This window comes from Eretmochelys imbricata, chromosome 18, assembly GCF_965152235.1.
Source record: "Eretmochelys imbricata isolate rEreImb1 chromosome 18, rEreImb1.hap1, whole genome shotgun sequence".
NCBI lineage: Eukaryota > Metazoa > Chordata > Testudines > Cheloniidae > Eretmochelys > Eretmochelys imbricata.
The window spans coordinates 11,818,764-11,888,623 of record NC_135589.1 but is presented as its reverse complement, the minus strand read 5'-3'; the positions used below and the strand labels follow the sequence as shown (position 1 = coordinate 11,888,623).

General features: G+C 53.9%; 1 protein-coding gene across 1 annotated transcript; it reads left to right on the top strand.

Annotated features, from left to right (window-relative positions):
- Positions 1–35,645: 35,645 nt before the first annotated feature.
- On the top strand, positions 35,646–61,407 carry DISP3 (dispatched RND transporter family member 3). The gene is made up of 20 exons (XM_077837438.1): positions 35,646–36,585; positions 38,718–38,937; positions 41,047–41,183; positions 42,021–42,155; positions 42,450–42,610; positions 43,781–43,920; positions 45,125–45,270; positions 48,110–48,271; positions 48,795–48,956; positions 50,056–50,178; positions 50,890–51,026; positions 51,802–51,983; positions 52,797–52,927; positions 53,050–53,225; positions 54,642–54,768; positions 56,159–56,304; positions 57,108–57,267; positions 57,764–57,877; positions 59,807–59,973; positions 61,045–61,407. The coding sequence occupies exons 1-20, from the start codon at positions 35,646–35,648 to the stop codon at positions 61,405–61,407; spliced, it is 4,029 nt and encodes a 1,342-aa protein (XP_077693564.1).
- Positions 61,408–69,860: the final 8,453 nt, after the last annotated feature.

The following is a 69,860-nucleotide window of genomic DNA, read 5'->3' as shown; positions in this document are numbered from 1 at the left end:
ATGCAATCTCGCACTCGGTCATGCGGACCATCACCTTCCTCTCTGGATGTCTCCTTGCAATCAGCAGGCACTGCACACATCACCATGCAAACCCTTGTAGGCCCATGTACACTTCAGGAGCACACAGGCAGGCTCCATGTGCACACGCACCCATCAATGTCTGGCTCCCACGCCACCGAGGCTGTTGAATAATGTTCAGTTCTTGGATGTTACCCAGCTTTCTGTATGGCTGGCTGGCTGGGTACAAGCCTTTCAGGCAATCAGGCAGTAATAGAGCTAGGGGAAGCAGAATGTCCCCAAGATAAAATTTACAAGGCCTGAGTGAGCCTGCCTGGCAGTGTCAAGTGCTTTGGTAATGAGCACCTGAGCAGACGAGATTGCTTGGGTAGTTTCATTCTGCATAGATGAGCAGACAGAATTTCAAAAAGAAGTCATAAATATAAGCGTGCCCAATACCCAGCAGTGTTTCATTTCAGCATGGATGCTGGCCCTGATGGGGATGGGGAGAGTCAGAAAACCTGGAGGAAGGAAAGGTTTCCAGCTGAGAAACGCTTCCAGTTAGAAGCCTTAAGCTCCCTCCTCCCTAACCCTAAAGACATTCTTTAGCAAAGTTTCAGTGGGTTTTTAATCCATTGACAATTCTCTTTTCTTGTTTCTCTGTGTGTTGTGTGTGTTCTCAATAAAGATTGCAATACAGTGCTAATAGCTCTTCCAGTGTATATGTATTGTGAATGTCGATAGGATAGTGTGTGCAAATGTTGGTTGGGATACAGTTCTAATGTGTGGGTACAGTATGTCTAATGGCACTATGTTTAAAATACAGTTCTATTACCTAGGTGTGTGGGTGTGCAGTTCTAATATTACTAGGTTTACAATGCATTTCTAATACCAGTGGGTAGCTAAATATGGAGCAGATAACATGTGATACCATTTGTGTATCTGTCGTGCAGTTTATGGCTCGAGTTTGAATGTCTGAAGATGTATGTGTTAACATGTGCGCTAAGGTGTAGCTGAGGTCACTGGGAACTGTGGTACAGTATCCATGTCTGGGTGTATGGTAAGGTGTAAGGTGTTTCTCCTGTGTGTACATCTCGTGTGTGTGATCAATTCTAATACCAGTATGCTGAGAGGGAGGCGTTTGCATATATTGTTCATGTTTGTCTTGTGGAAACTAGAACACAAATCTAATGTCTGAGTGTACAAAGTTTGTGTGTTAAGTGCTTGAAGTGATGTGGAGGATGGTGATACAACTTGTGCATGTAAGTGTGAGCTGCCCTATGAGGATGGGTTTACATCTGTTGGCTGGTGTGTGTGTGCTCAGCCAGGTGGCAAAAGGAATGTCTGTGTGAGGATGGGTTTGCAGGTATGTGCCTACTTGTGCTGGCAGAGATGGTGCTGAGGAAGACTGTGCTTGGCTGAACGCCTGTGTGCAGCACTGAATGATAGCTCACGGCTGTTTCTTGGGCTCTGCTGTGTGACTGAATACTGTCCCTCGCATCAGCGTGGGCTCAGCTCGCATTACTGAAAGTTAGAAAAAATGACTTTTCTTCTCATTTACTGCACACTCTTCACTTTCAACAGAAGCCCTACCCCCGACTGCCGCCCTCTTTGCAGAAACTTCCATCACTGGCAGACAGGCTCAAAGCTGGTGGGGTGTAATTTTTTTTTCTTTATTCAGGAGCCTCATTAAATCCCCATTCACTGGAGCCTCCGCAAGCCAAGGGTTGGTCTGGTTTTGCCTGCACAACTTCTTAATCCCTGTGGGTAACACACTGGAAAAAGATCAATACCTCCCGTATGGACCACCTGCTTGGAGATGGTGACTCAGGTCTGTTCCCCTTTTTCTCTGCTGCTCTCTGGATTTTGCTGATTGACACCTTTGTGTGATCGGTTAGGGGTGGGGTGTCTTTGTGTGGAAAGTGTCAGAGGCCCTGGTAGGCTCAGGGAGTCTCTGACTGGACATAAGATGGAGCTTTACACTTCAGTCTGGCGTAGGCTGGAACTGCTTAAACGTTATTACCATCCAATGGCCGTGTGATAGCCTGTGTGAAGCAATCTCCGCTCTGCAGGTGTCCACACCACTATAACTGGGACCATTATTGGCAGTCCCAGCAGACAGGCCAGGAACTGAATGGGGAGAGAAGGTTGAATGGCCATCTCCCATCGGTGTAGGTAATCCACCTCCCGAACAAGCGATAGCTAGGTTGATGGGAGAAAGCCCCAGTTGCCCCAGCACTGTCTACACCGGGGCTTAGGTCAGTTTAACTGCACTGCTCTGGGGAGTGGATTTTTCACACGCCTGAGCTACATAGTTATATGAACCTAATTTCGTAGTGTAGACCAGGTCTAAGTGATACTGGCACATGCCATTGCTCCTGGTTGTGCTGTAGATAAATGCATGACTCCAGTTTCTGGTGCTCTCCCTACAGCACCACCTGTCAACTACCTCCCCTCCAACACTGAAAAATGTCTGTTATAAACATGACTCATTAGATTCCAGAAACCCAAGGTGAGTGACTGTTGCTCGAGTTATAGGAGAAGCTCTGCAGGCTGGTTAGCTGTGCTAGTGAGGGACAAGAGCATAAGGAGGACTCTCCATCACTTGAGCTAATAACCAGTCTCCCACCTCTCTTCACTAAATGTTTTGTTTGGCCTTTGTCAATGGGTAATCCTCACATGACAGTCTTATAGAAAAAAGTGTTCTAGATAACTCCTATATGGAGCTTTTTCAGAGGCAGGGGTACTTGGCTTGTGGCTTAAAAAAACAATTCTAATAATTCTAGAGTGATGGATCCCAATGCTACTGTACCGCAGTGCTAAGGCATGACTGCAGAATTCTGTCATAGGTTTGTTCTAAGGTTGTTTTATTAAATCCCAAGTTGGATAAGGATAGGTCAGCATGATGCTGGAGAGATTCACTTACACCAACAATAACTAGATTTCCATGCCCACTCACTGCTCTAGAAATCTCTGTCCTTAAAGTTCTGTTCTCTCTGCCATCCTCTGAGATAGAGGGAATCTGACTGGCAGCAGTGAGGTACAGGGAAAGGGCACTCATCATACCAGAGCTGCAGAGTGCAACTGGGGCTCCTAATCCAGCAGCAGGTGCTCCCAATTGCTTCTCCTGCCATCCACACCCTTTGGGAGAGAAGAGGTTGCAACAGAATTAGAGGCTGTGTAAATAAGAACTGCCCTATAGGACAGGTGGGTGGTCCCTCCACTCTGTCAGTGGCTTGCCTGCCACCAGTGGCCAATAATAGAAACACTTAACCCTTTCTGCGCAACATTAACAAGCAAATCCTCACAATATTCAGCAGAAGAGTCTTGTGGCTAAAGCCCAGCAGATCTGGGTTCCAGCCTGTGTCAGAGCTAGGAATTTTGGTGTGAGCTTGGGCCAGTCACGTAGCCTCTCTGTGCCTCAGTCTCCACATCTATAAAATGGGGGTAATATTATTGCCTTCCTTGGGGATGTGGTATGGAGGCTCTTGTGTTCCAATGATAGCTGTCAGGAGTTTTAACTTATCATAGGTCCTCTCAGGCTGAACAGGGCAAAGGGTGGGGACCAGATGAAAAGCAGTCCTTTGGCTCTCCAGGTTGGGGTTGAGCAATAAGCCAATAACCTATCCTCCTTTTAAAAAAAGAAAAAGAAAAAAAAAGTGAAGTTCTGGAAACCATGCTGGCCCTTCTTTGTGCCTCAAAGCCACGTCTGATGGGTCAGGAAAGATTCACAATATTATTGAGCTGCCTTGTGGGCAGGGATGGTGTCCCTAGCCTCTGATTGCCAGAGGCTGGGAATGGGTGACAGGGGATGGATCACTTGATGATGACCTGTTCTGTTCATTCCCTGTGGGGCGCCTGGCATTGGCCACTGTCGGAAGACAGGACACTGGGCTAGATGGACCTTTGGTCTGACCCAGTATGGCCCTGTTTTTATGTGGTGTTTGTGAAGCTTCCTTCATCAGTGAGGAAATGGTGAGTCTCAAAGGAAAGGCAGAAGTAGAAAGCTCCCCCTCACTTACAGGGGAGGTAGCCGAGCCAGAGGCTAAGCAGTGCTTCGTTTGTGATGAAAGAGGTGCCAGGGCTCAAGCAATTTAATTTAATTTATTTATTTATTGCATTCATAACTGGTGGAGCAAGCCCAGAGGGGCCAGGGCTATGAACAGCCATGGAGCAAGTGTAGAGGTACCAGGGCTCAGTCCTGCCACAAATTAAGCACTAAGTGACTGGTGCAAAGTGCAAGTGGGGGAGCCAGGAGCAGAACTGAGGGTCTGGTAATGTATAGCACCTCTTCAGGTGGCCACAGCCAGCTGCTTCGTGAGGAAGGCCTGAAACACTCTGCAGGGCAGCTACTGGTGCGATGCTGTGACCGCCAGTGCTGGAGCAGAGGAAGGCTTCCCCCCTCTCAGCCTGATGCATGCAGGCAGACAACACGAGCAGTGTAGCCCAGCTGCCCTGCACAGGAGGGTGGGCCAGGCAGGCCGGGTAAGGAGCAGACCAGGAAGCGCAGGCTAGGTTCGGGAACGCACCAGGCAAAGCACCTTCCCCTCGAAGCCTCAACTCGCGACTGCCCAGCGCCAGCCTCTGCCGGCGGAATATATAGCTCGGCCGAACCAACGCTGCCGTCCGTGCAGGGGGAGAGGAAAGCCAAGCCGGAGCACAGGACGCCGCGGGCGCGGCGCAGCGCTGGCTGAGCCCCGGCACGGCTGTCACCCCGCGGGCAGAGCGGGGCTGCCAGCGCATGGGGCGCGCGGGGGCCTGACTGCAGCCTCCCCCCCGACGGCGCGGCGAGCGATGGTAGGAGCCGAGACCAAAACAAAGCGGGGCGGCAATAAAAGGCAGCGGCGGCTGCTCGCTGGGCTGGGTGCGGGGGAGACGCTCCTCGCTGGTGGGGCTGCGGGGTCCGTGCGGCGGGCGGGCCGGTGCGCTCCGGGGGCTGCGGGGTCCGTGCGCTCCCGGTGCCTTGGGTCAGGGCCGGAGGAGCCGGTGCGCTCCGGGTGGCCCCAGTCCGTCCCGGGAGCGAAGGGGGCCGGGCTGTGCCAGGCGGGAGCGGTGCCCTGCGAGGCGGTGGGGAGCAAGCGCGCTCCGGTCCTGCGGCAGGAAGGGGCGCCCCGGTCCTTGGGCACCGCAGCGCTCCCCGGGGGGGATCCAGCAGCCCGCTGGCCGGGCGCCCGCTGGGGAGAGCGCCTCGCCCCCTGCCCACCGCTGTGTTCCTGCCATCAGCCCCCCGCACGGCTGCTCCCACCGGCTGGGCTGAGGTAAGCGCTGCCCCCACGCCGCGCAGGGGGGGATGCCAGTCCGGGGGTGCCGGGGAGAAGGCTGCGGCTGCGGGGAGGGAGAAGAGGGAGGCGGCAGAGGCTGCGGTAGCAGCAGGGGGTGTCCCGGCTGACGGGGCGAACCCAGGAGCTCGGCACCCAGCTGCTCACGATCGGGGACAGGATCCCTCCTGTCCCAGCTCCAAGCCGCAGCCGGCCCTTTAGGCCCCTCTGGGACAGGTCACTTGCCTCCAGCCCTTCGCCTCCTCCCAGCTGGTTCTGCCTGTGCCCCGTGGGGCAGGGCAGCGGGCAGGCAGGGGCTTGCGATGGCTACAGCGGATCAGTCCCTGGGGGGTGCGTGCGGCGCGCTCTCCAGGCGGGCTTTGGAGAGGTCCCGAACGGGCACCAAGGAGAGTTCCCCCGGGCGCTGACTCTCTGTCATGCACCGATTGCGCTAGCGGCTGCGGCGGGATCCTTCTGTTCGCCCCGGGCGGAGCGTCAGGAGGGAGCCGCGCTGTGTCCCAGGCTGTGCGGGAGGCTTGGCGCCGGTCCTGAGTCCCAGCGGGGTGGAGAGGGTCCGGGGAGCGCACAGAGTGTGTGCTGTGTGTGTGTGTGTGAAGACGGAGGTCTGATCCAGATTGGCAATTCCTGAGGTGCAGCTAGGACAGGGTCCTGTCTTGGACAGTGGCCCTCACCAATGTGTCCGAGGATGGCGTAAGAACCACACAGCAGCAGTTGTGGGTCAATCTGCTTCCCTCATTAGATCTTACCCTAACAGAGATCTGGACATGGGTACGCTGCAATGTAAGTCCAGGGTTTGAACTCCGGCTAAATCCTCCCCCCACCACCTTCCCTCAACACACACATCCTGCTAACCTAGGCTTGAACCCAAGACCCCATGAAAGTGGAGGGTCTGAGCCTGAGGCAAGCTGGGACCCAGGGTTCAAGCCCTATTGCTTTGCAATGAAGAGGCAACCTCCGTGGACTCATACTTTGGGCAGGCTCCCAGAGTGGCCAGGGACTGACTTCCTTTGTCCTCTGGACAGTCCGGTTTGGTGGACAGTGAAGTTTTCCCACAGGGCACCATGAACAAAGGGCTAGAGTGGCCACATTGTGGGAAGTCTGGGATGTGGGTGGTTGGACTCCGGCCTGCATAATGCAGTGCAGATGCCGGAGCCCCAGGCTGGGGCCCAGGGTTCGACAGCTCCAAGCAGAGTTACAAATGAGGGTAGACCCCCAAACCCTAGGTTAACAAACCCAGGGTCTGTTACCTTGAGTTCTACTAACCCTGGGCTTACATTGCAGTGACTTCATCAGGATAGTAATGTGCGCACCAAACTAGACCAATTTCTGAGGATCATTGTGTATTGTTGGCTGTTTTGTTTGTATTGCTGTAGCTCCTGGGAGCCTCGGTAGTGGACCAGAACCCCACATGCTAGTTGCTGCACAAATACAGAACAGAGAAAAAAGAAAAGGAGGACTTGTGGCACCTTAGAGACGAACAAATGTATTTGAGCATAAGCTTTTGTGAGCTACAGCTCACTTCATCGGATGCATTCAGCAGAGAGAGCTCCTGCCCCCAAGGGTTTTACTGCTTGTTCTGGTTTATTATTAAAGTGCAAGGGGTTGGGCTGTAGGGATCAGACTTTCCAAAGTGCTGAGCATCCACCAAAACAAAGGGAGCTACTCTGAGCTGGGCTCTTTTGAAAATCTGCCTCTAGGGTGGCTAGGAAAGAGGCTTTTGGTGAAGGGGGGCAGATGGGAATAAGAGAAAATCAGCCCTCCATTGGGACAGGTGCAGGATGCTACACATGTCCTGCACGGAGCCCAGGCTCGGTCCTGTTCCATTTGTTTCCCACGCAAAGCGACCCTTGTACTCTCCGGGCAGTAGCATGCCAATTATGTTGCTTCTACGTCTGCAATTACTGGGGTAGCATTTTGACAGCTGAACGAAGTCCGTTAGGGTTTAATGTAATATATCGGCAAATCAGAGCCTTTTAAAACCAGGCTGCTGCATGCCCGGTTTTGCCTCTGGAGGATGCAGGATCAATGCAATAGGGTGAGTAGGTGTGTGTTAGGGGGATGAGTCTGTCAATTTGCTGCTGTTGTGCTTGAATCTGAATATGCTGCAGATGACGGAATAAACACACACACATGTAATTCACCACCCTACCAAACTCAATTAAAGAAAAAGAAAAAGAAAAAAGTCTAGCCAAAATTGGGAATAGATCTTGGACCTGGATTCTTTTCTTTCTTATGAAACCAAACTTTATTCAGGGCCACTCCATCCCACCCACCCCGTCAAGTACTGATAAAGATATCCACAGCAACAGCGCCTCTCTCTCTCTGATTGCTCTTTTAGGCTGTGTCTGGATGGAAATCGAGCAACACAGTAGCTGTATTGTGGGGAAACGTTTCAATAGCTGGATTTCTTTTATCATACTCAGAACATCTTCAGAGGTTAGAATCATCAAGCCAGCCTCTCTAGCACCTTGCAGAGGCTTGTAAGTTGATAGGCTCAGAGCCTGGAATAATAGAGACGTGGGCTGGTGAGAGAGACAACAGATGGAACAAGTCTCTTCAATATGGTAAAAGATCTGCTCCCCATCACTCTCCCTGCAAAGACTGCTGTTCCTATGTGGGGAACACTTCACTGGGGAGGGGCAATTCATATCTGTTAGAAAAATCGTTCAAGGGGAAACTAGTCATCAGTATTTTTGACTGTTTCCCCTAGATACACACTGGGAAAAGCTAAGGGTCCAATGGCCCAAAGCAATGTATAAGGGCGCAATATGCGTGATCCTGACTGGGGCCTGGAAAATAGTATCCGTATTGTTCCAGTCATCCACTGCGATTAAAAAAAAAAGTGTTCTGTTTCTGCAGTATATTGGGCCAAATTCATCCCAGGTGTAACAAACCTAAAGTCACTCATTACACGATGGCTAGATTTAGCTCTCTGGGCTGGATTCTGCCATTCTTACCTACAGTGAGAGATACCTTACCCTGCGAATAGTCCCTTTGATCTGAGTGCCCGAAGGCACTACTCACAGTGTGTAAGGGCAGGGGAACCTGGGCATGTATATTTAGTTTTTAGGAGTATTGCAGAATTAAATGACTGATTTAATGTGGACAAAGCCTCGACTTGGTTCGTCTAGAGCTGGTCACAGGTTTTGTTACCTGTTTTTAAAAATAATACTTCGCCCTTTAGCATCCATGGTTGATTCCATTCAAAGTTTTCATGCTTTATGAACGTTAAGCCCCACAAACACCCCTGTGAGGCAGGTGAGAAGAGATGATCGGTTAGGGGAGAACTTTGAACAGTTGGGTGTTTCTCATTCATCGACTGCAGATCAGGAGGGTGAGCATTTCGTTTCATACTTTGTATGGTATGAGTATGTAGGGGTAGGCTGCGTGTGTGTGGTATTGTGAGAGATTATGCTGGGCTGTTAATTTGTTGGTGTGGATTGGGGCGGAGACTGTGGGTGTGTGTCAGTCAGTTCACCTCCTTCTCCCACCCCCTACTCCAAAATCATCTTATGATGCCAATGATCCAAGATAAAAAGCCCACTGCTTATACAAAAACTTGCCTGTTGTGTACAAGTGCTCAGCGAATAACCTTCCCTGAAAGCGAAGTGGGATTGGAGTTCTTGCCCTGGCTGCATATGGAATATCTGGATAAGCCGTGATTTTTATTTCTGAAGTTACAGCTGGTCATACCATGAGTCCCCACATCTCGGGGTGATATTGCTGTGATCTCTGTGCGTGCCAACGCACAATAAGCCCTGGCATGGCTCTCTTAACAGGGAGCATTTAGCATAAAGTTGGTTTAATCCTCTAATCTTATCAAGCGAGGACATAAATTAGAACTCAACAGTTTAATTCATTTAAAAAAAATCAAACCCTGTTATGTTTGTCTGTAGAGCATATGATTTCTCCTTTCATTTGCTTTATAGGCTTATTTTATTATCCATTGTTTGTTTAAAAGCCTCTAACTATAGATACAGGATTGGTGGTGAAAGGTACCCAGTAATTAACTCTCATCTTCTATAGGCTCATCTAGTATTCATGGAAGTTGTTTTCAGAGCTAAGGCCAGCAAAGTTCGAATGAGATAGATCCGCCTGGCATCCCCCCATCTGTCGAGAATCTGGCACTGTTGCTGGTTTGGCAGATGAAGGAGACAGTGGGAGTTGAGGGTCTTAGGATCAGGCCCCTCAGTGAGGAGAATTCCCATTTACTTCTTGTCTCCTTTATTTCTATCAAGAGGAGCAGGCAGTGCCCTCATTTTTCCCCAGTGCTGAGAGAGAACGTAGTCATCACCAGGAGTATGCCTGTCTATATGTCTGGGCAGAGGCAAGGAAATTGTGTGTCCAGACCCTGTAATGAGGCTGAGCAATGAAACTTTAGATGCTGTGGTTTCCTTCCATCCCTGACACGGTACCCTAATACTCTCTCTTTAAAGGTTTGATTTTGTGCATAGATGCACAAGTTCATTCATCTCTGTGGAGTTGCACACCAGGGTGAATTCTGGTCACAGTTCTCATGACCATCTTTTCCGAGGGCTGAATTCTGCCTACCTTACTCACGTTGGGCAGCACCGTACTCCTGACTTCAGGACAGGGGCTACTCCAGGAGTAAGGAACTACACTGTGGATGTGACTCAGCATTCATTGAAGTGCCATTGCTTTCAAAGGACTGTGAATCAATCCCAGTGCAAGTCAGGGTGGCGGAATCTGGCCCTAAATTAATGACTGGAGAACATGAAGATGACTGTAGGCACTAAAAGCCCAATCCGGCTCCCAGTGACTTCCGGGGGAGCTGGGCTGAGGTCTGCAGTGCTGATTCTGAATATACATAAGCATGTGCTTAACTATGAGCATGGAGTCATCGTATTGAAGGCAATGTGTTAAAGATCTAGATGTGGCTAGATACCTTTCTGACCTGGGAGCTGGTGGTTACTGTAAGATCATTGGTGATGATACGGTACATGGGGCTGTCATGAATACACCTCTGCAGCACCGTGAGGTAAGGTGTGTTTTTTTTTTTTTGAGCTCTCTGCTTCACACTGAGTCATGCAGAATAAGATATAAAGACCAATGAGTAACCAGAGTGCTATACCAGAAAAGGGAGGGTGGGGGGGATACAGATCTTTTAAAAAAAATCTGTCAAAACAAGCCACAAATATATAATTTTGGCTGCTTAAGATCTGCGGGGCCTTTTCTATGGGGGGGAAAATAAATAAAAATGCTAAACCAGCGACAAAAATAGAAGCAGTCTAGTCCTTTGGAGCATCCCTTCAGAGGAGTTAAAAACTCGCATTGAGGGGGGAAAAGCAGATCAGATTCTTGCTCCAGCCACTGGATAAAGGCTGAAAAAAGAATGCATCTGAGTGGGTGAAATATTAGGTTGTCTCAAGAAAACATGATTGCTTTCTTGTAGCTGCATACTTTTTCAGTGCTGGATTATGCCTGTTTTTGTCGCTGGAAGTGAAGCCCCTGGTCCTCTGCACTCCATTCCAGTTCAGCAGAGCACGTAAGTGCATGCTTAACTTTAGGCACATGCTTGGGGCTTGAAGTTAAGCATGTGCATTAATGAATAAGAATGGATTCAAGCATGTGCTTAGAGGCTTTGTTGCACTGGGGCGTAAAATATGTACATTCTGCCCCTTTAAAGTAGTGCCAGGTAAGGGACCCTTCTGAAGGCAATTGGATTGTGAACTTGTTGGTCCAGGGACTGTCTCTTACTGCGTGTGAGTGTTTGTGTGCCCAGGGCCTGGCCCACTGGGATCCTAACTTTGGTTGGGGTGTGTCAGTGCTGCAATAATAGCAATCATAATCCAAGGCCGTGGAATGACTCTTAGGGAGCCCAACGGGGTTTGGAAAAGGATCCAAAAGAATAGACTGTTTTTAACCGACTGTTTTCCATTCTTTAAACCAGACAGAGCCCCCCGGATGTAGAAACCTAGAATTCTTAGTTCCTACCTGACAATCTTATTTGATCTGGGAGAAGACATAGACCTGGTTTGGGCTGGATATGTTTTCTGTGTCTCCTCTTGAATAGAATAGCCAACCCTTTCGAAAGGGGCTCACCTGTGGACCTGATTTGCTTCCCAATATTCCTTTACTTGTTTAACAAATCTCTACTGGATTGTCGCTCAGTATATTGTATAATCCAAGCTGTCCAGCCCCTTGGCTTGTTTTGTGCTTGCAGGCTCCCGGAGCTCCTGTGGGGTTGTTGGAGGAAATGTGCTCTCAGATGAGCAGTATAGAGACTTCCAGGGTCCTTAATCCCCCTGCATTTGGAATTGCTTCAGAAAGAGAGAAAATAGAGTAACAATGAAGCCATTCATCTGTGCATGGATCAAAACTAACAATTTGGGGCCTGAGTCTGCCATCCTTGCTCAGGCAAAACTTCCAGTGATTCCAATAGTTAGGCCTGAGTGAAGACAGCAGGATCTGGTCCCTGAGTGGGAGCGTTAGCTATTGAGAACAGTGACTCTCAGGTGGTTTGACAGTTTCGTCGCACTGCCTTGAACAGATGTTCCATCCAGCTGGAAGGCGGTGGGGTTGTCTGTGGAGGAAGTCCATTCACAATGCAAGCCTGGCTTCTCTTGACCTTTTTGCTAAGATGCCTGTCTGTGAGCCTCTTCCTGCTCTCATTGAAGCTGGTTTGGCCATTGATTTCAGTGGGAGTGGGATTGGGTGGTCTGGGGATAGTGTCCGATGGGCTCTTCTATCTCTGAACGCTATGGTCTGACCCATTCAGGCTTCCGTTCTGGAGGTCCACGAGACACAGGCCTTGAACTCTGTGGCTTGTCCAGCAGGCTTGGAGTCCATAGTCCAGTCCCTTCCTGGGCCCCATTTCTGGCCAGGTGCCAGCTCTCTGCAGATAGTTAATTGAGTTGGTGATGGCAGGGGGTGGCTTTGTTCAAAAGCAATGCAACAGTTTCATTAATTGGAAACCTGTTGTGGCCAGAGTGGGATCTGCTAATGAAGGTAGCTAGATACCTGCTTGTCTGAGTACATCCAGGGTCTTGCTTCTCCTGTGAGTAATGGCCCGTTTTGCCCTATGGCTCATTGTCTCCGTGGTGAGCAACATTGACACACACATTCAACGTAGTGACACACATTTCAGGCCCCATAGGGGAGCTATGATGATTTTGATTCACTATCAGGCTGAACTGTAGGATTTTTTTCCCCTGCAGACTTTGATGGGGTCAGGGTTTGTCCCACTGTTTCAAGGTGATGAGGGTGGAATGGAAAGGGCTGGAGACTGAAACCCTAATGGGCAGCAAAACTGCCTGGATGTCTGCCTTGAAGGCTCGTGACAGAGATCCAGCATGTCCATTTCACTTGTGAGAACAGCATTCCAGAGCTGGGGGGAGGGAGGCGGGAGGAGGAATGAGGAAGTAGTTGCTTTTTAGCTCAGAAGTGGGGAGAAAAAGCACCTGGTGGTAGCACACAGGTTTATTTTTTTGGGAGGGATGGTAGGGTATAGAGGTGGCTCTGGATAACACTGGTGCCGTCCCTTTCGGGGGTTCATGATGGCCCCATAGATCAGATGCAAGATGTTGTCAAGGTTCCTTCCCCACTCTGAACTCTAGGGTACAAATGTGGGGACCTGCATGAAAGACCCCCTAAGCTTATTCTTACCAGCTTAGGTCAAAAACTTCCCCAAGGTACAAACTTTGCCTTGTCCTTGAACAGTGTGCTGCCACCACCTAGCGTTTTAACCAAAGAACAGGGAAAGAGCCCACTTGGAGACATCTTCCCCCAAAATATCCCCCCAAGCCCTACACCCCCTTTCCTGGGGATGGCTTGATAATAATCCTCACCAATTGGTTCAGGTGAATAGAGACCCAAACCTTTGGATCTTAAGAACAATGAAAAATCAATCAGGTTCTTAAAAGAAGAATTTTAATGAAAGAAAAGGTAAAACAATCACCTCTGTAAAATCAGGATGGTCAATACCTTACAGGGTAATCAGATTCAAAACATAGAGAATCCCTCTAGGCAAAACCTTAAATTATGAAAAGACACAAAAACAGGAATATACATTCCCTCCAGCACAGCTTATTTTACCAGCCATTCAACAAAAGAAAATCTAACGCATTTTCTAGCTAGATTACTTACTAACTTAACAGGAGTTGGGAGGCTTGCATTTCTGATCTGTTCCTGGCAAACGCATCTCACAGACAGACAACCCCTTTGTTTCCCCCGCCCTCCAGCTTTGAAAGTATCTTGTCTCCTCATTGGTCATTTTGGGTCAGGTGCCAGTGAGGTTACCTTAGCTTCTTAACCCTTTACAGGTGAAAGGGTTTTGCCTCTGGCCAGGAGGGATTTTCTGGCACTGTATACAGAAAGGTAGTTACCCTTCCCTTTATATGTATGACAGAGGCTCATCACTTGATGGGGCTGTCAGTGGTTTTGGGGAAAAGGAACATGGTGTGTAGGTGTGATTCTGGCTTTATGGCTTTGCAGCTGGCGTGTGATGGTGCTGTTCTGGGAACTGGCAGAGCAAACAGGTACCACATCTCCTCCTGCCCGTCCCTATTTGGGAAGAGACTCTGGCTTCCGTGCACCACAGACAGCTGTAGCTTTGTGATTTACTGTTCATCAAAGATGAAAGAGTCGAACCTTGCTTCATTTCTGGCCTGGTTATGTAGAAACATCCAGCTTTTCCATTGTGATATTAATTTGGTCCTTGGGTGAGTGAGAGAGTGGCCAGCTGAGTAGAATTACATGGGATGGGAAGATGACAATCAGCAGGCTACGGTTATTACTGAGTATGAGCTATTTATATTGCATTCGCCAGCCTGCGCTTCTGTCTATTAAGGCGTGTGGATTAGCTTTATTTTCCGTAGGTCTCTGGAGTAAATGGTTCTACCCAGACAGCAGCTGGGACAAGCAGCAGAGTTAGGATCTAAGAGCTGTTGATGGGAGTTTATACCTTCCTGACCTTGGAGCTCTGCGTCCTTCAGCTGTAAGGGTAGGTGGCACTGCTCTGTGCATCTCTAATCTCGGAGGCAGCTTCACCCACTCCTCCCTAGCCACCTTCGGCTGTCAGCAGAGAATACCTCCCCTTGACAGCGCTGTACAGTCAGGAAGGGGGTCTGAGCTTGGATCCCACGGTGCCTTTGAAATACCTTAGTCAGCCCCCCAAGAGAGCCAGACATTCTGCGACCAGATTAATGTAGAATGACGGACTCGATCCCTGAGGTGCTGAGCACTCCCAACTCCTCTGTATGTCACTGGGTGCTCAGCACCTCCTAGACAGAGCAGGATGTAGTTGAGGGACCCTCGCCTGCCTTTCCCGATGTCAGTAGCCAAGATCCAGCTGACTGGACGGGAGCAGGATCAGACCCACTTTGTGCTGGGAGCGCAGCGCGCTCTGCTCCCGCTGGATCCCGCAGTTCCTGGCTGTTGGCTAGCAGCGTTTTTAGTTGGCGAAAGCTGAAGATGCTGCGCATCCTGCCCCCTCCACCGTCCCCACTGTGAGGGGTCAGCGTGTGTCCTTGTCCTGCTGGGATTATCAGGAGCTGGACAAAGAAGAAGGCAGGAGCTTGGGTGCTGCCTGATTTGTTTTCCTTCCCCAAATGCAGGACTCGGTCCCCCTGGTCACTGGCATCACCCCACTGCCTTCGGTGGGAGCAGACTTGCATCCTTGCCGTCTGTCCTGAGAGGAGTAGGGCCTCGCCCTCCTGAGCTGAGGGTGAATAAGGCACCCAGCAAAGGCCTCTAAGCGGTCCCGTGCCCTTGCAGTCAGCCCAAAGGCCTGGCAGGAGTTGAGAGAAGCCAGGTTTTATGGGCCCCGAGGCGCAGAGCAGAGGGTGCATGGCGCAGACCAGGGGCCCCCGCATATGTTCGATGTTGGATACGGACATTAGGATTCCACAGAGGGCTGTAACCTTGGACACCTGCCCCCTTTATTCTTGCCTAGAGTTCTCTGTTTGCTGGGAGAGGAGGTGGGGGAAGCGGGGCTGGAATACTTTCCCCACCATCTGCCTTAAGGCATCAGACTCGTGAGTTGGCACTGTTCATTTCTGATCTCTGCCAAACCTTGTTAATAGAGAACATTCCTGCTGAACTGAAGGCAGTTCACGTTCCATAGACGCTGGGGAGGCAGCTGTTCGTGCAGGGAACGAAAAGAGAGGCTCCAACAGTTGTCTGGTTTTTTTTAAGTTGCTGGTCACTCCGAATAGCCGCTTCCTCGTGCAGGGGAGTCAGAGGTGAGAATCGTTTATTTGCACACTCTGGCCTCGAGGGCTTGGATGTTACTGCACCTGGGGCCAGATGCTGATCTCACTCGCTCCAGTGTAGATCTGGTGACATCAGTGGAGTCACTCTGGATTTACGTGGGATATGTGAGCTCAGGATCCAGCCGGTGGATCACTGTGTAGCAGAGTCCTGAGTTGTGGTTGTCAGTGACGTCTGCTTGTGGTTGCCCACTCTCTTCCTTCCCAGCATGGCTTTGCCTGGCACTTGTGTAGTTAGTAGAAGAGCCCTCTGTACTCTTAATTAAGTCCATGGGTCTAGAGTTCAAATCCCAGCTCTCCTGACTGACCTTGAGCAAGCCACCTACCAACCCTGCCTGAGACTCCTGCCCTGCCTGCAAAGATGGGTAATGATACTTTTTGCTGATGGGAATTAATCAGAGAAATGGTTTGTACAGTGCTCAGTGCTGTTAAAGGAAGAGGGTGGTCATGATCCGCATCACACCACCGTTCATACATGGGAGTGAGGGGACAGCACATGGGCTGTCTGTCCTATCAGAATCAGGACCATCCTCTGCCTTTGCTTCCTCCTTGCTGTGTCAGCAGGGTGTTTGTAGTGGAGGAAGAGGAGACATATCAGGAGAGTACTGACTGGCCATACTGCTACTGTGTTGAAGGATTAACATGAGGGACCAGGCCCTTGTGTCTCTCACAGCCTGCCACCTGTGGGCGAAGGAATTCTGGTTGGACTTATCCCAGGCTGCCCATGGAGGTTCTGTGCAGCTGCTGAGAGGTGGGATGCTGGGTGTTCCTTTTGAGCGACTGTCTCTCCCAGCCAGGATGCTCATCAGGATTACCGGCCCTAACGATACCTGTAGAATGATCTGATCAGCTGCTGACTGTCATGTGACTGCGTCGTGTCCTTTGCATGGGCTCTTCTCTTCCCGTTCTGTTTTCTCCCTCCCTCTGAATGGAAGTCTCTATCGATGCTATGGCCCAGCTTGGATATAGGCACAAGTGGGCACAGTTCCATTGACTTTAATGGAGTTTCACCTGCTTATGCCAGCTGCAAATTTAATAAATAATAACACATTGCATTTTCATGGCACTTTCAATCTGAGGATCATTTGGCCCAATCTGTTTTTTCTTTCACAGTCTAGCTACAGAAATACATAGCTGGAGTTGTGCCAGCTCCCCTCAAACTGTACCGAAAAGACCCTTAGGTTTGCAGAATGACAACAAAGAAGGAAATCTGGGTCTAGGCATCACAAGGTTTTGCTTAATTACTGCTTTACTCTCTGTTGTGCTTGGGCTTTGGAGGGGAGTCAGGATCCCTGGCTGCTGTTTAGGGTCTGCCACCAACTTGTGTGACCTTGAGCCGATCACGTAGGTCAATATATCAAAAATGGCTTCCGATTTTTGGTGGAGTACCCAATTTGGGCCTCCCTTCACTGGAGCGATGGATGCCATTGCTTTTGAAAATCAGGCCCGAGGTCCTGAATTGGGTACCCTAAAACTGAGATCTGGGTGCTACTTGATAATTTGAGCCATAGGCTGCTGGGCCTCATCTTGCTCTCACTAAAGTCGATGGAAGCTTTGGCTGAATTCAGGGAGAGCAGGAGCAAGTCCCTCGTGCGTTCATTTATTAATGTGTAAAGTCGGGTGTAATCTTCACAACCTCCCCAGGGAGCTGCGAAATGTAATAGGTGTTAGTGAAAGGTTTGCACAGCCTCTGGTAAAAGAGGATGTGATCTCGAAATGTGAAGTGTTGGCTGCTCTGAGAGAGAGCTGCGATGTGCTGGCTGGTCCTCGTCTGTCGTAACCTGGCGTTGAGTGACCTGCTTTGGAGTGCTGGGTTAGAATCTATGGAGAGAGTTGGACAAATCCTGATTCTCCCCCTTACTCAGGGGACAGCCACACGTGCAGCCCCCACCTCCCTGAGTCAAAGGAAGGGCTTTTTGTTCTCTTTATTTAAACAAGTCAAACAACCTCCCTGGGAAGAGGGAGCTGCAGACTTGCCATTGAACCCTACCCTGTGGGAAGGGTTAAAAGGCTTGAAGTGAAAGAGAAGTGAAGCGCAAGCCTCCCTCCTGCTCGTAAATCAAAACCAACCCAAACAATTTTTCTTGAAACTTTCTTCTCCTCCCTCTCCCTCCCACTCCCCCAGTCTTTCTCCCACCTACAACTCATGCCAGAGTTTAATCTCCAAGCCGATTTTTCTGGGTGAGTTGAAATGGAAAGGCGGAGACAGGCCCACAAGAGCATGAAAGGGACTCACTAAAACAGTGGACTCCATTTCAACTGGGGTCTGAGAATCTGGACAACCCAGGCCGAAGCTTGTTTCGAAAGCCAAATCCATTTTTCTGTAGAGCTTGTGCAATTGCTTAAAGCAGGCAGAATGCTGCTCTTTCTGGTGCTTGCTGCCAACTGCTGCAGGCTCAGAACGCCCTGGTACTGGGCCTGTGGAAGAGAGAGACGCTTGGGTCTCCAGACCCACTGGGCTTTTTTGCAGTGGCTTGTACTCTAGCTAGTTTCAGACTTGTATGGGGATCCATGCATGCGTTTAAATAGATATTTCTGGGAGTTCTACTCCCTCCACTGAAGTGTCTTTGGCGTCGGCAATGCGGGTTGACATCCATCATTTTTACACAGTTGAATTCAAAGTTCTGAGATCAGCCACCCCCGACCCCTAATTACCAGTCTGCATCTCAGCTCTAGTGGGTCATGCGTGTTTCTTGGAGAGAGGCTGTGGTCTTTGGTGTTGCTCTTTCTTTTTGGTCACTAGTGTCTATACACCCAGGCACAGAGTGAGATAAAAATTCTGCAGCATCATACACAGCAATAAAACACTGTTCAGGAGCACGATACATCAGCAGGTAAACGTTTTATTCCCGATGGAACTGCTTAATCTGTAGATAAGAAGCTACCGTCTTGTAAATCTGATGCTACTACACAGAGTGAATTCCTCTGTGAAAGTCACTGTGTAGTTACTCTGGAGTTCACAGAGCAGTTCGCCATGTACCTGGCGCAGTGAAGAGTTGGACCTTGTTTAGATCCTGGTACCTGAGAACTAGGCTTGGAATAGCACTGATAATAAACCCGGGATGACCTTTCCATTGGAAAAGCCTCTCTTTGTTTTGTCTCCTGTGGTTCATAACTTGCTGGGTTAAGACATCCCTACTGACCTAAAATCTTTGGCACAAATTCACCCCTTGACAACTCCAGTGAAGTCAATAGAGTTTCAGCCGGATGAGTTTGGCCCCATATATCCCATCAACTTCAGTGTGCTCTGGGTCAGGCCCATGCCCACCAGTGCTGCCTCTGTCCATTCCACTCCTCTGTCCCAGCTGCGGGCTGGCTCCAGTGAGTCTGCTGAGGCAAACCGGGGGACCTGACATCTGCCTGACTTCCCGAGGGACCTGACATCCACGGCTCACATTGGCTCCAGTAGGAATTGGAGGAGCTCAGGTTGTCCATGTCTGAACCTTGCACAGCCAGCTGGTTTCCTTGCTGCCTTGGGCCAACACCAGCTGGGAGCCGGCCCTGAACAGATAGAATTTAAAGAGCCACAAGTATGTCAGGCTTGACAGATGGTGGAAATTGCAGCACATTCACTTAAATGACTTGTCCAAGGCCTAGTGAGAGAACCTGTGGCAGAGTCAGGAAGAGAACACAGATCTGCCTGGACTCTCACTCCTCTGCCTTAGCCACAAGGCCATCCCCTGGAGAACTGCAGTATTTGCCTCTGGCCTTAAATAAGAAGGGGAAGCAGCATCTCAGCCTGTGAAGGGCTCTGTGAGGGTGTGTGTGGGATGCATCTTATGGGCAGAGCCCCTCGGGGACCATGTGGTATATTCTGTTTATTTCCCTTGGGCTGGGTCATTGCACTTCATAGGGGCTAGGGGAAAACTCCATGAGGCTGGACTTAGGAGACTTCCCTCGAATCCTGTGTGTGTGTGGTAGGGGAGAAAGGGAGGCTGGGAGGTTATCTGTCCCCTGCAGAACTGGCCTGACAGGGAGATCCGGGCTGATCTCAGATCAGCGGAGTCCCATCCCAGCTGGGTAGGGGCATTTTTCTACCACAGTCTGGCCTGTGGTCAGCACAGTTCTTGTAGAATCTGTGCTCCCTGCGGGATGATTTCCCCTTCCACACAGCACCCCTAACAGGATGGAGGGGGAAAGCATGTGACACAATGCTAATGGGAATCGATACAAACTTATCAGCAACAGATACTGGGTGTAAATCGGGGGTGGGGGGTATAGGAGGGGGAGCATAATCCTGTTTCTCCATCTGCCTGCCCAGCCCAGCCCTCCTTGCCGGCAGCTCCCGCACCCTATGGAGCACCCTCCACAGTGCTGCAGCCCAGGACCCACCCCACCCGGCCGCAGGTCACCCTCTCTCGGCTGCCAGCCAGGCCAAGGCTGGGGAATACCTCTCTGCAGTGGCCCCTGTTTGCGTTGGAAGGATCCTGGGCTCTAAATGAGATTAAGGCCCCACTAACGCGTGTTTGCTCATTCTACCAGTCTATCCCCTCCGTCGGCCCCGTGCGAACGGTCTGAAGGGATGTGGCCGTTGAGCTGTGGGAGCTCTTGATGTGAGTTTCTGCATGGCTGGCACAGTTGGCTGGAACTCTAAGCCCTTGTCCTGGCAGGGCAGCTGCAGCTGTGCTGTTTAAGCACCAAAGCACCCTCTTCCCCCCGCACCCGGCCCATCCCTGGGGAAGTTTTCGGTGAGTCATGATGCTGCTTCCCTCCCGCGCTTGGCCAGAGTTGTGGTGGCGGAGACATTCCAGTCTCTGGGCTTTACGCCTCTGCTTCCAGATTTCTCACTGATCCTGGGAAAATGAGAAATTAGTGCTAATTAATCTAATTCTGGAAGTGTCAGGTTTCCATGCGAGAGTAGCAGCTGGCTGAATACATTTCTAAGGGGGAGGGCAGCCCGGCAGGGGATACGTGTGCTTACTTAGATCCTGCCCTGCAGGCTGCCAGGACCTAAATGATGTGAACCCTCCTGGGCCCAAAGGGAGCATTCCCATTGATTTCAGTGAGAGCAGGCTTTGTCCCAGTGATCCCCAAACCAGCTGTAGTGATTTGTTATGATAAGGGGTCACTGGGGAATGAATCCAGGAATGCATTCAGCACTAAAAGCATGAGTCTTCTTCACTTGACTTCAAGGGATAACTCCACCACCTGGTAGATGTAGGAAACTCTTATCCTCTGTGGACCAGCCAGTAGAAGGTGGTACCACAGACATGCACTGAATAGTGGGTTACACAGGGACATGAGAATTATTGGGGCAGTTGAGAGGAAGGATGGGCCAGGGATTAGGGCTCTAGTCTTGGACTTCGGAGAACTGCATTCAGTTCCTGTTCTGCCACAGACTTCCTGTGTGACCTTGGGCAAGCAGCTCAGCCACTTGGTGCCTCAGTTTCCCCTCTGTAAAAAGAGGGTAGTAGCATTTCTATACTTCTCAGGAGTACAGTGAGGATAACTACATTGAAGACTGTGGGGTGCTCAGATGCTACAGTTGGGGGAGCAGATAACTACCACAGACAGATTCGCCTTATGAGACTCAAAAAACTCACTGCTCCCTCTTTGTGCCTCCATTTTGTCATCTGTAAAATGGCTATGACAACACTTACACCCTTTTGCAAAGCACTTTGGGATCTAGGGGTGGAAAATACCATGGAAGAGCTGAGTGCTGTTCAAGTGCCATTGGGATCAATTTTCTAGCACAGATAACGTTCCCTCTAACCTCGATGTCTGAGTCTGGCATTTCTGGTGTCAGTAAATTATAGCAATAAAAGTGAGACCTTCTAGTCCATGTGGAATGGAGGTTAAATTGTGTCTGGAATGAGGGATGGCTGATGTTTGTGGCTCGTATGCACCTCCCTCCACAGGTTACTGTTTTCTCATGCCTTCCAGGCCTGGGAAGCAAAGGGGGCACGTGGAACTGGTAGAGGCTAGCTGTCTCAAACGGAAAGAAGAAACCCTTGATGTGTGTGAGGCTGGGTTGCTGCTCCACTGAGGCAATGGCTGAAGTCGAAGGGCAGGCCTGTTCTGGGGGTTGTTGTACCAGTGTAGCTACACGGATGTGTAAATGTGTCATGCCAGGCTAAGCGGTTCCATTGCAAGCCTTGAATTACACCTGTGCCGTGAGTCTACACCCCTGTGTGCCATCGTTAAACTGACCCCAGCCTTGGTGCAGATGTGGCTATGCTTACAAAAGAAGTCTTCCGTTGACCTAGCTGCTGCTGCTCTGGGATGTGGATTACCTACGGCAGCAGAAAACCCTCTCACATTGAGGTAGGAAGGGCCTGCACCATGCTGCTTTGCAGTACCGCTGCGGTCGGGCCCATAGCGTAGACAAGGCCTACGGTAGGGATTTGCACCGCGGTGTAGCTATGCCGGTACAAATAGCCCCCATGCAGGCTGGCCCCCAGTGGCACTGGATTACTGAAGACTTTGGTGAGCTAAATCCTGGGCTTCCTCCTACTGGTACAGAGAGCTGATCAGGAGGTGGGCTCAATGCTCAAAATGGGCTCAATGCTCTCCTTTGCATTCAAATAGCAGGAGTGGGGCCCCCCAAATTGTGTGATTTTACAAATCGTGATTTTTCAGCTGGTAACAAATTTTAGGGTCACTCTCTTCTTGCCCTTCGGTTTCTGAGCTTTTTAGCAGTCACGTTTTCCCAGCTTTTTCTCTGCATCCATGAAGTGTAAAAGAAAGCTGAGAGTCGCACATGAATCCAGGAGCTGGGGCTTTAAGAAAAGCCCCGACTACAGCAAACCTCGCCATAAAACCAGGAGTATCAGCAACACTGTGGCCGTTACTCCAGCTCTGTGTAACAGCGTGAAAAGGAAAACAACAGGGTGAAAACACAGATTTGGTGGAGGGGTATCGTGGCCAGGCCCCCCCTTCTCCAGGAATACCCATGTTCTCCTGCTGTGCCTCCATTTGCCTGGAGTAGAGTGGTTGAGTGGCGAAAGGGCCCCTAGTTTGCGTCTCAGTCCCTGACACTGGGGTGATTCTTCCTGGCGGGTTGAGCTAGGTGTAAGGGCTGATTATTCTGGTGATACAGTGGAAAGCAATGGTCTACGCCCAAGGATCAGGCCCACAGATTTTCCTCTTTACCCTCTGTGTTGGTAGGCAAGTGGTTGGTATATTGGAGGGGGGGAAGGGAGGCTGCTCTCCCTACTGTCAGGTTACGGGGAGACTCTCAAAAGGGGAACTTGGGGGTTAATCAGTACATGCTTGTCAGCGTCACCATGCACTAAAGAGCATGTTATTGCAGGGGAGCTGCAGACAGAGGCCAATGCCCAGCCACCCTCCCCCTTGTCAGTACTCCCTCGCCAGCCCTGAGCGAAGCAGGTGCCAGGGAGCTAGGTCAGAGCTTAGAAGCATGCCCGAGGAGGCAGCTGAGCAAAGAACGGCATTGCTGCCCACGGTGACGTAAACTGGGGAGCCGGCGAGCATGGGTTGGAATAATAAATGGACCAGAGGGGCTGACAACAGCACACCGCCTTGTCAAGGGTGGGGGTGGAGGGCGAGCTGTGGGGAATTGGGGATCAAATGAGGGTCTTGGTGTGTGAGATTCCTTCCTGGAGTGACACACCTCGCTATAATCATGCACAGCTTTCATGTAGCAGATGTTCCTTTAATGGTGTACCAAGGTGTGGCTCTACACGCAGGAACGTGAGGGGTAGAAACCGGAGCACTGAAATCCACCCACCCTTAACAGGCTTGTTCTTGCGGGCCCCCCGCACACATGGCTGAGCATTTTGCTCAGCCCCAGTGAGGGGTTCTGGCTCAGACACACATCCCAGCAACTTTTTAACCAAGCTTGTTACTTCTGAAGCACATCGGCGGCTCCGTTTGCTTGGTGCTGCCGGGTGGAAGCCTGTAAGGCTGTCGACGCTATCGCCGGGAGCAAGCCTCTCAGCCGGGGTAGACAGCCTTGGGCTAGCGGGGCTTGTGTCAGTGTGCTAAAAATAGCTCTGCCCCAGCATAACCCCCAGATCGGAACTTGTGCGGCTAGCCAGAGCCTCCGCCAATGCCACGGGGTCCACGCAGCTGTTGTTTATGCACTAGCGCAAGCCCCCCTAACTCACGGCCGTCTCCCCAAGCTGGGAGGCTCGCCGGGTAGACTTACGCCATGTGCCACAAGCCTGAGTCACACTGGGGCTTTAGCATTAAACGATACATAAATAACTCCCGTAGCGAACACGGCAGAAGGGGGTTTGTATGATTAAAACCAAGGTGCTATGTTTCAGCACCCCCAATAATTAGGTGCAATAACCCAGAGAGACACATGATTAATTTTCTTCGCCAGCCTCCCTCTGATTTCCAAAGATCAAGTGTCATTTAAGGTGTAAAATGCTCTCTGGGGGTGGGATTCTAGTCTGCCCTTTATTTTATTCTTTGTGTTGTGGTAGTGCCCAGAGGCTCCAATGGAGATCAGGGCCCCCCAGTGCTAGGAGCTGTACAGACACAGAAATAGACAAGACAGGCAAGGAGAGGTGAAATGACTTGCTCAAGGGTCACACAGCAGATCAGTGCCTGAGCTGGGAACAGAAGCCAAATCTCCTGACTCGTAGTCCAGTGAATGATCTGCTGGAGCAGGATATTCTAGGTGGGGCTGATAGCACTGCCTGTTAAGATTGTCTGATGCTTCCCATGATAAGACCCTGTTTTCATTTTTTTTAAAACTGCGAGATTTTAATAATTTGGGCTGAAATTTTCCATGCCGAGTGTCTGCCTCAGGCGGATCATTATTTATTGTTTCGTTTTTAATTTCTGTCCAAATGGTTCAGCTGTTCTTGAGAATGAGGGGAAAAATGCATCTTTTTTAAAAAAAACTCTGGTGACTCTTTCTCTGGAGAGCTTTCACAACGTCACGTTTTGGAGCAGCGACTCGACACTTGGTAGGCGGGTGCTTTGTGTCATGCATGTGTCTTTTGCTGTCCCTGTGAAAATCCACCCACATTTGGCTGTTATAAAATCTGTGGGGAGGGGAAAAATCCCAGTTCTCACATGCTCAGTACAGATTCCTTAGATTTGCCCTGAAGATTCCATCTGCACCGGGCATGTTCCAGCCCGGGGCGACAGGACTTTCCCTGCAATCGCAGCTCTGGGATGCCATAGGCCATGCTTGGCTGAGGTTCATTGGCACAGATATACCTCCAAAATGTCACGCTAAGTACTCTGAAAAAATCAGGTCCGAAGTGTCCCAATTTAGTCACCCCAAAATTAGTGGATACTTTTGACCTTAATTGGTGTGGGTCTCGGTTCCCCAGCAGTAAAACGAGGATAATACCACCCCTCACCTCAGAGGGGCACTGTGAAAATGAATCCATTCATGTTTGCAAAGCACTCAGATGTTACAGTGATGAGCTCCAAGGAAAGTCTGGGAAGACACTAACAATTCTGTCTCCAGAGCAGCGTTTGAATAGCGTGCAGGAAATAAGGCCTGGGACCACACAGTGGAAAAACAAAATATTGAATTGCTGCTCATTCCGTGAGCACCATCCGTCCAATACCCTGACTGAGGGAGAGAACCTGTAGAAAAAATAGTACGTGATCATGGCATTAAAGACTTTATCAAAGCGTACACACAAGGGGGATGAATTAAGGTTACACAAGCAACCTTAATTCTGGCATTTCCTAACTTCTGAGGCTTTGACTTGGCAACCCCATTGTTCTTTCAGTGTAGGATTTTTGTGTGTAATTTCAAATAGGTCCAATCACCACTTGTAAGACAACTGGGATGGCAATTGCATGTGTATCACAGGTGTTGCAAACTACAAATGCTCTAGCCGGCCTTTCTACCTGGTGGAGACAAGACCTTAGATCTAACTGGCCTCGTCTGTCTCTAACTGTGCTGATTTTAACCAGGATGAAAACTTTCCATGCAGCGTGCCAGGCATGCTGGAAATGAAAGTGAGGGCAAAGGTGAGACAGAGATGGTCATTGGTGTGAAAGAGAAGGCCTTAATTAGGAGTGTGAGTATGCTTCATTCTTTGAAGAAGGGCTGGGAGTTTAGTCAGCTTTCCCTCTTGCATATGGCCCATTGTGAAGTCTTGCCCCCCTCCCCTCCCGGGGTCTTCAGATGGCAGAGGATGGCCCCTTTAAAAGAAAAAGAAGAAGAAAAATCCAGGGGAATTAATTTCCTCTGACTTCTCTCCCAGCAAACCCATGTTTGCATCCTCGCATGGCAGTTCCGACACCAGCGTGCTGCTGGGGCGTCCTGATGTCATTCTGATCTGTAAAGTGTCCGGGGGGCCTGTGTGCATCTTTCCAAAGTATCTGGAGTGAACGGAAAGGGAAAGGCAAAGAGCCAGAAAGACCATTGATAAATGCCGTGTCACTGATCTGCGTGATTCAGTACCAAAGGCGCCGACTCCGGGGGTGCTCAGGGGGTGAAGCACCCATGGGGAAAAAAAATGGCTGGGGCTGCTGCTCTGGTGGCCTGGGGGCTGGCTGCCAATCAGCTGGTCAGCGGCTGGCCCTGCGCCCCCATCAGCCGCTGAGTGGGGCTGCCCTGCCACTCACTCCTTTCTGCTCCTCCCCCTCTCACTGCCATGAAGGCAGGAGGGGGCAGAAAGGAGTGAGCAGTGGGCAGGAGGCACTCAGGGGGAGGGGGCGGAGCTGGTGTGGGGCACCCACCAGCAAAACCAAAAGTTAGCACCTATGTATGGTACAAGGAGCGAATCTGGCTGGCTTGCAACATCAGGGGGAAGGAAGGATGGATGGGTGGCACCAGCACAGGAATTCAAGACAGGAGGCCTGGGCCCTGATTCAGCAAGTTACTTAAGCACATGCCTGACTTTAAGCTTGCGAGTATCCCCATTAACGACAACAGGGGATGTCCCAGCTAGCACCCATGCCGAGCCCCACAATGCCAGGGGGGTCTCTGCATTTCTGAAAATCCAATGCTTGGTATCTCCTATTAGGGACGCTCTCAAAATGTGGCCTTCCCCTCTGTGTGTCGCATTTCCCCCATGGGTGAAATAGGGGTGACACCGCCCTACTTCACAGGGCATTGTGAGGCTTAATGAATTAACCAAGCCATGGTTGTGTTGGCGTGGGGAAGTGGAGACCAGAGATGACCCTGGACCTCATCAACGCAGGGTTTTGCTGGCTGTTTCGCATGGCGATGGGGCTGCTCCTCTGAGCTGGAACCTGATCAACTGATTTTGCAAGCTGTGTGAGAAGGCACAAAGCCCCCCCATAGAGACTTTATTTAGATGACGAAGAGGCCGAAAGCTGACTCCTGTAGCAACTCTGTGAAGTTTCAGGAATACAAATTCAGCTGCAGAATGGTTAGCTGGGCTCTGGAAGCTTTGCCCAGGGGGTCCGGGAATGTGAAGTTTAATTATTTTGTCCATCGGGAGCTCGAATTTCACAGAAATTGTCTTTCCCTCCCATTTCTTTTTCTCTGTCTCCGTTTCTTTTTGTCTCGCTAGTACACACGGTTCCCTTTTTCCTGTAAAAGGAACAACCGAGTAATTGAAATGGAACATTAGCAAGGATTTTTTTAATCTGAAAGTTGGCATTAATTAGTCAGGTCAGGTATAATTAGCTTCCTTGTCTGTCACTGCCTCTCCCTGACTTGGTGATGGCTTGCTTTTTGTCCCAGAGTTTGCCAAATGGAAATCATCCTTTATCATGGAAGTTTTGCTGGGCCTGGGTGTGAATTAATGAAAGTGCTTGCAGATGTTTGGGGGCATGAGCTGTAGGGTCAGATTCTGCCCGTTCCAGTGACTGTTAAAACTCTTCTGATTCCAGTTTGGCCCAACCTCTTCTTGTATGCTGGGAGTTGGATATGATTTCAAGAGCTATAGGAAAAATGACCCAGGGCTTGGTGCTTCCCTGCTCCGCAGCCCCTTAAATGACTAACCCATTAGTCAGCCTGGTAAATGGTAACAAGATGCCAGGTTGACTTGCTCCCAGGTAGAACGGTAAGGTTTGGGTTTTACAATCCGAGTGGATTCGGGTCCCAAGGGACCTGTGGGCCTGGTTCTACCTGGCCTTGCCCCTCGTGCCATCACATACGCCCATGCTGCGGGGGCGTGAGACCTCCCTGGTAGCATTTGACGTGGCCCACTCTGCTCAGGTGCAGGTGATGAGCCCTGGGGGCGAGGCAGGGGAGAATGGGGCGCAGCGCAATGGTGCGGGCTTGGCTTCTCCTGTTGTGGTGCCCATTTGTCTGCAAAACTGGAGATCGAGTCCAAGCAGTAACCATGACTTCTCTCCCGGCCCCCCTTCAAATTGACATTAGCATTACTGTAGTGCCTAGGATCCCCAGTCATGAACCGGCACCCTCCTGTGCAGTGCCTAGCACAAACCCAGGCCACACACGTCCCCTGAGCTTGTTGTGCTCTCGCGTGAGGTGCAGGCCCAGATCCTCAGCCGGTCCCGTTTGCATGATTGACTCCACCATCTTCAGGAGCGCTGGGCCCTTTTACACCAGCTCAGGCTCTTGATCCTTTCAGGACCGTGTGCCTGTCCCAGCCCCTCCTAGGGGGCAGGCTGAGCTCCCTGATGTTGGCAGCCTTGGCAGGCATCCCAGGAGGATGAATGGAACTGAATCGTGGCTGGCTCTGGTCCATAGGACTGGATGCTGAGGAACCACAAAGGCTTTTTATTTGCTTGGTTAGGGACTCGTCCCCGCCCCACCCGCTCCCTGGGGCAGATCGTTTTCTGCACCGTCGCTCCGAGCTCAGCTGTGCTGCTGAACCTGCGTCTTTCTCCCTCTCTCGCCATCCTCAAATGGCCCTTAGCTGGCAGAAGGAGGAAGGCACCGCAGATGAGCACATGTCTGGGCGAGATTGGGGTGGGTGAGGTTGGCTGCACGTTAGACGCATAGTCCTCGCTCAGCAGAAGCAAAGCGAGATCTCCACCCAGTGATTTCCCGGGGAGCTGGTGCAATGCGCGGGGAAGCAGCCACTGTTCAGACCAGTGTGTTAGGCACACGGCTCAACTCTCCACTGTGTGGCGCTCTGCCCGGGCTGCTTCGCTGGGTCCAAGTGGGCGCTAGACCCCTCTACTAGTGACTTGCACCGACGTGGCACTTGTGAGGGGGTTCTGCCATGGTGCAGTCCCACAGGGTGGATCTGGGAGCGGAGGGTTAGCAGAAATTGACACTGTGCATGCTCTCCAGCTGGGGGTCTGGATAAAGTCAGTGCAAGTGGCAGGGGCTGACTAGAATGGCCATCACGTTGCTCAGATCACAAGTGCAAAGAGACCCCACTCAGCAACAGCAAATAACGCTACGCTCTGTGTCGGCCCCTCTGCCTGTGTCCCCTTGCTGGACATGTCCCTTTCCACGCTGCCTTTTCCGGTTCCCAATTACTGCCCAGAATGGGCATCAGCGGTGGGAGTGGCAATCTGAAAGCCAGGGCATGGCCTGTGCAGTGTGCCTTTGCGTGGGAGTGCAGTGAGTGGCAGCCGCAGAGGAGGACTGTGCCGGGCGGGCTGTGGGAGGGAGGGATGGAAGAGCAAGTTGTGGCAGAACAGCTCAGCAGATTAGCAGCTGCTTGAAAACCAGATTTTTTTCACCCAGGGGTCATCTGGTGTGGGGCAGGGCACGCTCACAGGCAGATCCGGGCCTGCAAATGAGGTCGCTGTGCCAGGGGAACAAAAGCATTTTCCTCCTCCGCAGATTGAACTAGCGTTTGCTTTGCGACGGCTTGTGTCTGTTTTTACAGGCAGCAGCTGTGATCCCTCATGTCTTGGTGCCAAGCAGCAATGGTAGGACCGTTTAGTTTTCAGGGATTCCCCTGCCCCCTGTAGAAAAGGGGATGGGTGCGTGGCTACAAGGCCCCCAACTCCGATTCCTCCTGAGCTTCTCTCTGCACTCGGACATTCCTGGTGTAAAACCCACTGGAGAATCAGGATGGTGTAACCTGGGGAAGGGCACCAGAGCTCTCCACTCCCACATGCAGCCTGGAAACAAGGGTCTGGGCTGTGCCATTGCAGAGGGGACTGGTCCCTGTCTGGAAAAGCTTGCAGTCTATTGAGGCCGAGCAAGCTGCGCAGAGAAGCCCTGGCTACATGGTCAAGAGTGGAGCATGCAACTTGGGCAGATGTTTGGCGTCTGGGCATTTCTTTCATGCTTTTGGATTCGACTTATTTTTCCACGTGTCTCCTTGTTCCCCTCTTCCCCCCCCCCCCCCCATCCTACAGGACAAGCTGGAGCTGAGCCTGCAGGGGGGTCCTCAAATCTTGGCCGCCTCTCCTCATTTCAGGGGGTTCAGCCACCCTTTGGGATCCAGGATTGTTCCAAAGCTGGAAGGGGGAGTGACAGCCCAGGAGAGCCCCCTGCCATTGAAGCCTAACCTAACCCTAGCCCTGGTTTGGCCTCTAATCCAAGCCCAAATATGATCAAGGTCCCAACGGCACCCATTTGTTCCGTCTCTAGTGCAGCCCTCCCAAGAAGATCCCTGCTGGTGCCAGCCGTGGCAGAGAGAGTACCCCTGAGATTCCCCTTTTCATTCCGCGAGGGGTGGGCTGTGTCAGTGCCTCATCTCCTCCAGAGACATGGACCTAGTCTGGGCGTGTTTGGCTGGTGCCTCTTCATCCTTCCTTCCAACACGTGGAAAGCTGCCGGCCAGCCTCACTTGGCTGTTCCCAGTGCTGCCTAGGTCCCAGAGCTGCCGTCCCACTCGTGCTGCCTCGGGGTGCTGTCCGCTCTTTAGGAGACGCATGTGCGTCTCAGCAGCTGCGTAACTGCAGCCAGCAAGTGGCTCTTTGGATGGCGAGTGACGACTCGCATGGCGCGTGATCTATGGCTGGCCAGGGAGTGCCGGGCAAGGCTGGGGGAGAAAGCCAGCCCTTTCTCTGCACAGCGTCGGCAGTCAGAGCTGGCCTTGTCCTCTGATCCTGGAATCCTGATGCAGGCAAAGTCCCCGGAGGAGGCAGCTTTGACTAGGGCTGCGAGATTAGGGCCTGCTGGCTTGACGCTGATGCTAAAGGAAAGGTAACACGGCCGTATGTGAGCACTGGGAGTCCCTAGACAACACAGCAGCCAGCAGAGGGAAGGCGAGCTTGCCCCTGCATGGTAATGAGCAGAGGAAATGCTGTTCTCTCAGAACTCTCTGCCCGTGGCTTGTCCCAGGGTTTGTCCGCTCTTGGAGCCACGCTCCCTGTCTTCTTTGGAGCAGTGCCGGGGGTTAGAGCAGCTTTCGACCCAGGCGTGACCCGATGAGGGGCTGTGTGAGAGCCGAGTCCCAGGGGTGAGGCTGGGCTGCGTCTGGCTCTGCAGCTGCACCCGTGGTGAAGTCTCCTTTGAAGGGAGTTCAGAGCAGGGAGGAGGTGCAGAGCTGAGTGAGGGGGAAACGCTCCCGATGGCTGGCCCCTCCACCTGCAGAGAGGAACAGGAATTGTCAGACTGAACAACCCTGTTCTGTTGTCAACCAGGCCCTCCTCCAGGTCCTTCCTTTTCCCTGAGAGCAGAGGCTAGGCCCCGAAGATCCTGCCCCCGCCCCGCCTATTTCCTCCTGCCCTTTCCCCTCCCCTCCACTCCACTTCCCGGAGGCAACTCCCTTCAGATCCCACCCAGGGGCCAGACTCCGATGTCATTTACACTAGGGTGTGCCATCCTGGAGCCGAAACTCCATTGGCTTTAGTGGAGTGACTCTGGATTTACATTAATAAAGGCCCCAAACCTCTGGAAAGAGGAGGTGTCCCGAGACAGGGATACAACATAGCTCCCCAGTTATAAGCAGCTTCCCAGCCCCACTTGGGCTAGAAGCAACAGGTAGGGTGGGGATCTTGACTTCTGATATCCTGCCTCAGGCCCGATCTGCACTACGAAGGTAGGTCGACCTAAATCGACTTGTCTCAGCTCGTGGTGCATGTGTTTCCGCCTAAACTGGTTTCCTGCTGACATAAGCCCCCTATTACAGTGAGGAAATAACACCACCTGTCTGAATGACACTGGGGCATGGTCAGCCTCCTTCCGTCAACACGGTGCAAGAGTAGATGCTGCAGTACCAGTGTCCGCCCTAACAGTCTTCCAGCAGCTGTCTCACAATGCCCTGCATCATGGGATGGAAGAGGTGGCATTGTGCATACTTGACCCCCAGTTCCTAGCAAATCTCTGGGCGAATTGCTGGCGTCTCACAAAGCCCTGTGGAAGTGTCCCACTAGGCTTGTGCCAGCCAGCGGCATGGGGCACGCTGGAAAACCTACCCATGGTACACAGCTTTTTACATGGACACAACCGCTTGTGAGTACCCACAGCACTGATGTAAGCAGCCAAGCATTCATGCACCCGAGCAATAGACAGTCAGTGGCTGCACACTGATGCAACGTGAGTTGACCGAACATTGTAGTGTAGACGTGGCCTCCAATTGCAGCTTACTGGGCTTTGGTCAGAAAAGAAGAAGGTGTGATTATTTTTCCTCCTGCACTGTTACCATCTCAGGTTCTCTCTGTGTCCCCTCTTCCTTTCTTGTCACACACAGGCACTCTTGTTTAGGATTACTGGCTTTCCCCGCCTCTCCTCAGAAGCTCAAATAAATGCGGAATGATTATAGCTCTTTACCTCCCTTTCTCATGAAGATTATTTTGAAAAAATTATGTACCTGCCCTTGGCTGGGTCCTGCGGAACTTCCATCCCTTGGGAGGGAAATGGGGGCCCAGGTGGGTGTCTGGGCAGTGGGAAGGGAGGTCAGAGGAATGGGGTGGTAGGTAATTGCATGTCTTTAGCATCGTCTCCACATGGGTCATCAGCAGGATTTGGACCCAAGATCTCCAGGACCCGTACGCAAATACTGGCTGGGTGGGGCCTGGCTTGAAATTGGCCTCTCTGCTCAGCGTTGTTAATCTGCTTTTGGCTTTGCCCCAGGGCCTCAATCCCGTGCAGCCCCGCACGGATGTGCAGTGAAACCCAAAGGGTGCCTGTTTTTGGAATGTGCACACTGGAAATTGAATAACCCCTTAGCTGATCCTGAACCCAGACCCACTCCCTCGGTCCCGTCCAGGATCTTCCTGAATGCTCTAACGAGACACCCCTTTGCTGCCTTCCCCTGGGGATAGTACTAGCATTCTGATTTTTTGGGTGAGGAAATGGAGCAGAGTGTGGTCAGGCAGACTCCAGACCGCCTTTTTGGCCCGAGTCCCCCTGCACCCTCAGATATGCACTAAGAGTCTGGGGAAAGGGACACTCTGTGGCTGTCCGGACATCAGCCATGTCCCCTGCTCCCGCACCCTTGGAGAGCGGAGCAGAGTGAGGGGCAAGGGTGGGAGCTGGGCCCTGCAGGCTGGTGGAGGCAGGCAGGCCGGGAGCGTACTCGTGGGAGTTGCTGCTGAGCAGACTCTTCCCTCTGCAGACGCGGCAGGTGGGCGGAACAATCCCGGCGTCTGGGGCTGACGAGATGGGATTTAATGTGTTGTGACAATTCCCAGTGTCGCTGGTGGCTTCTTTGGCTGGGCTGGAGTGGTGGGGGGGAGAGGTTGGGGGAGACGGGAGCTCCTCACAAGAGGATTCGAGCGAGCCCGGAGTGGAGTTGGGGCAGTGACTCAGGGTAGCTTCTCCCACAGTGATGTGAGCGTGGGCTAGTGTACAGGGCTACTGGCCAACTGGGTAGGATCGTGTGTTACAGGAGGAATGGCCAGGCAGTTGCGATCTGTGTGTCCGGGGAGGTGCTGAGCATTATGGGAAGGTCCCTGTAAAACTGGACTCTGGGCCAAATTCTCCTGTAGGTTACACTGCCGTAAATCTGGGGCAACTCCTCTGAGGAGGCTTCTTTGGCTGGACGCTTGTGTGGCTGAAAGCAGCACGTGTCCCTCTGTATCTCCTGGGTGGGATGGGGGAGGGGATGCATGGCCTCAGCTCTAGAGCTTTCTCCTCCTGGAAGCAAAGACCCCCGCCCCTGCTGATCCCTGTGCCCTGCAGCTCTCCAGCTCCTTCCCCAGGACATGCCCCACAGCTTGCGGACGCAGCAGCAGGGAACGGGATGCAGGCTGCACAGGGGATGAGGGGCCTGTTCTGTCCCAACTTCCGGGGCCTTGTCGGTACCTGCTGCCCCAACTGAACGGATGTGCAGAGCCCCCATTGCAGCCGCTGCTGGGCGGGAGCTGCGGGACTCAGAGTGATGCTCCGCACCATCCTCTCCTTTCCTCCTTTCTCCTCCTCTTGACTTTGTGCCTCTCCTCCCCTTGCACTGGGCAGTAGCAGCAGCTGGGGGCCCTCTTAGCCCTGTAATACAAACCATGGGGCGTGCACTGAGCCCTCCCCTGCCATGCCACACAGCTGCTCTGGCTGGAATCCCTTTGCACAGACTGCCCCAGTGAGCAGAACTAGGGAAACCCTTGGCATTGCCCAGTGGAGAGCTGCTGTCGTGTATGGCCTGAATGCAGGCTCAGTCCCGCACAGCGAGATCTTCACAGCCCTGGGGACTGACCGTTCTCAAAAGTGGCTGCTGACTGAGTGCCGTGTTTGGTGGGTGCTCCAGAGGGGCCAAGCACCCGCCGCTGCCATAAGCTTCGGCTGGAGATGCAGGTGCTGAGTAGGTTTGTGAGTTTGGGGCCTTAATTTGTACTTTAAAAATGGGAGCTTAAATCCTGTAGGAGCTGGCGAGGCCAACCCAGGAGCCCCACTACGCCCCCGCCACCTGCAGCCTGGATCCCCGCTGCACTCCCACAGCCTGCGAGCCCCGCTGCACCCCCAGCGCTCCTATCTGCTCTGACCACAGCTAGCTCTCCTCTGGCCTCCCAGCTGCTACACTCGTATATTTCTGGGCATGGCTCCAGCAGTACGAGGGCACCGGGTGGGGGAGCTGGGGGGGCTTCCGTTAGTCCCCCGGGTGTTTGGAGCCCCATTAAAGCAGAAGCCTGATGCTGTTTCTCCCCTGGGGGTAGATTGCTTGTGGCTCTGGACCGGGACTTTGCAGGGAGGGGGAGGAGTCCAGCCTTTGCTGCCGAAAGGAAGGGCGAGGAAATAGCTAGACTGCAGGGTCTCAAGTTGGGCTTCTCTACCAGGTGTCCAGGGTTCCCTGGCTGGCTGGAGAGGGGGGGTCCCAACACACTTCTCTTTAACCCGGGATCCAGGATGGGCGAGGCCAAGGACCACCATGCTAATAGTTTCCTTATGGAAAGAAGTCCCCCTGCTCGAGCTTTGCCCTGAGGTGTCCGTCCATCTCCAGGGTGTGTTCTCCTTGTCTTCCCCGCCGCCCCCACCAGGAGCAGGCCCCACCCTCCCCAGAGAGCCCTAGCCGTGGGGATTGCTTGTAGCTTCCAGTTGTTCCATAGCAAGGGATGCAAATTCATGCAGTAAACCCTGGTGACGGACTCCCATGGCTAAGAGTTGGGGGGCCCTGAAGCTGGGCAGTTCTAGGCTGAAGTGTTGATGTAACTGCTGGTAAACAAACCCAGTGCTTTCGCCCTCCGAGACCATGGTTTTGCAATTGTCTCCTGGAAATTAGAAGCATTTTTTGTGTGTTGCCCAGGAGATTCCTGCCTGGCTGCCTGTTCCCCGCGCCGGCAAGGTCTGGAGACTGATAGCAAGGACCAGGATGAATTTGTGCATGTGTGCGCTGTCAGGAAAGATACATAACCCGGCTATAAATATCTGGGTTCTCAGCCTTAGTGGGAGGAGTCCTTGGGAATGTTCATCTGACGGCATAAACTATTCCCGGGCACGAAGTGGAGCTGGCTAACTGAAATGGCCCAGCTGCTGCAATGCAGGTGAGGGCTGCATGCCCAGAGGATTCCCCCTGGTCTGCGTCCGAGGCCGCTGGAGTTAGGCAGAGCCCCTCTGACAAAGCCCCGGAAGTTGGGACAGTGATGCAGGCCGCTTTCAATCTGTGTCTGAAGTGTCTGGTGTGGATGGAGCTGGGCAGGGTCCCAGCGTTTGGTTGTTACGGGAGCTTAGCAAGGAGGCAGGGTTGGCACGGCGGTAGCCACAGAGCAGCAAGGTCTAGGCCGGGGCATCAAAATAGAGAGGCTGTCTGCTGCCTGACTGAGCTGGGAGCATGGGACTCCATCCCTTCCCCACCGCGGCATGCCTAGGTCATTGCTGTGATGCTAACTCTGTGCTGTCTGGGACAATTCCTCTGCCACCCCCAGCCCCTCTGTGGTGCCGTGGGCCCAGCCGCAGCTCCCTGCCGCTCTCTCTCCACCCTGCGGGTGCCCCGCTCACTCCTATTTCTCTCCCCCTTCGCTGCAGGCGCTGGACATGGACACTGAGGATGACCCCTTGTTGCAAGATGCTTGGCTCGAGGAGGAGGAGGAGGAGGTTGCCTTTGGCCCCCGGAAGAGGAGCAAGGGTCCCCAGCTATGTGGCAAATGCCAGTGGAATCCCAGGCCACTGCCGACAATGCTGCCGGCGTCCGGCTTTTGGAGCGTGCTTGGCTGGGTCTTCACCAACCCATGCTGCGCCAGCATTATCCTCTTCCTGGGCTGTGCCATCCCCGCTGCGCTGGCTGCCGTCATGTTCCTCCACTACCCTACCCTGGATATCGACATCTCCTACAACGCCTTCGAGATCAGGAACCACGAGTCCTCGCAGCGCTTCGATGCGCTCACCCTGGCCCTCAAGTCCCAGTTCGGCTCGTGGGGCCGGAACCGCCGGGACCTGGCTGATTTCACCTCGGAGACCCTGCAGAGGCTGATCTTCGAGCAGCTGCAGCAGCTCCACCCCAACGCCTCTCGGCTGGGCGGCGGGGCCAGGCCAAGGCGCAGCGCAGCCCTTCCCGTGGGCGGAGGGAGGACCAGCCCTGCTGGGCCCGAGGCCCGGCGGAGTCTGGTGAACCAAACCTCCCGCCTCGCCCGGGGTGCTCCGCACTGGGACTACTCCAGCGCCTACGTCAGCGCCAACACCCAGACGCACGCCCACTGGCGCATCGAACTCATTTTCCTGGCCCGAGGGGACGCCGAGAACAACATCTTCACCTCGGAGCGTCTGCTCACCATCCACGAGATCGAGCGGAAGATCATGGACCACCCCCACTTCCGGGAGTTCTGCTGGAAGCCCCACGAGGTCCTGAAGGATCTTCCTCTGGGCTCCTATTCATACTGCTCCCCTCCCAGCTCCCTCATGACCTACTTCTTCCCCACCGAACGGGGAGGCAAGATCTACTACGACGGCATGGGGCAAGACCTGGCCGACATCCAAGGTGAGCCCAGGGAGTTGGGTGGACTTGAACTGAGGCGTGTCCCGGGTCTGGGTCTCCTTGTATGGTTGGTCAGCACCTATGTTGTGGGCCCGGCTAGATTAGATAGAGTAGTGCTGATCTCCATCTGCCCTGGGGGAGGCTTGGCCTGACTGTGGAATGGGGAGCTCAGGATTTTAGGACAAGGGGCTCACCTTTTGCTTTTCCAGCCAGTCTCTGTGGTTATGCCCCTGGAGTTTTCCCACCCTGGCCTTGTGGGTTTGTCAGTGCATCAGTGAATCCGACTCTGAATTTGGCCTCTCGTCCCTGTTTCAAGACTTAGTACCAGTCGTCATGCCACTGAGTTGGGGACCTGGCAGAAGCCCTGCACTGCTGGGCAAGGACCCTGGGTCTGAGTCCTTTCAGCTTGCCCCTCTGCCGCCCTGCCCCTCGTATTGTCACAAACGCCAGTGCAAAGTGGGTGCCCTTCTGCTTTAATTGCACTGGTGTCAATGACAGTGCGAGGTGCAGAGCGATGGGGAATCAGGCCCTTTCTCCCCTCCATCATCTGCCCGATCCCCAAGTCAGACAGTGAGCCCTGGACCCGCTGCTGGTGATTATCCTAGCACCTAGGAATCCCAGTCAGAGGTCAGGTCCCTCAGTGCTAGGCCCTGTACAATCTTTTTGCCTTGGAGAGCCTCCTGTCTATGACTACGTCTACACTTGGAGCTGGGGGCGGGGGTGATTCCCAGCTCATGTAGATGTGCTCGCACTGGCTCTCATCAAGCTAGCCTGTTACACATACTAGTGTAGCTGCAAGAGCCCGGGGAGCAAGGGCTATCTGCCCCGAGTACCAACCTGCCTGGACCCCCTAGGTATGTACTTGGGCCAGCTAGCCCATGCCTGCTACCTGTGTGACCGCAGCCCCACTGCCTACACCAGCTGGGATCGCCCCCCTAGCTCCGAGTGTAGATCTCGCCTATCTGGGCCGATACAGATCTGCTGCTGCTGTGGGGTGAAATGCTCCCGGTGAGTCGCCACCAGGAGGTGGGTGCTGGGGGCGAGGGAGACTAGCACTGACTCCGCTCAGCAGCTCTGCAGGGCTAATGCCACCCCTCCTGCAGGGGCAGGTTTCAGGGGAGCTGGAGGTGAATCATGGATAGTCTGTGGGAGGGATGTGGTTGTGGGAAGCAGCTTCCATCTGTCTCCCAGGCATATGCTGCCGATTGAAAGCCAGCCAGAGCGGCGTACGGGCAGCAGGCAAGTGATTTACTCCATCTGCTCCATTGCAAGCAGCAGCTCTGGTACCTGCTCCAAAATAGGCCCTGGGGCCTTGCTGCCAGAGCCCGCCTTGTGGACTCCTTGCAGCCTGGAATTCACAGATTTGTGACTCAGAGCCACCCGGCTTAGTTCGTTGCAGTGCCCTAGAAGAAATGTGCACTGACGCTCCATTCTGTAGGACCGTGTTTTCAGCATGCACGGGAATCCCAGCTCCTCACCTGAGTTGGGTGGAGCAGGAGCCTCACGCTTTACAGTATTGGCCACGGCAACCCTACGATCAGCGCTGGCCTTTGGCCTGCGTGATATATGATGCTGCGCAGGGTCCCACTCTTGCTAGTGCAGCCCACCCTATAGGATGCCACTCCCGGCTTCCCTATCCTGATCCCGTGGGGCTGCAGAGTATTGCCGTGGGGCAGAAGCAGGATTCCACAATGCCCCCCCCCCATCTCCCATTGGGAATGTTTGGCTCCATCTTCTCCTTGTGGGCTTCTCAGATGGGGGTCGCTGCCCTCAGGAGCCTCTCCTATGATCATCTTTCTGGGTAACAGGGCCGGGGGTTTCTGAGCTCCAGGCCGCCTGTTCAGAGCAGCTGTGATTGATAGCGGTGTGGCTGCCCTGTAGCACCGAGCACAGGTGACATGGGGAGCAAAGCTGGCTGTCACAGCCGTGAGCCTTCTTGTCAGCCTATCCCCTTCTCAGGCCGGGCGAGCAGAGGCTGGAGATGGATGGGATGGGAGAGATCCCCCTGAGCCGGCTGCTCTCTCATGAGAGAGAGGACGAGAGCATGCAGGGCTCTGCAGCGTCAGGCTGGCCCCATGTGCCACGCCCAGCTGGCAGAGCTTGACCTAAAGGGTTCTGTCTGGTCTCTCCTGCAGGGTCCCTGGAGTTGGCCATGACCCACCCGGAGTTCTACTGGTATGTGGATGAGGGGCTTTCGGCAGAGAACATGAAGAGCTCCCTCCTCCGCAGCGAGATCCTTTTCGGGGCTCCCCTGCCCAATTATTACTCGGTGGAGGATAGGTGGGACGAGCAGCGCAGCAAGTTCCAGAGCTTCGTGGTCACCTACGTGGCCATGCTGGCCAAGCAGTCCACCAGGTGAGGCGGGAGGACCATGTACGGACTGGGTGACTTAGTATCCAGCTGGCAGGGAAGGGAGGGGACTGGAGAGGAGGTGGGAGATTGTCTGTCACTTACGTTAGAGGAGCCGCTGGCGTGTCAGGTGCACGAGGGGTTAATCCAGCTACCTTCAGCTGTTACTCTTTGCGCTGATGCTGGGGGGTGAGGCTCTGAGGTTAATGCAGGAGGTGCCAGGCAGCCACGCTCCCACAAACCCTGCCGGGGTGAGTCCGATTAGGAGGCTCTTCTCAGCGTTGGAATGAGGAGTGCAGGATTTGGCAGAGTGGATCGGACCACTGGCCAGCCTGGGTAGTCTCCTCCCTTGGGCAGTGGCCAGCACAAGGAAGGAAAGAAAGCAGGCCTCCAGAACACCCTTGCCACAGGTGCTGGAGCATGTGGCAATGAATGGTTCACACAGTTCCTGTTTGCTTTAATACTGCATGGCCCCAGCAACGTGCATGAGACAGTGCAAGGACCTAATGCCTCAGGCCAGTGCTAGTTGGCATGGGGTTCGGCTTGTGAGCCCAGGGCAGCCGTTCCTGCAAAGAGCCATGCAGAATTACTCCCCCACACAAAGGGTGCCCCAGTCCAGAGGGCCAGATTCTGCTCTCATCTGCCAGGGGCTCAATCAGGAGTAGCTGCAATGGATGGTGTGGTATACCAGTATAAAGGTGCCTCACATCAGTACACCTTAGTCCCCGTCCCATACTGGAGTTGCTCGAACAGGATAAGCATCTTTATATGGCTATAACTGCATCCACACTAGGGCGCTTGTACGGTTTTAACTATACCAGTACAGTTACCATGGGACAACTTGTGGGGGTGGGGGGGCAAGACCTGAGTCTGGGGGGTTCCTGGGGGTATGCACAGATGCGGCTGTCGGCAGAACCTGGTGCTAGGTGAGGCTGTCCTTGCAGGGCCCAGTTCAGTTCGGTGGAGGTGTATACAGATACGTCGGGCTAATCTTGGTGTCACTTGCATCCATCCTGCACCAGTCTAATTCCACTGGCTTCAGCAGAGTTGCCTCTGTTCACACCGGGTCTGAATTTGGCCCTTGATGATGTACTGGCCTGTAAAAGGGGCGGATGAGTCTAATTAAAGGGCCTGACTCTCCTCTTGCTCCTCGCGTCAGGCTGGAGGAACACCACTAAGCCTAACCGAGCCAGTGAGTGTTACCTGGAGCAGGATTTGCCCCGGTAAACATGAGCTTGTCTCCCTGGGGTTCTGTGCCGCTGGGAACCAGCTGGTCAGATCTGGGCTTTGTTCTGTGCCTGCTCCAGCATTTGCAGGGGGGACCTCACTACAGCTTGAGGAGGGGATGCATCTGGTCAGTACAGGGGCGTGGTCGCGGGGACCCAGATGATCAGGCAGCGGCTTGGAAGAGTGCTTTCAGCCATCTCTGGCCATCTGCTGCTCTGGATCTCAGTACCCCTGACCTGCAGGGACTCTGATCTTCATCAGCCAAGTGAAATACAGCCAGTGTGGGTCAACTCTGAAATTACAGCTGTGGGAAAGTCCTCTCAGTACGGGCCTGGGGAAGGATTGCAATTATGGGGAGCAGGGAGGGGAATAGGGAAGGGGGGGTGTATAAGCCCCCAAAAAGACTGGATTACAGGCACGCTCCTGTGATGCAGGGCTATTGTATTCCTGGTTTTAATTATCTCGGATTACCTCTGCTCAGAACCAGCTTCCAGCAGCAGAGGCTGGTAAATCATGCAGCGGTTCACAGGCCCGGGCTCTGCCTGCGCCCAGCTAGTTATTACATCTGCGCTTAATATAATAAGCAATGATTTAAGATGCCAGATGGGATTGGCTTTGGAAGCTTCCAGAGCTGTTTGTTGACAGCGAGAACTCTATTAACACCTCTGACTGCAATGCACTGGAGGAATTTTAAAAATCTGAGACCCGCTCTTTGTTATCGCCTGCTCTTCTGATGCAAACCTCGGCCACCGCTCCTTGCAGTCTGACCTGATCCGCGCACGTGACCTCCCTCTGGTTTTGGAGGAGATGCATGTGGTTCGATCCGCCAGCCCCACTCACTGTATATTCTCCTCTGTGTCTTCTCTCCCGCCTCTCTCTCCACCCCAGCAAAGTGCAGGTGCTGTATGGTGGGACAGATTTGTTTGACTATGAAGTGAGGAGGACCTTCAGTAACGACATGCTGCTGGCCTTCATCAGCAGTAGCTGCATCGCAGTCTTGGTCTATATCCTCACCTCTTGCTCGGGTAGGTTGCATTCAAACTCTCCGTCCCTGCTCTAAAGCAGAGCAAGGGCTGCAGTGAGCAGCGTGATGGGAGTCCCTGCCTCAGGCCCCAGGAGAGTCCCTGGGCAGGTCATTCTCCAGCCTGCTCAGGAATGCACTGCCTCGAGCTTTGATGTTAGGCAGAGTAGCAGGGCCTCCCATGGCCACAGAGACACAACCCAAATTGTCCAAGGCAGAGATTGGGGGGCGGGGGCAGTCGAAGGGCTCCCTTGAGGGGATTTGGCCAACTGAGAAGCAGCTTCTCCTCTCGCTAACTCTGGTGTAAATCTGGAATAACTCCACTCACTTCAACTGAGCCTGTATAGATTTACCCCAATGTAACAGAGATCCAGCTCGGGGCCTGTTTCCCTATTGACCTGGACGAGAGTTGAACTGGTGGGAAGTGGAAGGCTCCATGTCCCATTGTGGGGTCCTAGACCGTCCCCACCGCTTAGGGGCCACTTAGGCCAACCCGGTCAAGAACAGCCTCTGACTTTGGGTGCCCAAATTGAGACTCCATGCATTTAATTTCCAGAGGTGCTGAATGACCACAGCACCCATTGATGCCCGCAGGAGAGTTGAGTGCTCAGCTCCTCTGGATATCAGGCCCATGATGCCTCAAAACCACCACTCGCCTTTGGAAACATCACCATGCCTTGCCCCAGCTGGAATCCCTCCCTCCTGACCAAGATACCCCCGTCAGGTCAAAGCTCTTCCCGGGGCAGGAGCAGGCCAGGTGCCCACACCCCACGGGCAGTACAGGGATTGCAGCCCATGCAGTTCCAGTACCGAGATTCCTAGCATCGCTCTCCTCCCGCAGTGTTCCTGTCTTTCTTTGGCCTGGCCAGCATCGGGCTGAGCTGCCTGGTGGCGCTGTTCCTGTACCACGTGGTGTTCGGGGTCCAGTACCTGGGCATCCTCAATGGCGTGGCCGCCTTTGTCATTGTGGGGATCGGTAAGTCTTTCCTAGCCTCCTTCCTTTGCTCTGCCCCAGCTGCTCCCCACCCAAAGGCCCTGCCATACCCGCGCCAGCCTGCAGAATGGTCTGCCCTTGCCTCGCTGCGTGGCAGGAGGCGCAGGCTTGACAGTGAGCTTAGGCTTTGGTGGGCCAGGTCCACAGCCGGTGTGAGTTTGTCTAGCCTCACTGACTTCAACAGAGCTGTGACGCCTTGCGCCCACTGAGGATCTGGCCCCATGCATTTCTCCCCAGTGCGAGCGGCATTTCTGCCTCACCTTTCCTCCTCCCCAGGTGTCGATGACGTCTTTGTCTTCATAAACACGTACCGCCAAGCCACCCACCTGAAGGACCTGCAGCTGCGCATGATCCACACCATCCAGACGGCAGGGAAGGCCACCTTCTTCACTTCCTTGACCACAGCTGCGGCGTACGCCGCCAACATCTTCTCACAGGTGCGCCAGGGCTTTGCAGTGGCCCCCCTGAGGTCACGGCTGCCTGCTAGAAAACATCACCCCCGGCCTTTCAGCAGTTCCCTGGCCCACAAGAGGACAACCGTGGGCCTGCTCTGGAGGGGGACTTTCCCTGAGTTCTCAGGCTCATGTAGGTTTCAGAGTAGCAGCTGTGTTAGTCTGTATCCGCAAAAAGAAAAGGAGTACTTGTGGCACCTTAGAGACTAACCAATTTATTTGAGCATAAGCTTTTGTGAGCTGCAGCTCACTTCATCGGATGCATCATGTAGATACTCCTTGTGTGCTCTTCCCGCTTGAGACTGACTCCCTCCAGGCCAGCTCTGTTGCCCTGGGCCTGTGGCAAAGCCAGCTCTCCTGGGGCTTTGAGCCATGCAGCTTTGCAGGGAGCTGGAGCTCAAGTGATGTCCTTGGGACTCCTGTTCCCAAGGCCTGTGGCAGGTGCAATGTGCTGGAGCTGGCAGGCAAATGGGGCACGTTGCTAACGTTGTCATCTATGCCTGGCTCTCCTGGTCTGGCTCCCCCAGCCCAAGCTGGGAAGAGAGGCTCAATGGGAAGCAGAGCTGGCATGTCTAAGGATCACAGCGTCCCTCCACAAACAGATCGGGAACTTTTTGGAGTCCCTTCCAGACTCCAGTCCCATCAGCCAAATAGGGGAGCTCTGGGGCCTGAACTGCAGAGGGAGGAATCCCAGCATATTCCACCCCAGGTTTTCCCTCCGCTTTGGGCACGCTGGTGCTGCTGTCCCTGGGAGCACTGTGCTCATCAAGCACAAGGAGGGAATCTGATTAGGCCTTCCCCTGAGCCACTGGTGAGAGCTCTGCCCCTCTCCCCTGCATGTGCCCAGGGCCAGATACACGAGAGAGCTCCCCTAGCCTGGTAGCAATGCAGTAGGCACCCACCCTGCGAGCACCTCAACCGCTGGGCAGTGTCTGCCATGCCAAATGATCAAGTGCCACTCATCAGCTGAGCCCTAGACTACCAGCTTTCACCAGGGGCAGCTGGCTCCATGGCTTTTGGGCAGCATGGACTGGCCAGTGTTCCTACCCCCAGGCTCCTCTTGAGTTCGCTTCCCTGTGTTGCCTTAGCGGGGTCTCTTGCTGGAAGGTCTCTGGGATCCACCTCCTCTGTCCTAGCTGAGCGTTCTCTCTGCAGATCCCTGCCGTGCATGACTTTGGTCTCTTCATGTCGCTCATTGTGTCCTGCTGCTGGGTGGCCGTGCTGTTCACCATGCCGGCTGCTCTTGGAATATGGACCCTCTACATGTCCCCCCTGGAGAGCTCCTGTCAGGCCAGGTGAGAGTCCTCGCGGGGCTGTTAGGAAGAGTCCACATCCTGCCGCTGATCAGTCTCCCCCACAGGAGCCTGCCCATGCCAGGCAAGGAAACCACAGCCTGGGCATTGACTCCAGGGAGCAGCTGGTCGCTTGGGTTGTGCTAGCCATGGGGTTAGTGCGTCCACATGGCAGAGCTGTCGTGGTGCATCCAGACACAGTGCGCCTTGCGGCTGTGGTCATGCCACTGTATCCTGGGAATTCGGAACCGCCCACAGTGCACTGCGGGATCGAGTTCACAACCGGCTGCCTCAAAGCAGCTGCAACCTCGTCAGGTGTCCTTTCCAGACCTGAGCTGCAGGTGTTGCAACCAATGCATCAGAAGTACCATTGCGTGTGGGCAGCAGGCCCTGTCTAGCATTGCAAGCACCACGCATCCCAGCCGGTCGTGTGCCTAGTGTAAACACACCCCTCTCCCCTAGCAACACCCTTCGCCCCCCACGCCTCCAGCCCCCGGGCAGTGGAGGGGCACGCTCTGGCCTCAGAACTCTGCGGCCGGCAGGATTCCGCCCTTACGGGAGGGGAGGTTTATTCTCCACCTTCGGGATCAGGCCGAGAGTCAAGGCCGGATTTGGATCTCGTTTCTGCTGGTGTAGACCCAGGGTGGCTGCCGCAGAGTGACTCCAGACGTATAACCAGAGGAGCCAGGTTCCGTGCTGGCATCAGTGGGTGCAGCCCCATTGACTTCCAGGGAGCTTCCCCCACTTACACCTGCAGAGAACTTGTCCCAGGATCTAATCTGCGAACTGGAGGCATGCAAGCCCTGCAGACAGACGGACAGCCCAGCCCCTGGGGGCACGGGGATGCAGATTTGTATCTGGGTAAATCAGTGCGCCTTCCCCTTCCTCCCTCTCAGGTGTGGCACAGCAGCCGGCTGGGTTTAATTCCTTAGCTGGGTGATGAAGAGCAGAAGCACCTGGGAATACCCCGCCTCCCCTCCCGCCCCCACACACATCTAGCCCAGTCTCTGATGATTTGCTAGCAGCAGCCGAGCTCCTGATATGCCCCAGCGCATTAGCAGTGGAAGTGGCTGGTTTGGTTTTGGCAGTTGAGTGCGTAGCAGGTCACTGGAACAGTCGCTCTCCTCTCAGACGGAGACGAGGCAGCAGCTGTTCACACAGTACGTAGCCCAGAGCTGCTGACTTTGGCTCCCCCCTCCCCATCCAGCTGCAGTCAGAAGTGCGGGAAGACGAGCACTTTGCCCATTGCCGATGACCTGTTACTCGCCTCGGAGGATGCAGCCGGTCCAGGCCAGGGGTCACTCCCGTACCTTGATGATGACATCCCACTGCTCAGCGTGGAGGAGGAGCCGGGTAGGTGTTCAGAATCCTGTCAGCCCATTCTGGGGACAAGGAGCCTCCCCTGAGGGAGTGGCAGTCCTGGGTTCTCCTCCCGGCTCTGCCACTGGCCTGCCAGGTGACCACTGGGCTGCTCTGTGACTCGGTTTCCCCATGTGTGAACTGGAGCTAATGATCCTTTGCTACCTCCTGGGATGCCGTGGATCTGCATTCGCTGTGTGTGCATCCCTTGGCTGGATGTTACTTGAGGCATGACATTATTATTCCTCAGGAGTCCAATTAGGATCCAGGTTTGGCCCGAATACCTAGCTACCCTATGAAGGGACCCAGGAAACATCTGGTCTAGAGCACCTGGGCAGTACAATCCTCCCGAGGTGGAAGGCAATACTCAATTAAAATCCCAGTCCCCTCTGTAGTCTTTAGTGTAACATTGGGTGAGCACATGTGAGCAAAGGTACTTCGTCCTTCTACATTGCCCAGCGCCTGAGGCCTCGGAGCACTTCACACACATAGGGAGCTGGGCTTCACAGCTTCCCATGAGGCAGGTCATTTCAATTATCCCTACTTTCTAGGTGGGGAAACTGAGGCACAGTGCGGGGCAGTGACTTGTGTGAGCTCAGAACTGGGAAGAGAACTTACGAGTCCTGGTGGCATTGCTATGCCTTAATCACCAGACCGTCCGATTAGCCCTGGCTGGAGTGAAGGGTATTTCGCTGGGAAGGGCCTCTCATCCTTGGATTTTAAAGCTGGCTGTTAGTGCTGCCTGGTTGAAACTGCAGCCCCGAGCTCTGGAGAGTCCCTGTTAGACACAAACCCTCGGGGATAGCAGCAGGCTCGGCCTGGTGACCGGGGAGATGGGAGCTACGATGCAGCTGTCTCCTTAGGGCAGGTTTAACCCTCCTCCACCTGCGAATACCTCCCCCCAGCCCTGTGCTAGTGAATTCACCAGTCCCAGAACAAGGAGAGGTCAGGCTGCTCTTAACAGGCTGCCGGGCTCCTGCTGCAAGTGCTGAGCCTCCTCAATACGCCAGAGCCGCACAGGATGGTAATTTATGGAAATAGCTCGTCCTCCACGTCCCTGGACCGTACTAAACAGAAGGACAGTTTCCGGTAGAGCCCCTGGGCAACTTGTGAATGAGGCAAGGATGTGGCTCTGTGTGGAGGCCCCGTGTGGCGGGCTGGGGCTGCCGGAAGGCACCTGGTGCCCTCGCCAACCCCACCGGAGAAAGCGCCATCTTGCCAATTGCAAACGAGAGGTTGCTCCTCGGTGAGGCAGAGGTGGCACGTGGCCGTCGGATGGAAATTGGATGCAGCCATTCTCCTGCCACGTTAAAGAGACTGCAGTGCCTGTTGCCCCAGCAAAGCCCTGGGGGTTGCAGCCGGGGGGGTGAGGGTACAGGGGGGACCCGGTTGTATTGGGGGAAGAGGGGTGGAGGGATCACTGTTTCCTTGTAAAGGTGCTAGGGATTGTGATGGGGTTCCTACTGATCCCCAACATCCTGCATCGCAGATTGCTTTGCTTTCTAGAGGGCTGGATGCTGCCACACGCTGAGCGACCCCACACCCCCGCACAGGCAACGGAAACAGAGGGTGTCAGGACGTTTGCAGGATGGGGACTCATTTCCTACTTGGTCGTTTGCGGCCATGGGTTTCTGTGGGGGTGATTCCATAACAGGCAGACACATAGGTTGGTAAGTTCCTTGCTACGCATGGACACACCAGGTCAGGCAAAGGGTCAGATTCTGCCTGGATCCACATGTGTGCTGTATTGATGGCAGAGTTCAGACCAAAGTGGGGGAAAGAACGAACTTGTGCCTAAAGCATAGTATGGGGACTCAGGGCAGCTGGGGTCTGTTCCCAGTTTGCCTCTGGTTTAAATGTGTGATCTTGGGAAAGTTCCGGCCCCTCTTTGTGCCTCAATTTCCCCATCTGAAAAAAGAGGATAATGGTGCTTCCCTATCTCGCGAGGGTGCTGCGAGACTCAATTGCAATGCTGTTAAAGGGCTTGGAGATCCTAGAGACCTGCTGAGTTATTTATTGGCATTTAAGAACGCCCCCAAACCTTCACCCAGGGCCTACACTGATGCCAAATATATTAGGAGGTTTGAAAAAGAATGTAATGTAACATTTTCCCCCCATTTCTTGATTCTGACTGGTAGTAACTGTGGAAATGCTAAACCCCAAGAGAGACAGGGTGTTATCAGGGCATCCCCAGCCGGAACAGAAATCCTTCAGCGCTGCTCTGCAGTCTCCAGAGGTTTGGATAGTTCAGATCAGCAGCCCAGCTGTTGTTGGGTTTTTCTCCAAACCAAGCCTCTTGGAGGGCTGCTGGTTGCTCTTCCTAGCAGCGTGGTATGTGCCCGAGTGAAGAGGGCACTAGACTAGGACTTGGAAAAGGGCTTCGTTTCCTGTCCTTGACCTGCCCCATGCCTTTAGGCAGCCCCTTCATCTCCCTGCGCCTCTGTGCCCCTCCCACGCTTCCGTCAGCTTGGCTTGTAAGAGTTTGTGGAGCACGTAGCACGCCGGCGCCTATAGGGGCTACCACAGTATAGATGGGAGCAGCAGGTAGAGAGGCTTGCTGGGCACATACGTCTAGTCGTAAGAGGAGCTTTAAGTCGCTGCCTTGCTCAGCTCTGGCTCCTGCTCCAGCCTGGCCAGTGGGTTTGATGCACTGAAGGGCACAGGGCTGAGGAAGTTCTAAGAGTGTCCTCTAGTCTGTCCATCTGCCTGGCTACTCTGGGCTGCAGGAGAACCTGCCTTTCTCATTCTCTTTGGCTCCTTGCTCTGTGCCCCTGCGAGGGGCTTGGGGGCCGAGCCAAGCTCTGAGCCTGCCTTTGGTCTCTTTCTCCCCTAGCGGCTCTGGAAATGGGGGATGTGCCCTTGGTGTCTGCGCTGCCGGAGAACTTGCAGCTCCCGGCCGAGAAGGTCAGGAAAGGTCACTTGATCGCCCATCTGCAGGAGCTCCTCCAGCACTGGGCGCTGTGGTCTGCGGGGAAGAGCAGATGGGTGATTGTGGGTAAGGATGGCCAGAGGGATGCCCTCCCCTATGGTGCGTCTCACAGACTCTAATTGGGCAGCGCTCCCAGAATTCCTCAGCCTTAACGGTGAGGGGAGGCCGAGGTTGGACACAGCGTCGCTGCCCTGCCCCTCCGACAGGCACATGGGACATAGATCTCCCCTCCTCCTGCTCTCCCAGGGGAATCACAGTGTCCTGAGACCCTGCTCTGTCTCTGCTACTTGCATAGCTCTGTATATGGCAGATAACTCTGCCCTTTCCCCGCTGGCACAGTGCTCCCCTCTGGGCTTTGCCGGCCACTTTACATTTAGGGAAGACATGGTGCTGCAGTGTTCGGGATGGCATTAGGCTCTCTCTCTCTGCGCCTGGGCATCCAGCACCTGTCGCTTCCCTGCTAGCCTGGGGAATCCCCCAGCACCCTGCTCCCCTGGGTGCTGCTGTATGGCCAGCCCCTGGGGGCACCGTGCAGATGAGAGCTCTGTGTGTGCAGAGTCCCACATGCTGGTCGCACCTCTCATTGCAGGGCTCTTTGTCATGGTCCTGATCCTGTCCATATTCTTCGCTAGCCGCCTCCGCCCAGCTAGCCGCGCTCCTCTCCTGTTCCGGCCCGACACCAACATCCAGGTGCTCCTGGACCTCAAGTACAACCTGAGCGCCGAGGGCATCTCCTGCGTCACCTGTTCAGGTGAGAGTTCCTAAGGGTCGGATGGGGGCAGCCCTTCGCCGCTCCTGCGCGGCACGGATGGGGTGAATACCCCCAGGGCATCAGCGCTCCCCTTGCAAACCCTGCCTCCCATCAATGCTAATGTCTCTAGCCTTCTTCTGAGCCCTCCTTGGCTGCCCTCCCTTTCCCCTCTGTACTGCTGGCCTCCCTGGCCCGCTAGACATGCCCAAGAGAATTCAGGCGGGAGAGTGATTCCTGCTGCGTTGGACCCCTTTTCCCCACGCTCTCTGGTGTTCTCAGCTCAGAGGCATTGGAAGGAAAAACCCAGAGATTAGGGAGCAAATGTTCCCTTCCCGCCATGGTGATCAGTGTTAGCCCCGTGCTTGTGAGCAAGACCTGCCCCTTTCTGGACAGCTGGGGTTGCCCAGGGAATTGCCTGTTGCCCAGGAAGGTGGGTTTGGTCACTGTGAAATCCACGTATACTGGCTGGCAGTGGGCAAAGGCCGGTGCTCTGAACTTTTGTCTCTAAGCCAGCTGTGTAGGGCAGGGGTGGCAGCCTGCCAGCCCCGGGGGCTTGGGGTGGGAAAGCACAAATGCAAGTGCTCAGGACAGGGGCAACTCCATGGGAACTCCCTTCCACTGACGCCAGGGCAGCCGCACTGCAGCTGGAGCTGACGGAGATGTTAGCCCTGTGCAGAGCCCCGCGGGGGTTGATATGGAGGTTGAGCTCAACCCTCTCGTGTCCACCTACGTTGCTGTGAAAGCTGGCCGCCTCCTCCTCCTCCCGTGCTCCCCTCTAAGGGAACATTGTCCGGCTGGCTGAGGGGCAGTGCCCCGTTCTACCTGTGCTGGGCTGGGGCTGAGCTGACAGGGTCTGGTGTGTTACTGGCTCAAGAGCGCGAGGTGTGGGGCCGAGCTGATGGAAATCCTGGTGTGACCAGCCCAGGAGCAGGAACTCTGCGTGTGGGGCCGAGCTGATGGAGGTCCCGGTGTGTTACCGGCCCAGGAGGGGGAGTGCTGGGTGTGGGGCCGAGCTGATGGAGGTCCCAGTGTGTTCCTGGCACACCGAGCTCTGACAATGCCATTCTCCTTTTCCTCCCTGACTAACCTTGTGGGACAGGTTTGTTTCAGGAAAAGCCCCACAATCTGCAGAGCAACATCCGAACCTCCTTGGAGAAGAGGAAACGGGGCTCGGGCCCCCCTTGGGGGAGCAGAGGGGGTGCGGCTGATGCTGTGCAGCAGGGTGAGTGCACAAGGGGACTGGCCATCGGTCATTCTAACCTGTCGCTTATTTCCGGCTGGGCCCGAGATTCTGTCTGGGAAGGAAAATAGCAAAGGTGGGCTCTGAACAGACAGAGAAAAGGGACATGGCTGCAGACACCTCCCTACCAAGCCCTGATTTGATGCTGGGCATCGTATGGTTCAGGGAGTGACGAGCTGCTGAGAACATTTTCCTTCCCTCTGCCCCCAAATTATCATTGCTCATTGCTCCCGGCACTTCAACTCATCAGAGCTGCACAGCAGATAGGCACTTGGGAAGAGCAGCTTACCAGAGTGGCGGTGTGGTCTAGTGGTCTGAGCATGGGACTGGGAGCCAGGAACAGCTGCCTCCTAGTCCCACCCTCTGCCACTGACTTGCTCCCAGGCTTTGGGAAGTCATTAAACCTGCTAGTTTCCTCAACCTGCACCCCAAGGGATTGGAGGATGGGTCAGATCCCAAGCTTCATAGCCCCAAGGGGGTCAGTAGGGCTTGCACCAGCTCAGGATCTCGCCCTGTGTTCATAGAGCACGTTGGAAATGGCACCATCCTGTGGAGAGGCAGAGGGTTGTGTTCGGCTAGTGCTGGGGAGAGGATAGACCAGACGCCCTCTGCGTTCGCTCCCCTGGTTTGTAGCGTTAGCTGACCGATCAATGTCTTTCACCACTGCCCGGCTGACTGTGGTGTGTTTTCTAGATCCCCAGGGGACTGTGTATGTCTCCAAGTCCAAAGGCCAGGGCAGGCCACCCATCTACAGGTTCTCCCTCAATGCCAGTGTTCCTGCCTCGTGGCAGATGGTGTCCCCGGGAGATGGGGAAGTGCCCTCATTCCAGGTAAGTTAAGTGTGTGCATTAGACTCTTCTATGGCATGCTTGCACTGCAGAGCCTCCTGCTCTGCAGGCAGACAGCAGGAGCTCAGAGATGGGATCAACAGGGCACTGCTGTGAGGAAGCTCGCACTGCTGGCTTCCCAGCTGGCATGGGCAGGAACACTGCTTGTGTCCTACCCGGTGCTGCTAGGATGCCAGGTGTTGATACTGGGCTGCTGTTGTGTCACTGTTCATCCCAGAGCCACGGCTGGAGAGCAGGCGGGAGGTGGCAAGGGATAAGAACTGGCCTGGGTTCCTCAGCTGAGCTGACCCACAGGAGGTTTCTGAGCTGTTCTGGGGTCCCGCGGGCTGAATTCTTGCTTTGTCCATCTGTCCATGCACAGGCAGGGCAGCCGAACGGATCAATTCCAGCCTAAGGGGCTGAGCCAGGCCTGCACAGGGCGCCTGATGGCTGTCCAGCGGAGATCCCCCAGCATTCGATCTGCAGCAGGACTGAACAACCACAGCTCCAGCTGCAGTCTGGGGGGGCTCAGCTCCCGCGACAGCCAGGCTCTAGTTGTATCCAGCTCCCCATACTTGGGAAGGAGGCAAAGGCGTGGGAGGGCCAGGTCTGGGTGGCAATGGATTAGCTCCTCCCTGCAGAACCTTTTCTCTCTGGCCCTGTGAGGGCTCAGGGTAAAGCAGGGGCGGGGGGTGTCTGATGCTAACGTCTCTTTGACCTTTGCCTGCTCTGCAGCACTGTGCGGTTAAGTGTCTGTTTTCGTTAATCCATTGCTTAGGTGTATAGAGTTCCTTTCGGTAACTTCACCAAGAAGCTGACAGCTTGTGTGTCCACAGTAGGGCTGCTTCAGCAGACGAGCCCCCGGAAATGGATGATGACCACTTTATCCTGCGACGCCAAGAGAGGCTGGAAGTTCGACTTCAGTTTCTACGTCGCGGCCAAGGAACAGCAGCGAACGCGGTAACCGTCCCAAGCGGGTAAACGCTCAGCAGCCAGGGAGTGCCGCTGCCTTGTGGTCAGTGCAAGGAGTGGGGAAGTCAGGATGCCCAGGTCTCTCCTCAGCTCTGCCACAGACTCGCTGTGTGACCTTGGGCAAGAGGCTTCGTTTTGCTGCACCTCAGTTTCCTCATCTGCAAAATGGGTCTAATTCTGCTACGTATTGTGCACTGCTGCCCTCTTCTGGGTAGAATTTGAATTACTCAGCTATGCACCATAGCCCCTTATGGCTAATGGAGAGTCTAACTCAAGTGGCAGAGGCCTGTGTGTTTAGAACAGGAGGTTCTGAGTTTGGCATGCGGCCGCAGCGCCCTGCCTAGGAAGCTCGGTGAAGTCATGAGCTTGTTGTGATACTCTCCCACCTTTGCAGAGGCCACCGGGGTCCCAGGGTGGGAGGTGCTGTCCAGGAGTGTGGGATTATCGATGCTGTTAGTGTAATGAATAGAGGGTTGTTAGTGGATTCTTTATGTGATAGAGAGAAATCCCACTCTTGGCTAATGTGTGGCCGTGGGCAGCGCAGATACACCGCTCCCATGGGCACAAACTCATGACACCTCTGAGTCGCTTTCTCCCCTAATTCTTTTCACTGCTTCTCCAGAGCTTCCTTCCCTCACCTGCCCTCTCTTTCCCTCTCCTCCCCCTGGTGCACTTTCTGTTGCCAAACCCCTAAGCCTGCTTCCTAAGGGCCCGGCAGCATGGAGCTGCTTTGTGTTAACATCTCATGCCCGCCTTGCTGCTGGGCGGGACGCTCCATCATGCCCTCTCTTTGCCCTGCAGGAAGCTGTATTTCGCCCAGTCGCACAAGCCCCCTTACCACGGCCGAGTGTGCATAGCGCCCCCTGGCTGTCTTCTCAGCTCTAGCCCGGACGGACCCAACAAAGGCTTCCTCTATGTGCCCAGCGAGAAGGGTAAGCTGGAGAGAGCGGCAGAGGGCACGTGGCCATGGCTGCACTGGAAGGACTTGCCAGGTGGAGTGTTGGCTCAGTTCCTCACTTTCTCGGCTTGTAACCCTCCCCTCTTTGCTTGACAGGGTCCCCCAAGATGAAGCTCTCGGCCACCTCAGGCTTTAACCCGTGTGGGAACACCGGCTGTGGGAAGCCAGCAGTGCGGCCGCTGGTGGACACGGGGGCCATGGTGTTTGTGGTGTTCGGCATCCGCGGGGTGAATCACACCCGACACCCGGATAACCACGTCATCGGAGACATGGTACACGTGCTTTCCTGCATGCAGGCCCGGCAAGCCCTGGGGTGGCTGATGCAGGAGGACTGTTCCCGAGTTAGATTGCGCTAATGCCTGCCTCCCCGAATTCTCGCTCGCACCCCTGACTCTCCAGCAATCCCTCCCCACCTCTGACCAGCTAAAACAGCAGAGGCAGCGGTGCTGCGATGAGGCACCTAATAGAGCACATTCGTTGTTTGCGAGCTTACTACAGATGTAAATCAGGATCCCCTGGTTCGAATTATTTCCAACTTTCCAGAAAACCCCACCTGAGCCCAGGATCTAACCACTTACGTTTGAGACCCTCTGGGACTCGTTGTGGATTTTAGAGGGGGCCCCAAATCAGGCTTAGAGTGGAAACTTGGCTGAAAGCTTGATTATGAAGCACCAGCCATTGCTGCATAATTATTGTCTGGCCTGTGGCGAGCTATTAGATTAAATAAAGACGATTCAGTTACTCTGGGAAAGTCTGAGTGTCCATGTGCAGCTTAGTTCCCAAATCCGCTAGCCGGACACATGGGTGCTGCTTTCCCAACAAACTCCCGCTTACCTTTGTTTCCAGGTAACTGCAGTTACTTCCCATAGTGCAGTACCAGAGCAGCATGGGAATAATTAACCTTTGCCACTTGGGAACGCAGCCAGGGGATAGAGCTGCAGGTCAGATAAGGAGCTGTCTGGGCTGCTCCTACAGGAGTGGCAGGGGGTCCGTTTGCTTATTCAGCATCCAATCAGCCATGCTGTGAATGCCCTTGCTGTCACTTGCCCACACTCCCCTCATCTAGCCTGGGGGTTTGATTGGCTAGGGCCCGCTCTGCCCTGGGTTTGTACCAGTCTAATGATGTTGGGTAGTTTTAAATCAGTCCAACCCCTAGTCTGGACGCAGTTATATCGGTGTAACGGTGCCTCTTCCTTGCAGGAATAAATGATACAGCTGTAAGCGCCGTTATACCAGCAGGGGGTGTGCCACTCTAACTATACTGGGCTCGTTAAAGGGTGTAGACAGGGCTTGTATCTTGCATGTAGAAAAGCCCTTGGGGCATAGCTGTAACACCTCTGGAGCTCTGGTTGGCTCGCCAGACTTGTCTGGGTGCTGTTGCGAGCTGGGCAGGGTTATGGGTGCAGGGGCACCCCAGGCTAACCTGCTGAGCAACCCACGTTGCCTCTTCGTGCCACTGCTCCTGGGGTCCAAGGCAGGACTCCGGCTCCGGGAGCTAGGATTGTTGGTGCCAGTTGTTCTCTGTGCCCAAAGCTGGGGCTCTGGACCACATGCCCAGCTGGGGGAGGTGGAGAATGGGCAGTTGGCGTTGTGTGGTCAGTCATACGCCCGGGTCCTGCCCCACCCCGCCAGGTGCTGGGCGTGTGCCTCACGTGTTCGGCTCTCGCTGTTGTGTCTCCTTGTGAAAGGGCAGCGTTATCTACGATGACAGCTTTGACCTCTTCAAAGAGATTGGCAACCTGTGCCTCATCTGCAAGGCCATTGCCGGCAATGCTGAACTGGTGAAGCCGGGAGGGGCCCAGTGCCTGCCCTCAGGTATGTAGGACAAAGGCCAGCCGGCCTGATCCTGGGGACAAGTGCCTGACAATGACAGGTCCCCATGTAGAGGCTGAGCCCGCGCTGCGGGTGGGGTTGGTAAGAGCCATAGAAATTGCACCATCCTGTCCTGCTCTCCATCTTGCTGCAAATCTTAGCTGAAATCATAGCGCCCGAGTCCCAAGGGCTGTGACCCTTGGCTCCGTCGCTCTGTCTCATGCTTTGGGGAGTAGTTAAACAACAGACACTGGGCCCAGTGGAGCTGCTACCCTAACCGTGCTGCTAACCTTTTGCTGTGCTCAGAACTGGGTTTGATCAAGACGTGGCCCTAGCCAGACAAGCTGCAGAAGGGATTGTGGCCTCAAGGTATCTTTCAGCTTCCTCCATCTCCCAGGGCTGTGTATCTTTGTGGGCTTGCTCCTAGAAGCTCCATCACGGAGCTTAGAGATGGAACGGACTGGATGATCTGTTCCCGTCATGGTGGCTCCATGATGTGAGTGGAGTTCCTCCACTTTTCCCCAGTGCAAGGGAGAGCAGGATCTGGCCCACAGTCCCCACAGAGCAGAGACTTCAGCTAGTGAACCGGTAACTCCTCCTGGGTACGTGGCACTGCTTCGTAGTCACTTACCCGGCATGTCACACCCCGAGGAGGTGTCCCCCTGTGCAAGGAGGGCAAACTTCTGTATTGGGTTTGGAGGGAGCTGCAAGTTAACCCGTATCGAGAGGAGCCCGGGGCCAGTTTTAGACATGGGTAGGGAAGGGCACCGCAATCACCGACAGCAAGGTCAGCAGTGTTCCTGGAGCCGGCCACCCCTGCCGGCAAACACCTGTCACCTGCCAGCAAAACTCTTCTGTTGATTTGGGGTGTCTGTGTTGTCTCCTGACCTTGCAGCTTTGCAAACCGATGCCACGTCTTTCTGCCCCAATGTAAATGCCACCGAGAGTTCAGGAGCTGCCTCTCGGGGGAGGAGGGATCCCCAAGGGCCAGCCCCACCCTCTCGCACCTGGTGAAAAGCTAGCAAGGCAGATTCTGAGCTGGCATAACGCGATGCCACTGCGTTGACTCCGGCGAGCTGTGTCAACCCACATCAGCTGAGGGCATGGCGCAGAGAACACAGAGGGTCACTGGCCTACCACCCCATCCTGCTGGGAGACTAGGGTGTCCTGGGAGGTACCAAATGCCCTCTGCTCCCTTCGAAGCCAGCAGGAGCTGAGGGCTCTCAACCCCTGGTAGGGACAGGCCCTAGGGTGCCAAGAATCCAAATCTGTAGCCAGGGCAGAGCAGGTGACAGGAGAAGCAGCTGTTCATGGACAAGAACTGCAACTCTGTCTTCTCTGTCCCTTCGCTCCTGTGTGTCCCTCCCCCATCTTCCCCTCTCTCTCTCTCCAGGCTACAGCATCTCCTCCTTTCTGCAGATGCTGCATCCTGAGTGTAAGAACCTCCCAGAGCCGAACCTGCTCCCCGGGCAGCTCTCCCACGGGGCGGTGGGGGTGAAGGATGGCAAGGTGCAGTGGATCTCCATGGCTTTTGAATCGGTGAGGGCACTTCCATGTTCCCCGGGTCAAGTCTCCTGCTACCAGCTCCCCCGGCATGTGGGGCGGGGCGGGGGCAGGAGGAAAGCAAGCAGCCGCTTTTAAGGGGCTGTCCAGATGGCATCATTGGCTTCCGCACCGATTCTCCCAGATGTCCATGTGTTAACCCTGCTCTCTCCAGGGCTCGGCTTTGCAGCACCAGCCCGGCTTTATCTGCAGGAGTCATTTTGCACTTGCCAATATCTGTGCTCCCGCTGCAGGTGGGAGTCAACCTGCTTGGGGCTGCAAGTGACGGAGACATCCTATTGCTTCCATTCGCGCCCACAAAATGGCCTGGACAAAGGGGCCAGGCTGAGAGCAGGCTGCAGGTCCCCAAGGTTTTTCTCAGCTGCCAGGGCTGTGGACTCCACCTGGGAGCTGCAAACCCAGCTGCCTCTTCCCCAGCCCTAAAGAGCCTGCCCCGGCGGTTGTGATCCCTGGTTTTGGCCCATCAGACAAGCTGGCTGGCACTGGCTTTGTGGCAGCCGGGGCGCCACGCCCGTGGTTTGGCTGTCGGGTGTGCGTGGAGCAGGCGTGCTGCGTCAGAAGGTGCCATTTGGCACGGTCACTTTTCTCGCCCCCACCTCCTGTTGGGGTCTGCAGACCAATTCACCCGCTACTCTTGCTGGGCTCCAGAGCAGCGCAGCTTCCTGCTGCCAGCTCTTCCACCCCTGATGAGTGGGGAGAGCCAGGGTGGGTAGGTGTGAATGGGAGATGTTGGGCTTGTGTCGGCGACTCTAAGGACCGTCCCATGCGCTTCCTTGCAGACGACCTACCAGGGCAAGTCTTCCTTCCAGACCTACTCCGACTATCTGAAGTGGGAGACTTTCTTGCAGCAGCAGCTCCAGCTCTTCCCTGACAGCTCCGCTCTCCGGCACGGATTCCAGACCTGCGAGCACTGGAAGCAAATCTTCATGGAGATCATAGGCAGGGGGCTTCAGCACCTATCCCTCTCCCTCCCCAGCACCCTGCCCTCCCGTCATCTGGCTCGGTCACAGATCTTCACCCCAATTTCCTTCTTATTCTCGTGTGGTGCAGGAGCACCCCCAGACCCCAGCCAAGATCAGGCAGCCATCGTGTTGGGTGCTGTATGAACACCTGTCCAGATGCTTACTGCCCCAAGGAGCTCACAGGCTAAAGAGACCAGACAGAGCCAGGCTGGGAGGGGAAACCGAGGCCTGGAGGGAGAAGCGATTTGCCCACCGTCACCCAGCCCGTCAGTGGCAGAGCAGGGGTAGAACTTGGCTCCCCTGACTCCCACTCCATTGCCCCATCCCCTTCATCCTCCCCTTCATGTTTGCCCCAGCTCGAGTTAGTTCCCAGGTGGGCGACCTGCCCCACAGCAAGGCCCTGCTCAGCTCAGCTGGGAGCACAGCTGTGGCGGCAGTCTGGGGCTGGAACCAGGCTGCTTGCTCTCTTCCAGGTGTGCAGAGTGCCCTGTATGGTCTCATCCTCTCGCTGGTAATCTGCGTGGCTGCAGTTGCTGTGTTCACCACGCACCTTCTCCTCCTGCTGCCGGTGCTGCTCAGCATTCTAGGTAAGACACCCCCTGATGTCTTCCACTTCAGCTTGCCAGCAGGAATCGCTTTACCGGGCTTGATTCTCCTCTCGTTTACACTGCTGTGCTCCTATTCACGGCACTGGAGTCACTGCTCATTTACAGCAGAGTGACTCCAGTGGGCCTGATTCTGATCTGGCTTTCGCCAGTGTAACTGCACCGGCCTCACTCCTGATTGCACTGGGAGAGAGTGGGAAGGGACTCAGGATCCGTGTTTGCAAAGGGTCCCCATCTTGAAAGTAGATTTTTCCTGTCTAGTTTCTGGAGCATTTTCTCTACACAATCTCCTCTATTGGTTTAAATAAGGGTTTTAGCTACCCAAACTCCAGCCCTGCCTCTGGTGTATAATAATGTGATTGAGGCCCATGTGCTCTGAATAACAGTCACTCTCCTTTCCAAAGATGGGATTATAAACACGGAATATTTTAGTGGGTTTGTTAGTGTTTTAAACACATTTGTAAATAGCCTGGTTGGTGATTTGACCATATTATGGACCGAGCATGTTGCTAAACTTCCCTTTTTAAAAAGCAAATCTATCATTTGAAAATGACTTAGTCTCCCACTCATGACTCACAAATAAACATCACTTTCTTCTAGAAACCAAACACGTGCATAACTCAGACAAGCAAATCAAGGGGATTTTGTAACATGAGTGCTCCACCCCTTCCCGTTTGGGCTGTGCCTCATTGCCAAAGGTTACTGTAGTGAGCTGTAGCTCACGAAAGCTTATGCTCAAATAAATTTGTTAGTCTCTAAGGTGCCACAAGTCCTCCTTTTCTTTTTGTAGATCAGTGGTTCTCAACCAGGGGTACACGTACCCCTGGGGGTACTCCGAGGTCTTCCGGGGGTACATCAACTCATCTAGATATTTGCCTAGTTTTACAACGGGCTACATAAACAGCGCTAGTGAAGTCAGTACAAACTAAAATTCCATACAGACAATGACTGGTTTATACTGTTCTCTATATTATGTGCTGAAATGTAAGTACAATATTTATATTCCCATTGATTTATTTGATAATTCTATGGTAAAAATGAGAATGTGAGCAATTGTTCAGTAACAGTGTGCTTAGACACTTTTTTCTATTTTTATGTCTGATTTTTGTAAGCAAGTGATTTTGAAGTGAGGGGAAACTTGGGGGTATGAAAGACAAATCAGCCTCCTGGAAGGTTTAGAACCACTATCAGTGGTCGGTCAGTCTGTATATCCCCATACAGAGTCAGTCGGTCTGTCTCTCTCATACAGTCCCCCATCACTCTAGTATCTGAGCACCTCACAATCTGAGAGTGTAATTTGGATTCTCAGATGAGCTGCTTGGGAATTTTTCAGCAAATTGTTTTTCACCGAACAAATAGAGATTCTTAGAAACAGAAATTGTTTGTGGAACCAGGTCCGTGTTGGAGACTCTCCCGACTTGAAAAAAGTCGTAAAAAAGGAGACATTTCCAGTTTTCTGGTTTGAAAGGATTTTTTGTTTTGCAATTTAAACTAATTAGACTGAAACAAAAAAAAAAATTTTGTTTAAAGGTCCAAATCAAAATAAAACCTCTCAATCAGCTGAAATGGGAAAGGTCTGGGCCTTTTTGAGACATGAATGTTTTCGAGCTGTTGACTTTCCATCCCAACGGTAAGAATGTTCAGACGCTCGGAAAACATCAGTGCCACGGGAGGAGGGCAGCGTGCCCAGTTCTAGTTCGGGGTCTCTCTCTGTCTGATGCCGGGAGGAAGGGGTTGGCTGGTCGGAATGAGACTGGCTGGGATGCTCTGTGCTAGACAGTGGTGCACAGGGCCGTAGCTGCTTCATTGCCTTCAGTGAAGCAGCTCGGATTGATGCCCCTTGTCCAGGGAGCCCAGGCTTGACCTAGCCCGAAGCCCAACTTCGCTTGCTGTTCCCCCCTCTTTGTGCAGGGGTTGTCTGCCTGGTGGTGACCATCATGTACTGGTCTGGCTGGGAAATGGGGGCTGTGGAGGCGATTTCTCTCTCCATCCTCGTCGGCTCCTCCGTCGATTACTGCGTGCACCTGGTGGAGGGCTACCTGCTGGCGGGAGAGAACTTGCCCCTTCACCAGGCAGAGGTGAGTTCCGCCCCAGCCTCTTCCTCATGCTGATGTGAGGGCATGTGGAGCCGGGCCACGGCAGGGCCTCTCTCACATGGAGCTGGGGCGGAGGGGGCAAGCTGCAAGGAGGCTACCTCCTCCCTGCGGGGATTCCTCCCCCCATCAGCCCCAGAGGAGCTCCCTGGTGCCCAGGCTATGCCCCCAGGCTTTGACACAGGACTCAGCTGCGCTGCGACTGGCAGAGTGGTGGTTCTGAGCTGGGGCCTGTGACCCCGGGACTGGCCCCTCCCTAGTACTTTGCCCTTATGAAGACAGTCCCCGTGCTGGGGCAGTCACTGGAGTCCAGGGGCACCCTTCTCTTCCCCTCCTGCTACGGGTACGTCTACAGCGCAACCAAAACACTGCAGCACCAAGGCTCAGAGGCCAAGACGACTGGCTCAGGTGGGTCTAGAAACAGCAGCCTAGCTGTTTGGGCTCGCCTTGCAAAGAGCGCAGGGTCTCAGCCTGGGCTCTACGCTGCTGGTTTTAGCCCTGCGAGCCCAAGGCAGTTGGCCAGGGCTCTGAGGCTTGCTGCTGTGGGTCTTGTATTTGCAGTGCAGACACACCCTGAATGCTGTGCCTCGCTGCACTTGGCCATGCTCTTTCGGGGCAGGACAGCTGAAGGGCCAGGAGGTGCCTCTAATGCATCTTTGGCCCCGTGCACACTTTTCCCGCTCCAGGGGGATGACTGGGGCTAGGCTTCGGGGAATCTACAATGCAAGGGTCAGAGTTACATCCCTCAAACTGGAGTAACTCCGCTGGCTTCAGGGGAATCCCTCCACATTGACACTGGGGTAGTGGGCACCAAACGCTGCTTTACAGGTCTTGCCTCTGCTGGGATTGTAACCCCGGGTGCAGGCTGGCAGCATCTGACTCGCACCAGTCCCGTGCGATCTGTACTGGTGCCACTTATCCTGGGCTGAGAGCACCTCCGCACGAGCGGCTTCTACTGCTTGCAGCTGCACCAGGGGCTAAAAACCCCATACAGACGAGGCCCCGGCCCTCCTGTGCCTTCTGGGTGCCTTCTAATGCTGCCGTCTGCCCCGCCAGGACCCCACTTCCTGCCGCCAGTGGAGGACGATCGAAGCCGTCCGGCATGTGGGCGTGGCCATCGTCTCCAGCGCAGTCACCACGGTGATCGCCACCGTCCCGCTCTTCTTCTGCATCATCGCCCCCTTTGCCAAATTCGGGAAGATCGTGGCCCTCAACACGGCCGTCTCCATCCTGTACACCCTGACTGTGAGCACGGCCCTGCTGGGCGTCCTGGGGCCCAGCACCTTCACCCGCAGCAGGACTTCCTTCCTCAAGGCTCTGGTGGGGGTTCTCCTGGCGGGCGTCTTGGGGCTGTGCGTTTGCCTGGCCCTGCTGCAGAGTGGCGTGAAGATCCCCCTCCCCAGCGGGACGTCCCTGTAGTCCCCACACCGGGCTGCCTCCGTCTCTCTTTCGCCCTGTTTTTTTTAAAGGATATTTTTTGTAAAAATGAAAAAAAAATCCCTTTTTCTGGACGTTTTTTCAACTCCAGAGGCACTTTATTTTCTACTGGGTTTTGCTCTAAACTCGTATTTATTTTGGCGGTGGCGGATGGACGGACTGACAGTGCACCAGGGCCACAGTAACTCTCAGCCGCCTCCTCCTCCTCCTTTTTCTTGTTTGTTAATGAATGGAGGGTTTGGAGACCCTGGCACCCCACCCCCTGTATGACACCCCCCTGATGTATGCGCCATCACAGATGTTCCACTTAGGCCTTCAAAATAGGACTTAAGTGAGAGAGAGGTCTTGTGAGTTTCATCCCCTGGGCTCGATCCTTGACTCGGGTAATCTACTTCTGCTGATTTACACCTGCAGAGAGTCCGGCCTTCTGAGATGAGGAGGTTTTGGGGGCGTTGGGGAAAGTCCATTGAGGTTGTCCAAGGGTCAGTGATTCCCAAGGAAGCTCCTGCTGCCACTGGTCGGTGCCCCAGCCTACGGGGATCTAGTGTGTGCACCAGCCGGGTTGGCTATCGTGGGAGTTCTTGTTGGCTGAGCTCACGTGTCGCTTTGGGGTTATCTGTCTGTTTGGTTTGGCTGGACGCAGCTGCTGGTGTGTCCTTTTCAGGTGGAGTCCCAGAGCCAAGAGCGCAGCGGGGTTTAGGGGTCCCTTTTCCTGAGCGTGTGTTGTGTGCTGGGGATGAGTTTGCCGGATACTTTATGGGCACATACCCCTGTCCTGGCGCTAAGGTGAAGCCCACAGGGTCATCTGCTTGTCGACCTGCCCCCACCCCCTCTCTTTGCCTCCCCACTTAGCCCATGATGGCCACTCTGACGCATTCCCACCTCTGTGCCCCAGGTTCATTTTGTCAAGTGAGCCGCTTCATGGGGCACTGGCTTTGGGTCGTCAACAGCTAGATTGTCTGCAGGTAGCATCTTCTCCTCTTCACCGGGGGCACTGCAGAGCTCGCCCCCGCTATTCTAAACACCAGCTCTAACGGATGGGCCGGGGATCCTATCTCCCTCCCGGGGCAGGGACCCTCCGTAGCATTGTGCAGTTAGCTCATGGGCGTAGTTACAGTCAGCAATGCAGGGAGCAGGAATGCAGTTCCCTACTCTGTCTCTCTCCAGGCCCAGCTGTCGGGCTAAGACAGTGACAGCAGCCAGCACCAACGTTTCCTCCCACTCATCCCCTGCGCCGCTCGGCGTGGGTAACATCTCCCCCTGCCACCGCCACTGGGGAGAGAATCGTGGGCCTTCAACCCACCACACAGGCCTCTCCCACTGGGAGCAATGATGCACGTAGCCCCCATCCCATTGCTAAAGGGCGGGGCTCATCCTATGTGGCAGTTTTGGTGCAGCCCCCGGCAGCTGCCTGCTTGGAACAGATGGTTTATATTAAAGTAGAATGAAATTGCAAAGTGGCACCATTAACAAGTACATTTTTAGGCATCACTGATTCCATCATATTCTTAAAGTGGAAATAACTAAGTGTGTGCATTGATATGCGGCACATCTGTTCCCCGGCAGAAGGGGCGCGGGTCAGGCCCAATGGGAGCTGCATTAAACATTATTTACCAGGAGACGCGGCAGCAGGAGTGGGGCTGGGCTTATCATTTGTTTGCAGATACTGAATCCCTGGTGGATTCGTATTTGCTCTCTGGATTGAATGGCCCCTTTTAAAAAATGTAAGCGCCCAGTGGGATTAGATCTCTCCGTCCCCCATTCGTTGCCTGGGCCGGTGACCACTCTGCTGAGCTCAGCAGCTCCTTCTGCTCGGGTTCGTGTCCCCAGCTCAGGTCCCTGGCAGAGTCCATGATAAATTAATTTCATGCATTTATTGGTGCCTTTTGAGGTGCAGGATTTTCCCTGGGAAACTGGATTTAGGACCAGACCTTACGAGGGTGCTCAGCTTCCGTTGGCTTGAACAGAAGCTGGGGGAGGGCTCAGCACTCCTCTCCTTGCAGGACTGGGCCCTTCATCCCTTTCACCCCCTGCAAATTCAGCTACCAGATTGTCTCCTGTGTGGCTCAGAAGGGACCTGCATGCTCAGAATTAGCCCAGCTCTGGACGCAGCCTGTCAGTGGTCCTGAGGCCGGGGGAAATTAGGAGCAACTCTACTGCTGGCAGAGAAGTCACGCTGGTGTGCGAGCAGAATCAGGCCCAGGGTTTTCATTACCGTGTTGCAGCTGAGTTCCTGCCACAGCTGCTTTGGCATTCAATGAATCCTGGGCCCATTAGTCATTCCCCATTAGCTCAGACTCCAGCAGGGGCAGGTTTCTGTGTCTCTGACCTGTGCTTCTCCATGGGCCTGCAGAACCCTATGTCCCCTGATTTCCAGCACTGCTTTCCAGGCACCAGCTTGCTCTGACGTTCCAACCTCAAGATCAATTAACTAGCGCCCGGGAGTGGCACTTGGTTGCACGGAGCATCAGTGGCAGCGTGGCTGGGGTACCGGGTGTGTGCATGTGACACGGGGAGAGGGTGAGTGCAAGGAGATGGACCTGATCAGCATCACCAAAGCGATGGCGGGTCTGACAGCAGGACTTGAACTGAGCAAATGCTTCAGCCTCCTGAGACTGATTAAAGCCACTGTTTGTTTGTTTCCAGGTCAACAGACAGACAAGAGGAAAAGGGGCCTGTGTGTGTGTGTGAGAGAGAGAGAGAGAGAGAAACAGAGACAGCCCCTGGAGAAAGTCACTCCCGCTGTGTGTGAAGGGAGGGATTGGAGTGTCTGGGTAAGGACACAGATCTGTGTCTAGCCCTGCAAACTGCTCATTAGAGCAAATGTGAGCCCAGGAGGTGGGGTTTTTTTTGTTTTGTTTCCCCTCCCCGCATATACAAAGACTTCTGATGTAAGTCTTTCCCCCTCCGGATGGGGCTGAGAACTGCATGCTGGGATTGCCAGCTCAGCCACTCCTGGGAGGTGTAACAAAGCAGCTGGAAACCTTTTATATCTCTTGGGTCCAATCTGGTGAGGTGCTGGGTTTCCCTGGGGGGGGGGGGGTTGCCACTGTAGTATGGGAGTTGGAGGGCACTCAGGACCTAGCAGGATTAGGGGCTGTCCATAAATTATGCAATGCATTAGGGGTGGGTGGGTGGGAAGGCGCTTAACCTTATGGGTTTGTTTCAGTGTCACAAGGGGTGGGCAGGTCTTGAAAATCACCAACAAAATGTGTGTAATTAATTTATGGACAGCCCCTTGGGGCTCTCACCCTGAGTGCTGGGGCCTGACTGCAGAGAGGTTCCCATTGTTTCTCTCTCTCCCCATCCCAGCTTTAGTAGGAGAATGGGGTTTGGCTAGTGTCAGGCGCAGGATGTGATGTTCTGCTTGTAGCTTTGGAAGGTGTTAGACAGGGAGGGGGAAGTGAGAGCATATAGCAGAATAAGTTAGAAAGTGGGGAGACTGAGGCCTCATTGTGCCAGGTGCTGTATAAATGCACAGTGAGAGGCAAAACCTACCACAGAGAGATCCATCTATGGGGCAAGACCAAGCGTGGGCTAGGGCGGGGCGGGGGGGAAACTGAGGCACAAAGAGGTGAAAGCGACTTGCCCAAGATCACCCAACAGGCCAGCGGCAGAGCCAGGAATAGAATGCAGGTCTCCTGACTCCCAGGCCAGTCTATCTACTAGAGCACACAGCTCGTATCCTCTAATTCCGCCCCCAACCCCCTGAAACTTGGTGATATGAACATTTAACTTCACATATCAACCTGGTTTTAACAGCTCTTGCCTTAAGGGCCCAGCTGAAACATCCCGGCCCCCTCTCGCTTTTATCCAGCAACCCCGCTGACCATCAATGTACCCGAAAGGAGAGCACAGCAGGTTCAGTTCAGCCGGTGAGAGGACGTGAGTTTCAAAGCTTGCTGTCTCCTAGCAGCACCCTGGCTGTGTCTCCCCCCAGGGCTACCTGTAAATAGCTGTCGGTGGCTCTCCCCTGTTGATGACCCTGCCTGCTGGCTGCCTTTAGGATGCATAGGTCCCTGGGCTTATGCCTCCTTTAGCAAATACCACCCTAAATGTATAATGGAATGGGACCAAACCGCCCTAAAGGTGCTTCAGACCCTCCATCTCTCCCCAAGAGTCTGAGGAGAGGGTCCCTCACTGGCAAATGTGTATGCTTGGCCCCAGGGGGCCAAGGTTTGCTTTGGCCTTATTTCCTGGAACAACCCCACAGTCTCCAGATTAGAAAATGGCCCATTTGCTTGAGCAAATACAAAGGTGGGTCTGATGCTGCCATAGTGGGAATTGGAGCCCTGAAACAGCTGCTCATAGCACTGGGAATCAAGAACTGGCTGGCATGGTGCCAGCCCTTCAGCAGATGCTGTGTCTAAATCAGCCCCTCCAAACCTTCACCTGTCTCCCTCCCCTAATGGCTCCTCTGCAGCCTGCATCTGAGAAGAGGCTCTGTTGGGTTCCTGTCCCTGCAATCTCCTGGCTGGGAAAGGAGTACGGGTTCATCTCTCTCTCTCCTAGAGAACGCACACTGCTAGACTAGTCATGGACTGCCACCCGAATGAGGAGTCCCGTTGAAATCTATAGAGCTGGGCAGGAAATGGTTTTCCCATCCTGCAAAACTTTGAGATCTCCCACATCCCAGGTGAGTGCCAAAGCCACTGGGCTACAGGGTCAGTCTCTCTCAGGGGCCCCGGGGATACTGAATTATTTACAAAGTGGAACAGCTCCAACATGAGCGCTTGAGAAAGCTTGGGGACTTGAACAAGGGTCTCCCAGGAGAATGTCCTGACCACCAGCTGATTAGCTATTCTGGGTGCAGGGAGGGTCTTGCTCACTCCATCTCTCACCAGAAATTCCCTCCTGGGCCTGAGAAATCTTTCCTGGTGAAACTGGCTTGTTCCTACAAAAACTTTAGGTTTTGCCAAATGGGCATTTTTTCTGATGCAAAGCCGTTTTGTCCAAAAAATTCCTGCCTGGCTCTAAAAGCGATAGGCAAGCTCTTGGCGTAGGTCACTGCACAATGCAAGCAAGGCTGGTGGTGACAAACCCTGCGAGTCTCCATGGAGTAGCAGGGCAAAGGAGGGGACCTGTATTTAACAGCACTGTGGTGTCAAAAGACTGGAAGGGCTAAGATCAAGTGTAGTTCCTGTTGATATTGCCCGACCTAGTCAGGCTACGGGCTGCATGTGCAAGGCACTGTACTAACGCACAGGAAGACCCAAATCCCTGCTCGGAAGGGTTCCAACAGGTCAAGCTGACTCAAAGGATCACACACAACATCTACACCCACACACAACGTTTGAACCCAAACCACTACTGAAGAGCCACACTGCACAGAAAAATGAAAACTGGTGCAGGACACACACAACATCGGTGTGCAGGCAAAGCCTGGCTTTCTGGGGGGTAAGCTGACGCTGCAGGCTCATTAATTCTGTCATGGCTTTTAAACCACTTGATTCCTGCACTACGCCCTCGGAAGCCTGAGACTGAAAGATTTGCCATGCAGCATTACCTGCGTTGCATGGACTTGTGAGTTCTGGTCCAGTTGCTGGGGAGCTGGGGATTAGCTGGTTCAGGGGATCGGTGGTAGAAGTGGTTGGAAATTTGCTGGTGGAATGATTTTCACTGGAAAATGCTGATTTGCCCAAGGAGAAATGTTTCCCAGAAAGATGGTTGTGGGGTTTGTTTTTGACAAATTTGTGTTTTTTAAAAAAAAAAAAATCTCAAGGGAGCGTTCTGCCCCGGCGCACATGCTCTGTTTCAACCGTTGCAGCCCAGGCCGTTTTGATTTTTCCGTTTCAAAACAATTTTAAAAAATTTTATATGATGTAATCCAAAAGAACCTTAAAAAGTCATAATTGGAACAAAACGTTTAGACTTTCCCAAAGTGAACTGTGTCAATCAACCCAAAATGAAATTTTTTTCAGAATTTTATTTTGCGGGAAAATTTCAAAATTGGGTGTTTTCATTACGTTTCGGCCTAGAAAACACTTCCAAAAGCAAGGAAAACCCGGTTCCTCCCCAGCTGTAAGCAGCAGCCTCCCACCACTTGGCCGTAGGTGGGGATCGAAGGGTGTTGCTATTTGTTGTTATTTGTATTACAGCGGCACGACTGTCCTGTGTACAGTACAAATGTAACTGTTTGTGCTACCAAGAGGCCCCGAGTCAGGTCAGGACCCCATTGTGCTAGGCACTGTATGGACACACAGTAGGAGGCAGTCCCTACCTCAAAGAGCTTACAGTCTGTGTTGAATGGGATTGAGGTTGGGAAAATCGAGGGCAAGTGACTTACTCCAGGTTCTACACTAGGTGAGTGGCAAAGCTGAGAATCGGACCCTGAGCTCACTCCTCGGCCTACACTGCCTCCCTTGAGTTACATGGTGATCTCTGCAATGAGCTGATAGTCTCAGCCCGGATCTAGGTGAGAAGTACCCATATCAAAATTGGCCTCCTTTTGTGGCAGGTGCAGCCTGTCAGAGCTGCCTGGGGCATGGAGCCCGAACTCTCTCTTCGAGAGGGGTCCCCTGGCTGGTCAGTGAGGCCTGCCCCATGGTGCTGGCCCTGTCCTGTGGGGCATAGGGCACATCAGATGCCATGAAGCCAGCTTGAAAATTAAGTGTGGGGAAAAAGGAATGGAAAAAACCCAGCAGCATTTGCTGGGTGGGGGAAAGGGGGACAGGCCAACAGCCAAGAGGGGAAAGGACGAGACGGTCACTTTTGGGGGCCCTGACCTTGGCTCTACTGGAGCCAGATTGGAATAGTTGGTTTCCCAGTCTTCAAAGAGACTTTTCTGGCCCTTAATTTTCTTGCTGGAGAATCCTGCTCTCCTGGAAGGCTATAAAAGGCCTGTTATTTATCACAGCAACTGACATAAATCGTCCCGCCCTCTCCTGCAGCTTAGCCTTGCCGATTGATTTACAGCCAAGCAGGGCAAACTCAAAGCCTATTCCTTTCAAAATCACTCCTCCCAGTGGGTAGCGTTTACAGCTCAGCTCAGCTCACATGTTTTAATCAGTGTGGAGCATGGAGCCTGAACGCCACAGAGCTAGGGCCCTTGCTAATGCAGTAGTGGGGGGAGGGGATACCTCAGCTAACTCCCCATCTGCCCTGGGTTAGGTTCAGAGCTGCCTCTGCCTGGGGGCAAGTGTCCGTCAAGATCCGGTCTCCTCTCTCTATTGTGAAAGGCAGCTGACCTGCATAGGGTCCCGATCTCCCCCTCCGCTGCACCTGGGCAGTGTGGCAATTCCATCCTGGTAGGAGGGCTGCTGGAAGGGCAAAGAGATGGGAGTGGGAGGCCATGCAAGCTGGGCCGGTGGAGGCGGGAGAGGGCACGGAGGTGGGAGGGTGAGGGCTAGGCAGGGAGTTCAGACACCTTGGAGGTGGGTGGGCAGAGACTGAGGGAAGGGATGGCTCTGGGAAACAGAAGAGTGAGGAGCAAGCTAGTGGGAGAGGGTGGGCTGAGAGCGGAGGGTAGCGAGGGCAGAGGGCTGGGCCACGGTGCGTTTCACCTTGTGTGCAGACGTGAGCGCGCTGGCTCTCCGAGGGACGTAGCACAATCCCTGATGTCATGTACCCACGTTACTTTTGTAAGTCCTCTCCTGCCCACACTACTTTTGGTGTTCCTTGACTTTTGGAGACTGTTGTAAATAAAAGATTTTGACATTCACACTGGTGCCTCCGTTGGTCTGTCTCAGGGCTTGCACCACCGTTTGGAGATTGCTTGGGACCTTTTAAAAGCTCTCCGAAAACTTCAAAAGACTCTGGACCAGATTCTCCAGTGCCCTGCCCGTTGTCACCATTTACACCAGTGTGACGTGCATGCCAGAGTGCCCTCTGATTTACTAGTGTTTCACACCTACGCGATGCTGCCATTGTACTGGTGTGAGTGGTTCCATGAGTGTCAGCACAAGATCTAGATCTGAGGCCTTCAGCGTCTCAACCCGAGGTTCTGAGCCCATTACAGGAGTGGGTGGGTGTGGTTCTGTACCCTGTGGTGTGGAGGTCGTCAGATTAGCTGATCATGATGGTCCCTTCTGGCCTTAAAGTTTGTGGATCGGGGCCTGATATTGGTTGCCATGCTCCATAGCTGGCTATAATTCCCTACGGATTGTGCTGGCTGGGTGGAGAGTATTTAACCGCAGTTGAGGATCTTGGTCATCAGCCACCACCATTAAGGATTGAGGAGCCCTGTCTTTTCTTACCATCTTATACAGTGAGGGGCATCTTCTCATAGGATGATAGCAGTGAGCTTGTCTGCTGCTGTCCACCGTGTTTTATTACCCAGTTACCTGGTGAAGAACTGCTGGTCACAAGCACGTGGTGCAGCCTTGGCCTCTTCTCTCCTTAACATTCATGTCCATCCCCAAATCGTCCATCTCCTCAAAAGAAAGTAAAAGATTGTCACTCCTTTTTGACATGAGCAGCTCGTCAAAGTTCAGGGC

What these genes read in the sequence shown, in the direction of transcription:
- DISP3 (XM_077837438.1), top strand. Translation starts at nt 35,646, where the DNA reads ATGGACACTGAGGATGACCCCTTGTTGCAAGATGCTTGGCTCGAGGAG. An exon ending in GAGCAGATGGGTGATTGTGG is followed by an intron (nt 48,272 to 48,794) that starts GTAAGGATGGCC and finishes CTCTCATTGCAG; the next exon opens with GGCTCTTTGTCATGGTCCTG. An exon ending in TCTCCATGGCTTTTGAATCG is followed by an intron (nt 56,305 to 57,107) that starts GTGAGGGCACTT and finishes GCTTCCTTGCAG; the next exon opens with ACGACCTACCAGGGCAAGTC.